This window comes from Apium graveolens, chromosome 3, assembly GCF_009905375.1.
Source record: "Apium graveolens cultivar Ventura chromosome 3, ASM990537v1, whole genome shotgun sequence".
In the NCBI taxonomy this organism is placed as follows: domain Eukaryota; kingdom Viridiplantae; phylum Streptophyta; class Magnoliopsida; order Apiales; family Apiaceae; genus Apium; species Apium graveolens.
Genome location: NC_133649.1, coordinates 71,594,275 through 71,666,363, shown reverse-complemented (window position 1 = coordinate 71,666,363; position 72,089 = coordinate 71,594,275). Strand labels below are relative to the sequence as shown.

General features: G+C 36.4%; 1 protein-coding gene across 2 annotated transcripts; it reads right to left on the bottom strand.

The window, feature by feature from the left end:
* Positions 1 to 46,976: 46,976 nt before the first annotated feature.
* Positions 46,977 to 61,336, bottom strand: LOC141712418 (phosphatidylinositol-3-phosphatase SAC1-like). Of its 2 annotated transcripts, XM_074515348.1 has the most exons (16): positions 61,102 to 61,336; positions 60,796 to 61,000; positions 60,393 to 60,558; positions 58,590 to 58,812; positions 57,632 to 57,708; positions 57,108 to 57,295; positions 56,901 to 56,998; positions 55,519 to 55,652; positions 55,303 to 55,437; positions 52,673 to 53,057; positions 52,346 to 52,467; positions 52,120 to 52,233; positions 51,583 to 51,771; positions 49,876 to 50,067; positions 48,461 to 48,572; positions 46,977 to 47,385 (listed from the first exon to the last, which is right to left on the bottom strand). In XM_074515348.1, the coding sequence occupies exons 1-16, from the start codon at positions 61,213 to 61,215 to the stop codon at positions 47,137 to 47,139; spliced, it is 2,703 nt and encodes a 900-aa protein (XP_074371449.1). In that variant the 5' UTR covers positions 61,216 to 61,336; the 3' UTR covers positions 46,977 to 47,136. The 2 variants fall into 2 exon arrangements, with proteins under 2 accessions (XP_074371449.1, XP_074371450.1); XM_074515349.1 differs by lacking the exons at positions 60,393 to 60,558; positions 60,796 to 61,000; positions 61,102 to 61,336 and adding an exon at positions 58,905 to 59,041.
* Between the last annotated feature and the right edge of the window lie 10,753 nt (positions 61,337 to 72,089).

Genomic DNA, 72,089 nt, shown 5'->3' with positions numbered 1-72,089 from the left:
TCGTTTGATTATTGTTTAACCTCAGTTATTGCTATTGTGACTTGCTGAGCTAGTTAGCTCACTCTTGCGAATCTTTTTATATATTTTACAGTTAAGAAAGATATGGATGATAGTGAAGTTCCTCAGTCCAAAGTGCGATCTAGGATTCCAGTTTGAGTTTGATCGAACTAGCAGAAGCTTCATATGGTAGTGAGATAATAAGATTGTAAGAATAATTTCATTATCGGTTGTAAGTTAAATTAGTTGGGATTTGGTACGTTGTAATAAAAGTTGAGGTTGTGGCTTGTTTTTATACTTTAACCTGTTGCGGTTCGTGGTTATGTAAAGCAGGGTCATTGCAAATAATATTTCATATACAGGTTTATATATTGTGTATGTGTTGTGGACCCCAAACTTCTGACCCGGGTTTGGAGGGCGCCACAGGTTTGATGATTAACTAAAATGTATTATCGATTGGTTGATTTGGTAGGATGATTATGCGGCTGATGATGATGAGTACGAAATAAAACTTAAGAAAGAATCTATGGTTTTCTTTTTCTTATTGGGCGTCAGTCAGAAAACTCAGAGCCGGTGATCCGTCGTCATTATACTAGTATAAGCCCAAAGCACATAAGTGTTGCAGTTGCAGCTTCAGAGATGATTTATATTTATTGTTCTATAGCCGTAACCATGTTCGTATTTCTGTCATATATAGGATTTCCCATTCTTGGAAGTTACATTATAAAGGGTATCATACTTTTCAGGCCACTATATCTTCTTCTGGTCACTAATATATCAATTATGCTTGTTCCCCTTATTCTCGATGACAACAGGCTATTAAATTCTAGTGCAAAAGCAAGTGGAGCATCTCCATTATGTGCATTTGAGTTTGGGAAAGCTCTGGAGATTGGCTTGATGCTGCAGCAGTTGATCAGCAAGGTGTAGTTTTGAATTCTCAAACAAAGACAGATGGAATCCTTGGGCTTAGTAGGGAAAAGGTTAGCTTGTCTTCGCAATTGGCTGGCCAGAAGATCATAGAGGGTCTTATGGAAATTGGATCTCCACTATTTGAAGGTCTTAATGAAGGATCTAATGTAATTGAAGTTGACAGAGAGATGGCAAAAATCCTTAAGAAGATATATGTGCATGTAGCTAATTGTGTTTAGTATCTAAAAGAACTTCGTGCTTGCTCCAGACCTAAAATACAAATATCAAATAAGAGGCTTTTGTTTGCAAAATGCAACTTTAATATTTTGCACTGCATCAAGCTCCATTAAGTTGCACTCTTATAATAAGCCACCGGTGGAGATGTTGGTGATTGATGAAGCTGCACAGCTGAAGGAATGCGAGTCCACTATCCCTTTGCAACTCAGTGGTCTGTGACATGCTGTACTTATTGGGGATGAGAAGCAACTTCCTGCAATGGTCCAAAGCAAGGTTTTAAAATAATATACTATTTTATATGTTACATTAACTATCCTTACCAAGAAATATTCTCCTTATTAATATTTGGAATTTGGCAAATTAGTCAGAAGGCTGACTTTGGACAGAGCTTGTACGAGAGGATGGTGAATGGGACACGAGAAGAACTTGCTCAAAGTCCAGTACAGGATGCATCCATCAATAAGCTTATTTCCAAAATAGCAGTTCTATGAAAATAAGATATTAGATGGCTTAAATGTCCAAGAAAAAAATTATAAAAAACATTTATTGCAAGGAAAAATGTTTGGCTCATCCTCTTTTGTAAATGTCACTTATGGGAAAGAGGAGTTTGATAACAACCACAGTCAGAGAAATATTGCAGAAGTATTTGTCATTGTTGACATAGTAGCGAGGCTAGCTGAAGGTAGTACCCAATATTTTTGTTCAAAAAGTTTAGCTAATTTTTTTTACTAATATTTTTCATTTTTGATTATTTTTTGTTGTTTTCACATTCTGGGATTGTTTTGTTTTCATCATTTCTTTGATCACCATTGCATGTTTGTAACTGTATTATTCCATCTTGTGTTTTTGCATAATTATTTCACTTGTAAATTTCTAACATTTTTTATGTCAAACTGGTCTTTTATGGTTTCAAATGTTCTTGGTTTTTCGATTCTTGGTCTTAAGATGTTCTCTTCCTGTTCAGATCAAAAAAGATCAAAAGTAAAATAAATAGAAACCGAAGAAAACATGGACACTATTATGGCAAAACTCATACGTTCTACTTCAGACCTAAATGTTCAGCAGTTTCAGTGTGCAATTGAGATCAAGGTGAGTTAAATTTGGGCAGTAACAACTGGTTTTAGCATTTAGCCTAGCCACAACTTGTTTTTTATACGAGTTTCTTCCTTTATTTGTTTCGTAACTTTTCTATTTGAGATTGTTTATCATTATTTATAAGCTTTCCTTTTGGCAGAATTTGCTAATTGAAATATTGGCTTATAGAGGATCTCCTGCTAAACAAGATATGACAGTTATCGAACTCGAGTCTAATTCATCATGCTTCTGTCATCTTTGTTATCAAAGTATATAATTTTTAAGGCACTTAATCTTATTACCAGTACTTTTGGGTTTTTCATATAAGATGTCCTTTAAACTACTTAATATCCCTCTATGTATGACCAAAATACCTCATATAGGATAACTGGATAACAGTTTTAGAAATAACCATTTGTTCTTAATTAATGTGAATTTATTTTGTTTTCTAAGGTAAAAAAGGAGAGCTTTATGTCATTTAAATGTGTGTTTCTCGTGAATCTCCTCTTTACATTTTGCGGATTATAAGTTTTTTTTGTTATTTTATGTAGGTCATTTTATTTTTTCTGCTTGGATCTTTGTTCTGCTTCTGATTGGTTGTGTTCTTGTGCAGATGAACTACTTGAACAAGCCAAGTATAAAAATCACTTATCGGGCATGATATTTCTACATCAGGAGTTAATGGGATAAAACTTACAGGTAGGCCTGATGACTTTAAAAATGAATGCATTTATGTACTTGGCCTTTCATCAGAATTCTTACTGGTAAGCGATCTTTTGCTTTTGGTAATATAGCCAATCCAAACTAGAGAATTCTGCGAGTTGTCCTATGTTATGAAGAATTCTGTTTACAGATTGCCACAATAGCCGACTTCGTATACGGTGTTTAGGCAAAATATCGTCTTCAAATTACAGGTACATTATCTTCATACATGCATTCAGAGTCTTCAGACTGTCACATTATTGAATATCTACAGGTAGAATGTTTTTTTTCAATATATCTCATAATTGTATGTTAAACCAATCTTGTCTGGAAACTCAATGTAGGATAACTATGAATTTTGATTGTTGTTTTTGTTTGACATGTGTAGTCCCTTCATTCTGCATCTTGATTATGGCGTTGGTGATGTGTGAATGACTGACACTCGTGCAGATGACTGTAGTATACTATGTAGTGATTATGCAGTACTTTGGTATTCAGTGCCTTGATTATGTAGTACTTTTGTCGTAGTTGTGATATGTATTGGTTTAGAGAAATTGATGTTGGCGTAGTTTAAATATTATGTAGTAGTATTAGTTTAGAGATCAAGGTTGTTATGGATTGTTGATGAAATTGAGTTTATATTTCAAAAAATTTAAAATTAACTGTTATATTTTCCTCTTCTAATGTAATGTAATGTTTGTTTTATATACAGTGTAGCATTATAAATTCTACTATTGCAAAATTAAAAACTTGGGGTTACAATAGATAAAAACATTGTTGAAATAGAGTATGTGGGTCCCACTTATGTAATTTTAATCAAGATATTGTATCACTTATTTTGCCTTACATTTGGGCCTTTTAGTGTTACAGTACTTTCCTATTGTAATGTTTTCTTCTCTGTTATAATAGATCAATGAAGTGTTACATTAAGGTGTCTATTGTAATGCTCGTATACGTAACGCCCCTTGGTGTTACAATAGACCTAATGTAACATTTTTTTGGGCTATTGTAACACCATTTAGGCATTACAATATCCCACTTATGGCGTAGTGGTCTGTTCAGCTTCTATCTCTTTTGTGGATGTCTAGCAGTATGTTATTCATGCAACAAAAGTTAGCATTTAGCAGTTTAGTGTTGTGTGATTAGTGTCATCACCATTACATGCTAAGGTTAAGAACGAAAAGGCTATTGAATGAAGTATTTAATGAAGTTAGAATTCCATGTTTGTGTCATATATTATTCTATTCTCTTTAATCTCTTAGTTTATGTTCTCTAGCATAATTCTCAATAGTTAATCGTAGTATAATCAAAACCCAAATTGTTATTCATCTTAGCATTGAATAATAGCCATATCATTGTTGCATAAGTGCATAAATAATAAAGTTAATCCAAACCAGTCTCCGTGGGAATGAAGTAGAAATAATTCTATATTACTTGCGATCGCGTATACTTGCGTGAATTATTAGCGCGTGATTAGCGACTAACAGCAGGTGAGCAGTCAACCATTCGAAACTTCTTCAATAAATCTTTTAAAAATTTGGTTTGGTTGATGAAGATTCCATCACTTCTTTGACTAACTTGAAGGCTAAGGAAGTAACCGAGCTCTCCCATCATGATCTTCCCATATTCACTCTGCACGAGTCTTGAAAATCTTTGACATAACTTTTCATTAGTAGAACTAAAAATGATATCATCCACATAAATTTGAACTAGGATAATATCTTCACCAAGCTTCTTGTAGGATATAGTCTTATCAATAGTTCCTCTGATAAATCCATGTTTGATCAAGAATTCTGATAGTGTGTCATACCATGCTCTAGGTGCTTGCTTTAAACCATTGAGAGCTTTCAAAAATTCATAAACAAAGTTTGGAAATTCTGGATCTTCAAAGCCAGGTAGTTGTTGCACATAGACTTTCTCTTCCATTTCACCATTGAGGAATGCACTCTTCACATCCATTTGATACACCTTAAAGTTTGAGTGTGCATAAAATGCAATAAAGATTCTTATTGCTTCAAGTCTTGCAACTAGAGCAAAAGTTTTATCATAGTCAATTCATTCTTCTTGTGGGTAGCCTTTAGCAACCAGTCTTGCTTTGTTCCCTGTCACAATTCCATTTTCATCCATCTTGTTCCTATACACCCATTTTGTTCCAATAATGCTTCTATTTTTTGGCACGGGAACCAATTCCCAAACTTTATTTCTCTCAAACTGATTTAATTCTTGCTGCATGGCAGTTATCCACTCAGGATCAAGAATGCCTCTTCAGTTTTCTTTGGCTCAATTTGAGACATAAAATATGTATGCAAACATTCATTTACAGTAGCACTTCTAGTTCTTACTCCAGCATTGGGATCACCAATTATTGCATCTCTAGTGTGACTTTTGTCCCATTTCTTGATGTGATCTTATTGACTAGAATTGTTCTCTCTATTGGCATGACTTGCAGAACCACCATCTTCTCCCCCTGAATTTGTGTCATTAAACTCCGATGAAATTCTTTTTTGATTAGAATTTTCATTTTCATGGATCACTTGCTCAGTTATTTCTTGCTCCATTCTATTTTCTGTGTTGATCTCAGCATCATCCTCAGAATCACTGTCAATATTGAGATTTTTAAACTTCAAAGTTTCAGCTTCATTTTCATCAAGGCATTCCAAGCCTGGACACTTGTCATCATCAAAAGTCACATATGTGCTCTCCATAATTTTCTTCTGTTCAAGTGTTATTATCGTGTTGAGTTATCACGTAACTGTTAATAATACTACATCTACACAAGAAATCAGAAAGAATGAAGATAAGGAAAATAAAAAGAATCAAAAGATTAGAAGAAGGCCTAAAGTCCGTCTATAGGTCACTGAAAATAGTTCATTAATATGATCATGCCTCAGTGAAGAACAAAGGTTAAATACTTTCAGGGTTTCAGAAATGTTGAAGATTCAGTATACAAGTGCTACCGGAAGATTTCAGTGTATTGGCATTGATTGAAGATAAACAGTGTTCGAAGCATAGAAATCTGAAGAATTGAATACAGGGTATAGACAAAGGTTAATGAAGATGTTGTCTAAAGTACCATAAAGGATTCTAGTGAAATTATAGTTGTTTATTGACAGTCAGTGTCTGAAGCGATAAAGTTGTTGCAAGCTTAACAATTTAATCAAGGCTATAATACGAAGACCTAAATCGAGGTTAGCCGTCTGTGAACCAGACCAGTTGCACTAGGCGTCAACAGCTCGTGAAAGAAATATGGGTATTATTTATAGAAGGATTGTTAAGTTGAGGAACGTACTTGGATTGAATATTTATCTGTTAAAGTACGAGAAGAGGTGCGCGGGGTATACAGCTAAACAACTCAGGGGACTGGAGAAGCTCAAAGTTTAATTGATAAATAAATAAATTTATTTAGTGGAATTTAATATAAGTTATTTATTAAACTTAAAATGATTTATCTTATAAACTTTATATAAGTTTGTTTTATAAATCTAAATTAGTTTATTTATATAAGTTATATTTAAGTTAATTTTATAAATAAATTTAATTACAATTTAAACTTAAAAAGAAAAGAAACAAAAAAAAGAAAAGAAAAAGAAAATAGAAAAAGGAAAAAGAAAAACAAAAGAAAAAGCAAAAAGAAAATAAAAAAAAGAAATAAAACAAAAACGTGTACATAAGGTAAGTTAATGTTTTGGTTTATAAAAGGAAAGTACTAAGTACATTTGTTGTACTAGTACTCTCCTAGGTCGCCACAGGCTCCTCTCTTGTCATCCTAATAGTCGCCACAGCCATACATAGTTGTCGCCACATGATATAATTTACTAAGGCAATTCTCTCCTCTGTTTCCTTGGAGTCGCCACAGATAAACTGATAGCTCAAATAAATCCAAGGCAATGCACTTGTGGTTGTTGTTGTCGAGCTGGTCGCCACAGAGCACTCATCAGTCCTCAGCCATAATTTATTGTACAATCAATTATTTGTGTGGTTCAATTTCAGCCACACAATTTAATTGATATAAGCCTACACAAGCAGCATATCAGTTCAGTTGTTCTGTTTATCTTCTTCTCCAACAAAAAGAGAGCTGATAAAACAAGAATCAAAGATTTATAGAGAAGCTTCGGCACCTTGAATATCCGTTTAACTTCTCATCGGAGTAACGTTATAATGCCCGATTTAATTCTTGTATATTCATAGGGGCATTATAATCATTACCCGGTAATTAAATCCTAGTACAAACAAAATCTAGATCATTATATAGGATTTGATTTGTAAATCTTTGTAGGAGCTAGGAACTTTATTGTTCTTAGATTGTAGCCGGTTAATTTATTTACCGGAGTGTAGCAACACCCCTCGAGGACTTATATACGAATATATACTTCCCCGAATATCTTGTGTTCCTTGTTTTTATCGTTCCAAACACTATTCCTCTCAAGAACACGAAATCACTAATCGAGCACTAAACCTAAATCCGCTAAAGATTTGAAAGAATTTTTAATTTAGTGATTATCGTATTCAACCCCCCCTTCTACGATAATTCGGGACCTAACACCAAGCACATAAACTCTGTAGGCAGTTCTCTCCAATGAATATCCCAGAAAAATTACTTTAAAAACCTTAAAGTCAATTTTTCCCAGATATTTAGAGTTGTCTTTTAGTATAAAGCACTTGCTTCCAAACACATGCAGGTTATTCACAGTAGGCTTTCTTTTTGATAGAATTGAGTAAGGTGATTTTCCATGATTTTTATTGATCAAATATCTGTTTTGAGTATAACATGCTGTATTCACAGGTTCTTCCCAAAAACTTGTTGGCAGATTGGTATCTTACAACATTGTTATGGCAACTTTAACCAGAGTTATGTTTTTTCTCTCAACAACACCATTTTGTTGATGTGTTCTTGTAGCTGAAAATTCTTAAACAGCGCCTTTGTCTTTGCAGAATTCACTCAATACTGCATTTTTGAAATCCGTGCCATTATCACTTCTCAATCTTTTTACACAGTTTTGCTCTTCAGCCTGCTTTTCAACTTTATTTATGTGTTTCATCCTTTGAATGCATAAAATCTATCCATGAATACCTTGAGTAGTCATCCACCATCACTAGTGCATATTTCTTTCTAGTAATAAATTAGACATTAACTGGTCCAAACAGGTCCATGTGAATAAGTTGCAATGTTGCACTTATGGAATTCATAGTTTTGCTCTTGTGACTGGACCTCTTCATTTTGTCTTTCTGACAAGCCTCACAAACTTCATTTTGAGCAATTTCCAGATTTGGCATATCTTTCACTAATTCCTTTTTCACCAAGATATTAATTGCTTTTTAATTAATGTGAGAAAGTTTCTCGTGCCATGGCTTAATTTGTTCAATAGATGCCTTGGTATAGAAGCAACAAATTCCTTTGTTTGCTGAACTTAGGTCTGTAACACACAAGCTTCCTTTTCTCACTCCTTTTCAGAGCATTTTTACCAGTCTTTTTGCTGATAATTGATTAGTCTTCTTTTTCAAAATTTTCCTTGAATCCTTTGTCAGTAAATTGGCTGACACTTAGAAGATTAACTTCAAGTCTAATAACCAGTGCTACATCTTCTATGATAATATTTCTTGAAACCAGCTTGCCATATCCCATTGTGAATCCTTTGTTGTTTTTAAAAGTCACCAATGGGCCAACCATCTCCTCAAATTGTGATAACAGAGCCTTGTCACATGTCATATGCATGGAACATCCATTTTCCATGATCCATATGGCTCTTTTCATTTTTCCTGCACACAATGAGGATTAAGTGTGTTTAGCTACCCAAGCAGTGTTGGGTGCTTTCTTCCTTTTCAAAGAAGTTGCAGAAGTAGAAGTTGATGGTTCAAAAAGAACAGTTTTTATTGATTGATTTGCAATTTCCTTTTAAGTTGTAGATCCAAGATTAACTTCTTTGAGGTCTACTATCAGTTTATGACAACTTGTCATCACTTTCGAATTTCAAGGAATCCAATCAAATTTGTCACAGAATGAATAAGGATCTTCAGCCAATGCTGCATTGTATTTGCAGACTCCCAACTTTGGCTCACTAACAGGTTTTTTAAAAAGGTGAGTTAGTTGATTTGTTGAGCCACATCTTTGACAGTGCTTTCTGGGGGCATATGCAACAAAGACATAGTTGTTGCTCAGGTTTAAACCTATTTTTCCATTCCTGTACTTTTCCTTTTTCCCGGCATTCTCAGTTTTAATCTCCTTGGTTGGTGTCTTGATAACTTGGTTGACTATTGGTTTCTTTTCAGTTTCATTTGTGGTTGTGGTTTCTGCATTTTTCTTTTCACTGTCTTTATCTGCAAGTTCTTGCTTGATGGTCAACTCAACTTTACTGAAATTAACCTCGCATGCCTTGAACAAAGGTGCATCAACTTTTCTCACCATAACTAGGACATCTTGATTTGTAATTGCTTTCCCTTTGTCACCTTCATTTTTCTTGTTATTATTAAAGGCATCATAATCCAAACCAATAGCTATATTAGCACATGGTTTGTTTTTCTCATGGTATTGTCCAACCAACTGAGATGTATTTTTAAAGGACTTCAATTTCACTTCATTTTTTTCCAATTTTTCCCTCAGCATTACTTCAATTTCACTTGCACACTTGAGCTTATTTTTCGGATATTCATTTTCTTACTTGACTATTACAAGCTCAACAAGCTGCAATTCCAATTCTTGTTTTTCAATCTCAAGCTTCTCATTATGTTAGGTCACACAAACACTGTAGAAGGGGGTTGAATACAGTATTTATCACAATCAAATCGAATTAAAGAACGCAAGTAACAGAAAACAAACTTTATTAAACTCTGTTACAATATGGAACTGTCCTCTCTCAGTGATGAACAAATATCACGAGAGCTGCTAGGGTTACAATGAATATTATTCTCGATAATGATAACACATATAGTGTAAACCCTATGTCTGTGTTTATATACTACATAGTTACAAGATAATCTCTAATTGATATGGAATATAATTCTGCTTCCTAAAATATATCAATCAGTTATCTTTTCTTCCAAGTATTCTATTCTTCATAGAATTCCTTCTTCATGCATATCTCTTCTTGCGTTTGTCTTGATCTTCTTTCCTTTCAATCAGCCGCCTTCCTCATCTGAAAGTCCCCTTAAGTCCTGATATTATCTCCTGATAAATATCTCCTGATAACTTAAGTTCTGACAACTTAAGTTCTGACTTCAGTATAAGTGTTGATTTCCAGTTAAGTACTGATCTGTCCTGTTTAAGTAAGATCTGAAAACTAAACACAAATCATATTAGACATGACATTATCAAATATATCTAACAATCTCCCCAACTTATAAATTAGCATAATATACAAGTTTAACAGATATTTGATGATGTCAAAAATATTAAGTACAAATGCATGAGAATTTGACTAGATAACTACAACTTACAGTCCTTAAAGCTTTACCATCTTTAACTTCTGATAACAACTTCAGTCTGTATACACATCAGAATTTGAGCAGTTATAGATCTTGACTTGGCTTCAATTACTGATCTCTTTGATGTCAGGAGTTGTTCTGAGATAGTTCTTTAACAAACATCTCTCAGCATATTTAAGTTCATCAATCATCCTCCTTTTAGCATTCTTCAATTCAACTGTATCTTCACCAATTTGAAAGATAGCAACCCTGAGATTATTTATTCTAGCTTTTCTTATGTCCTGATCTAGTCTGATCAAATATGCCTTGTCAGACTCAAGATTGAATTCCACAGCCTTATAACCCAGAAAGGTAGTTATAATCTTAGCAGAATTGGCTTCATCTCGACAATATCACCCTTGTGATCTCTGTACTTGGGACAGTATGTGCTGTCAGACTTTACAGAATAAAGCTTCTTCTGTCTCTGAATTTGAGACTTCAAATAATTTGCAGCACTTTCTGTTAATCTGTTCTTCACTTGAAGTAGGAATAGAACATGTTCTAGTTCCTCAAAATACTTCAGTGGTATAGCATTCTCCCTAATATGGTATACCCTTCCATCTGTCATGAAATATAACAAGATGTGTTCTTTCAAGAATGTATGGTAAACCATCTGTACAGATTCAAGTCGATTCAATCTTTCAGGAGTTGCTCCAACACCTGGTTCACTTAAGGAAGTTGGATCATTGGTTGTGTTTTGTACTCTTCTTTCATCAGCACTACCCAATCCAGATTTATCTCTTGCTTCCTTTCCTGTAACAACTCTTGCTTCAAAACCACTTATTGAAGCCTTCAAAGGTTGAGTCTATTTAGCTTTGGTGAATCCTGGTAGGAGTAACTTTGAAGGTTTAACATGAACAATGTCAGAGGTTTCCTTTTCCTTATTTTCTGATATCAAGCCAACTTGAGCTATGTCAGAGGTTGCTTGCTTCAGTGTCATATCATAACTTACTATATCTTGACTCTGAACAACTTGAGCCATGTCAGAGGTTGTTTGAGAAATCTTCTTTGAAATCAGAGTAAGATTAGCATCTTCATCAGATATTTTTTCTTCCATAGTAGGCACATAAACCTTTACAGGTTCACCAACTTTTTCTTTGCCCTTGGACCTTGGATCTATCTCCATTTGTGATTTGGCCTTAGTTGCCTCAGAATTTGTCCTTTCTTTTATCACAATGCCTTTAACTGTAGGAAGTTTCTTTTCAACAACAGAAGGTTCAGATTTGAAGTTGACTTTTTCTAACTTAAGTCTAGCTTCTTCTTCCTTTAGACTCTCAAAGTCCAATCCTGGATTTTCTTTTAGAAACAACTGTCTTGAAATTTCCTCATCAAGTTCCAGAAGTTCATCAGAACTTATCCTTTTACCAGTATAAGAACATATTCTTCTCCCAGTATCAGAACTTGTTCTTTGACTTGTAGTTCCAGCTTTACTTGATGAAAAACCTTTACCTTGACCATGACCTCCACCCATTCCAGAGTTTCCCCGGTCATCTTTTTCATCATCCTTTCCCTTCAGTGTCTTAATAGGTTTGCATTTGGACTTAATTACTTTCTCCCCCTTTTTGGCATCAGCAGGTAAAAGAAGAGAGACAAGCAATTCCACTGAGGATTGGATCTCATTGAGTTGAGATTGGTGAGAAGCTTGATTTTTCAAAATTTCATCAATCTGAGACTGTTGCTTCTCTTGGGTTTTCTCAATGTTGGCAATTCTGTCAAAGGTAGGTTGGAAAAACCTTTTCTTTTCAAGTTTCAGATTCATATCTTGCTGTATCAAGTTTTCTTAAATTCTGTTCACCTTGTCATGAGTTATTGAGTGTTGACCTTGAAGGTGCCTTGTACTCAATGCAGTAACTCTCAGTTGTGCCTTGAAATCATCATTTATCAGCATTTCATCAGCTTTTGCAAGATGCTCATCAAGAATCTTTTCAGAAGGAACAAAACTAACTGTGTTCCACTCCTTAGTCCACTCCTGTCCTCTAGGAGTTTCACTCCAAGGTACTGGTGCTTCCCCTGTAACAAACTTCTTGACTATCTCATCTTTATGAACAGTTTGTTGAGGTACATATCCTGATAAACCAGCTGCATCAGCATCTACATTTGTAGCAGCAGCTTCACCAGTAACTTCATCATTAGCAGCATCAGAACTTTTAGAATCAGCATCATCAGCATCCTCTGATAAAAGAATAGTATGAGAGGCTATGGAGGCTTCAACATCATCCTCTAAGTACTGATCTCCAACTAAGTTCTGATCAACATCCATATTCTGATGCTCAACTAAAATCCGATCTTCAGTATCTAGATGCAGAGAATGTGTTGTAGGCAATTCTGGATTAAAATCATCATCAAGAAGTGGTGTTGGTGGTGGAGTGATTTGAGTAGGAGGAGCTTCTAAATACAAAACCTGAGGCACTTCCAAGTTATGGATGTCAATTTCATCACTTGGCCCCTGGTTATCAGCATGTACTGGAGATACTGGAAGTGTGGGAATATGAGTTGTTTCTGGCTCATGAAGTGGAGAGTGATGAGTTGCATGAAGGTCTGGATCAGCACTTGGAGAATTGTTAGCTTCAACAGGGTCTTGCGAGATCAGAGATTCCTGATCCCCTTCCTTAGCTGCTGTTTCCAGTCCTTTACTAGAATCTGCAGGCCTTTTAGCTAATGTTTTAATCCTTTTAGCTTTTGAGGAGACTGTAGGAGCTGCATCATCAGAATTTAGCTTTCTAAGCCTTTTTAGGGGCCTAGAACTCCCAATTCCAGTATCCTTATGAGAAGAGACCTTCTCAGCTTCTACAACAACAGGTTCTAACACTGGAACCTATTCCTCACTATCTGACTTAACCCTCAGAACAATCCTCATTTTCTTCTATTGTGTCTGAGGTACACTCTTTGTCCTCTTAGGTTTGGAAGATGAAGGCCTCATAGGATGTGCTGATGGTGAAGGTTGAGATGTCTGTGATGGTTTGAAATATGTTCTGATGGAGGGTTGAGTAGGTTGAGGTTGAGAAGTGGTATATTCTGATGGTTGTTGTGGTGGATGGGATGTGCTGGTGGGTTGAACATCAGGATAAACAGATGTGTAGGTTTGAGGATCAGCATTTACAAGAATCTGTTTTACAGAATGAGGTATCTGTAAGGGTCTAACCACTTTCTTCTTAATGTCATCATTTAACAAATCATTAAAAGCCCTCTTTGCAAGCTTAAAGGGTGGAATTAAATCAGTGGTAGGTTGGGACTCATCAGCACAACAGAAATTTATATATAAGCTAACAGAATCTAGCAAAGTACATTACATTCCTATCTTCTGTCATCCTATCCCCTATGAAGCCTAGCACAACACTTGCAAAATCAAAGTGAGTTTGATGAATAAGAGCATACCCGATTTGCTGACTCATAATTGGAATGGCATCAAAGTTGGAGCACTTATTGGCGAATGCTTTAGTGATACAATCGAAGAAAAAGCTCCATTCCTTCCTGATATTTTCCCTTTTCAACTGTCCAAGCTTACCCAAACTCTTCTCATAGCCCAAACTGGCCATGAGCTGCTGTAGAACAGGGTCCTCCACTGTTGAAAAAGTACAGCCTTCTGGTAAGTGGAGAGCTTTACGAACTGCTCCAGGAGTAACCACATGCTCAACATCATTGACTTAAAAAACGATGCTTGGAGTACCAGTAGCACCACCATCATCAAAATACCCAGTCCGCCAGAACGTCAGAATTTGTTGGCTTGAAATAGTTTGAGGTTGGGTCAAAGCATACCCAATCTCACTATTTGCCAAGAAATCTTGCACAAAGTGCAAATCTGATGGAGCTTCAGCTTTGTTCAAGATTACAGCATAGTTGTTTGGTACAAACTTGGCTCCATCAATAACTAAATCCTTGGGTACCATGAGAAATAAGTGAGAAATAAAATTGCATGTAAGGTGTTTGATAAAATGTCTGTAAAGAAACCGTCAGAAAAAATGAGAGAGAATAAGAAAAGAGAGAGAGAGTAGAATAAAACTGAAAATAAAATATTTAAAAGTCTTTTATCTCTTTTACTTAGACACCCCACGTGACAGCAGTTAAAAAGTAGTGAAACAGACCTTTACACCTGTCAAACATGCAGCAGTTAAGGCAAAAATTAATGGGCACGGTAAATAAGCAATTATTACTTATCACATGCAGTTTTTCAAGGAGAAAAACCGTCCCACTATCCAAGTAATCCCATTAATCAAGGACGTTCTGATTTTAAATATGACTGTTTCAGATTTAACCACAAATAAGTCCAGTAAAGAATCAGGATTTAATATCAGAACTTAGACTTATATCAGAACTTAACAGTCATCAGAACATGACTCCTTAACTCAAAAAGTGAATGTTTTATTCCTGTAATTCTTCACACAGTTACTGATATGGGTTCATCAGAATTTAATCATCAGAACTTCGATCAGAACTTGTCCTCAGAATTTATGCATCTGACACTTAAACTGTTCATCTAAAATAATATTTATCACCACAGTAATTTTCATCATTCACATGGAGTGTATGTGTGTACAATAAGCTAAATATCAGATAAAGATTAAAGTCTGATTCACTTCAGTATATCTTAGAAATAAGGCATAACTAAGAACTTTGCTCAAAATCTGTCATTATTCTGAAGTCTACTATAGAATGAGTTCATGCATGAGTCCACCTCAACTGTTTTGTGCTCATTTTATGCATCTTTTGAAATTCCTTTTTACAGTGGCTTCTCAGTGTAAGTGAGTCACGACTGCTTATCAGAATTTATGCTAATATCAGAGTATTTCTCCAGTAATCATAGAGTGTGAAAAGTCACCAAGAAAATTTTATTTTGCTTTTCTGATGCATATTACTTAATACCAGCAATGCACTTGGGTCTTCCCTTCCACATTTTTACTCTAGATCTCAAAGGAGTACCTGATTTTTATTTTCTTTTCTTTTCTTTTTCTTTTGATAAGTGAGGCTTATCAGCACTTAGTACATTCACCAGATTTACTAACATCAGAACTTAACAGATAAGAAGCATTATTTAAGTGTTTGACTTAGTAATAAGATAGACAAAGTAAACTTAACTAAGCTCAATATCAGAATTTGCTTGTGTTAAAATATTTCCACATAAACAGTTACTTCAAACATGGGACCTTTAGTATATTAGAGATTACTAGGTCAACATCTAGCACAGTTATCCTCATTGGAGTGAATAGTCACAGAAACATGCATATCACTATCAGAGTTTAGAAATTCACATCAGACAACAATCAGCACTTAAGCAAATTTCATATTAAGCACAGAATACACAAAGATAGTAATATCTGTAAATACTGATCATAAAGTCTGATGTAACAGAACATAAACTAAGCAGATTTAGAGAAAGAACCTGAAACCATTCCAAGTTCATTTACCAATCTTGTAAAAGTAGCTTCACACAGTGGTTTTGTGAAGATATCTGCTAGTTGTTGATCTGTTGGAACAAAATACAATTCTACTGTACCTTCATCTACATGTTCCCTTATGAAGTGGTACTAATGCTGATGTGCTTTGTCATTGAGTGTTGAACTGGATTACCTGTCATAGCAATAGCACTTTGATTATCACAGTAAATAGGGATTTTAAAATATGTTAACCCATAATCCAATAACTGATTCTTCATCTAAAGAATCTGTGCACAACTTTTTTCTGCAGCAATGTACTCTGCTTCTGCAGTTGATGTGGAAATTGACTTTTGTTTCTTGCTAAACCAAGAAACTAATCTGCCTCCAAGAAATTGGCAGCTTCCATTTGTGCTTTTCCTGTCAATTTTGCATCCTGCAAAATCTGCATCTGAGTAACCTATTAGCTTAAAGTCTGATTCTCTAGGATACCACAATCCCAGATCAGTTGTACCCTTAAGGTATTTGAAAATTCTTTTCACAGCTGTTAAGTGAGGTTCTCTTGGATCTGCTTGAAATCTTGCACAAAGACATGTAACATACATGATATCAGGTCTACTTGCAGTAAGATAGAGTAGTGAGCCAATCATACCTCTGTAATCAGTAATATCTACTGATGTACCAGTATCTTTATCCAATTTTGTTGCAGTGGCCATGGGAGTGGATGCACTTGAGCAATCTTGCATTCCAAATTTCTTCAGCAAATTTCTGGTGTACTTGGATTGACAAATAAAAGTGCCTTCTTCATTCTGCTTGACTTGAAGGCCCAGAAAATAGATAAGTTCCCCCATCATACTCATTTGATATCTGGACTGCATCAGTTTGACAAACTTCTTGCAAAGTCTGTCATTTGTAGAACCAAAAATGATATCATCAACATATATTTGCACCAAAAGTAAGTCCTTTCCATGGTTGAGGTAGAACAGTATTTTGTCAATAGTTCCTCTATTAAATCCACTTTCCAGAAGAAACTGAGCCAAAGTCTTATACCATGCTCTTGGAGCTTGCTTAAGGCCATAAAGTGCTTTATCAAGCCTGTAGACATGATTTGGAAGTTTGGAATCTACAAAGCCTGGAGGTTGTTCAACATATACTTTCTCTTCCAATTCTCCATTGAGAAAAGCACTTTTCACATCCATTTGAAAGACTGTAAACTTTTTGTGAGCAGCATAAGCCAAAAATATCCTTATGGCTTCCAATCTAGCAACTGGTGCAAATGTTTCATCATAATCAATTCCCTCCTGTTGAGAATATCCTTTTGCAACCAACCTTGCTTTATTCCTTGTAATTATGCCATCACTATCAGTTTTGTTTCTGAACACCCACTTTGTACCAACAACAGATCTGTTCTTTGGTCTTGGCACTAGGGTCCAGACTTTATTTCTTTCAAATTCATTTAACTCTTCCTGCATTGCTTGCACCCAATCAGCATCTTGAAGAGCTTCTTCCACTTTCTTTGGTTCAGTCTGAGAAAGAAAAGAATTATAGAGATATTCATTTGATGTAGTTGTTCTAGTTCTGACACCTGCATCAGGATTTCCAATAATTAAGTCAGGTGTATGTGATTTAGTCCACTTCCTTGCAGATGGAAGATTTTCTCTAGAACTGGATGCTCCCCCATGATCCATGTTGTCTTCATCAATATTTTCTGATGCTCCCCTGAAATTATGCTCTCTGAGTTGGATCCTTCAGTATTTAAGTTTCCAGAATTATCAGAACTTGGCTCATCAGAACTTGATGAATCAGAACTTGAAGAGCCAGTTGTTGGTTCAGATGCTTCTTGAGATGTGGCTGTATCTTCAGTATGCTCCCTGCACAGGTGCATCTTCCTTTGGCGTAGTCACCACAGTTTCAATAACATCAGAGTTTAATCCATCAGAGTTTGCAGTATCAGGATTTAGACTGTCAGGATTTACAGAATCAGAATTTAAAACTTCATTTTCAAATCTCAGCTGATCATGATCATTGAAATATTCAAGTCCAGTAATATTCTTATCATCAAGAGAGACATTGATAGATTCCATGACAACCCTTGTTCTTAAATTGTAGACTCTGAAGGCTTTTGTGGAAAGTGGATATCCAACAAAAATTCCTTCATCAGCTTTTAGATCAAATTTGGATAGCTGTTCAGGATGAGTCTTAAGAACAAAACACTTGCATCCAAATACATGAAAATACTTCAGATTTGGCTTCTTTTTCTTCACCATCTCATATGGTGTCTTTCCATGCTTGTTAATGAGTGTTGTATTCTGAGTAAAACAAGCAGTCTGCACAGCTTCAGCCCAAAAATAGGTTGGTAGCTTTGCTTCATCAAGCATAGTTCATGCAGCTTCAATAAGAGTTCTATTCTTTCTTTCAACAACTCCATTTTGTTGTGGAGTTCTAGGAGCAGAAAATCCCTGCTTTATTCCATGGTCTTTGCAGAACTCTTCCATAATCAAATTCTTGAACTCAATGCCATTATCACTTCTTATGATCTTTACGGAATCTTTGACCAATTTATCCAGTTGCTTGACATGATCAATCAAAATAGATGCAGTTTCACTTTTTGTGTGCAAAAAATACACCCATGTGTATCTGGTGAACTCATCCACTATGACTATAGCATATTTCTTCTTTGCAATAGACATGACATTCACTGGACCAAATAGATCAACATGTAGTAGGTGATAAGGCTCAAGAATTGATGATTCAGTCTTGCTCTTGAATGAAGATTTTCTTTCTTTTTCCTTCTGACATGAATCACAATGGCCATCAGGAGCAAATACTGATTTTGGCAGTCCTCTCACAAGATCTTTCTTGACTAGTTCATTTATATTGTTGAAATTTAAATGAGAGAGTTTCTTGTGCCAATTCCATCTTTCTTCAATTGATGCTCTACTCAACAGACAGATTGCAGAACCATCAGTACTTGTTGAAAGCTTAGCTTCATAAATGTTACAATGCCTGTATCATTTCAGAACAACTTTGCCTGTAGATTTGCTTACAACTTCACAGTGTTCTTCAAAGAAATCCACATGATAACCTCTGTCACGGATTTGACTAACACTGAGCAGATTATCTTTAAGTCCTGAGACCAGAGCTACTTTTTTAATGATGACATTCCCAAGATTAATATTGCCATATCCCAGAGTTTTTTCCATATTTCCATCTCCATAAGAAATACCTGGTCCAGCTTTCTTCACAAAGTCTGATAGCAGGGCTTTATTTCCAGTCATATGTCCTGAGCATCCACTGTCCAGAACTATGATGTTTTTCCTGTTGCCCTGCAATCACAAAGACCACTAATGATTAGTTTTAAGGACCCAGACTTGCTTGGATCCTTTGGCCTTATTAAGTTTGTTAACATTTACAGCGGATTTAGCATCAGAGTTTATGTTAACAGTTTTCTTATCAGAATTTACAGTATCAGACTTTGCATTAGAACTTATACTAGAAGGAACAATGCTAACTTTCGTTAAAGAAGGTTTTATTTGATAATAATCATAATACAAACTATGATATTCCTTACAAGTATAAATGGAATGCCATAAATTACCACAATGAAAACAAGGATTTTGTGGCCTATATCTAACAGACTGACCCTTAACTCCTGACTTTGAAGGTAAGGAGTTTATGTTCTTATTCTTCCTGCAAAAAGAAGCCAGATGGTTAGAATTTCCACAGTAATGACATGTTTTTCTAGGAGCATTAGGAACAAGCTTATAATCATTGCTTTTATTCACACCTTCCTTTCCATTCCTATTTTTCCTAGGTGACTTTACCTTGTTTACATTCTTAACATCTTTCAGCTTGTACTTAAAGCTGCTTCTTAGTCATTAAGCCTATGTTAACTTCAGTTGGCTTTTCCTGTTTTAGTTTGTCAGAAGTTAATTCCTCTTTAACTTCTGATTTCTCAGTATCAGACTTTACAGCTACAAACTTAACAGGTTTTACCTTTGGCTTTTGTTTAACAACTACAGGCTCAATTTCTACAGTTCCTTTATCATTCTTATCATCTCCATAACCTAAGCCTTCTTTCCAGTTTCCACTACTTAACAAATTCTGAGTTGTTCTGCCAGAGTTAGTCCAAGTCCTGATAATCTCTCTTTCCTTTTCTAACTCAGTTTTTAGAGATTCATTCAGTTTAAGTACTTCATCCCTAACATAGAAAGCATCATCTTTATCTTTCTGAGTTTGATGGAACATGACTAACTCTTTATCTAAATAATCATTTCTCTTTTTATAAGCAAGATTTTCAGAAGTTAATCTTTCACATGTTAAAGTTTGATCTCTATAACTAATAAACATGGTTTTAAGATATCTTCCCAACTCATTAATATCATCAGTATGAAAGGCATAAGTAGTTTGAGGTACCTTTAACTCAGCAGCATCAGAACTGCTATCAGTATTTGCCATCAAGGCATAGTTCTCCTCACTTTCAGAATCTGAAGTGTCTGTCCAGCTTTTCTTCTTTGTGACAAGAGCCTTGCCTTTGTCACTCTTCACTTTCTTGCAATCAGGAGATATGTGGCCTTTCTCACCACAGTTATAGCATTTGACATTTGTGTAATCTCCTCTGTCAGACTTTCCTCCTTTGCCTTCAGATTTTCTGAAACTCTTCTTATCAGAACTTGCACCTTTCCTAGAAAATTTCTTTCCCTTCCTAAATTTTTTGTATGCATTCCTTGTGATTCCTTTCACCATAAGAGCACACAGCTTCATCATCTCTTCATCAGCATCCATCTCAGGCAAGCTTTCAGTTTCTGAGTCATCATCACTATCAGAACTTGATGACTCAGTATCAGACTTTGTGATGAGAGATTTTCCTTTGCCTTTCCTTGAGGTAGCTGCTTTGGGAGATTCCTCCTCAGCCTTAAGAGCAAATGTCCTTGACTTTCCTCCTTTCCTCTTGCTTCTTTGTTCCATCTCAAGTTCATGAGTCTTGAGCATCCCATAAATTTCATCAAGAGTTGTTTCTTCAAGATTATAGTTGTCTCTTATAGTTGTGGCCTTCAAATCCCAACTTTCAGGAAGAGGCAACAGGAATTTAAGATTTGAATCTTCAAGATCATATTCCTTGTCAACTAGTGACAAATCATTCAAGAGTTTGACAAATCTGTCATATAAACCAGTTAATGACTCTTCAGACTTTGAGTCAAAGTGCTCATACTCTTGAGTGAGTATAGTCTTCCTGTTCTTCTTAATTGAATCAGTTCCCTGGCATCTTGTCTCCAAGGCTTCCCATATCTCCTTTGCAGTCTTGCAGTTAATTACCCTGTTTGACATTACATTATCAATGGCACTATGCAGCAAGTGTCGTACCTTAGCATCCTTAGCAATTGAAGAGATATCTTCAGCAGTGTAATCACTCTTCTCCTTTGATACAGAATTTGCTGATTCACCTGCAACTGCAACATCAAGTTTGGTTGGCTTGTGTGGTCCTTCATTGATTCTGTCAAGATATTCTGGATCTGTAGCTTCCAGAAACATAGACATCCTCACCTTCCATATGGGATATTCAGATGGTTTCAGTATGGGAACTCTAATAGTTTCATATCGACTATGGATTTGAGTCTTTGGAGGTTCTTCAGTTTTGGTGGACTTGGTTGGAGTTTCTGCTTCAGACATGATTGTTTTTGGATCTTAAACTGTTTGTGTGTTAACAGATCTGCTTTGATACCACTTGTTAGGTCACACACACTGTAGAAGGGGGTTGAATACAGTGTTTATCACAATCAAATCGAATTAAAGAACACAAGTAACAGAAAACAAACTTTATTAAACTCTGTTACAATATGGAACTGTCCTCTCTCAGTGATGAACAAATATCACGAGAGCTGCTAGGGTTACTATGAATATTATTCTCGATAATGATAACACATATAGTGTAAACCCCATGTCTGTGTTTATATACTACACAGTTACAAGATAATCTCTAATTGATATGGAATATAATTCTGCTTTCTAAAATATATCAATCAGTTATCTTTTCTTCCAAGTATTCTATTCTTCATAGAATTCCTTCTTCATGCATATCTCTTCTTGCATTTTTCTTGATCTTCTTTTCTTTAAATCAGCCACCTTCCTTATCTGAAAGTCCCCTAAAGTCCTGATATTATCTCCTGATAAATATCTCCTGATAACTTAAGTTCTGACTTCAGTATAAGTGTTGATTTCCAGTTAAGTACTGATTTGTCCTGTTTAAGTAAGATCTGAAAATAAACACAAATCATATTAGACATGACATTATCAAATATATCTAACACATTAATCTTTGGCAGTCTACTAACTTCCTCAGTAGCTGCCACCATGCTTGTGTGGATGTGAAACATATCTATATTCATTTTTTCAACAGTATTTTTATACTGGCTTGTATTTAAATCAATGATAGTTAGAGTTGGTACCTCTGATTTTGATGAGGATGATTCTCCTTTCTCTAACGCCATGAGTGCATAATTTCCAAATTCTTCATTCTCATCATATTCATCAGTGTCATCCCAACTCTTGCCTTCAGCTATATAAGCCCTTCCTTGTTGTTTTTTCAAGAGAGCTTCATACTTTGCTTCCAACTCCAAGTAAGCTTTATCCTTCTTCACTTTCTTTGGCTTCCTACACTCAGTTGCAAAGTGGCCCAACTCATCACAGCTGTAGCACCTTATTTTTGATCTGTCAACAGATCTAGTTCTGTAGCTACCTTTGCCACCTGAGTTATACTGAGTTTTTCCTTTCCAGTTGTTGCTATTTGAGGTTTGTCCCTTACTCTTGAAATACTTTGGCTTTTTCACCCTTATATTAGAAAATTTTCTAGCAAAGTGAGCCATAGATTGATCCATCTCATCTAGCTCATCAAGAATATAATACTCATCCTCTTCTAGCTCCAATATGACATGTTTCTGAGGCTCCTTGTTCTTTTTCTCAACTGCATGAGTGACTGGAGTTTGAGCTTCTTGTTTATCTTCAAGTATTGAACTCATAGACCATCAAGGCACTAGATCCATTAACCACATGTCCTTGGTTGGCCTTTATGACTTTCTCTGCAACATCTCAAGCTCATATATTTTCAAAATCCCTTATAGAACCTCCAGTATATTCTGTTCAAGTCTCTTCCTTCTCTAATATCAGACATTTTTTGTTCAAGATAGTCAGGAAGGGTAAGCAAAAATTATAGGTTAACCTCTTCCGCCTCATAAAATTTATCATGAAGTTGCAAGTCATTAATAAATTTGCTGAATCTTTAAAAACTTCAGTAATTCCTTCTTTAGGTCTATCCATAAATCCCTCATACTGAGACACCAGTATTATCCTTTAATTTGATCTAACTTCCTCTACACCCTCACATAGAATTTCAATTTTCTCCCAGATCTGCTTGGCTATGGCACAGTTGACGATTTTGTTGTACATTACATTGTCAAGTGACTCAAACAGTATTAACTGCAAGCCACTGTCCGGTGAGATCTTTTCTGTTGTACAAGACATGCCTGTACTTTAACAAGACTAAGACAATTTGTCAACCCTAAGTAGGTTTTATTGTTATATAAATTTGCATCTTATACTTGTAACACTTAAAGTCTGTAAAAATGTAAAAGGAGCAGACTAAAGTATTTTTTTATAAACAGTGTCAAGCCTAAGAATTCTATCTGGAAGAAGATCAAGAAGATCATGCCTCAGAAGAATTATGAAGAAGCTTGGAGTTGAATAAATCTGTTTTAGGAAAAATATTCTAAGTCAAGATCTCTACAAGTCAAAGATTTAGTGTTATAGAGAAGTCATTAGAGAACTCAAAGTGACTTATCGAGAAGTCAAGAAAGGCACTAGAGAACTCACAGAGATATTGACAAGCCAAATTGAAGACATGGAGATTGGAGATATCGATAAGTCATTTCCTCACTAGAGAACTCAGCGTTATCGACAAGTCAACATTCATTAGAGAACTCTGAGTTATTGATAAGTCAAATTCCACTAGAGAACTCAGAGATATCGATAAGACAAAATTCACTAGAGAACTCTGAGTTTTCGACAAGTCAAATTTGACTAGAGAACTCTGAGTTATCGATAAGTCAATAAACCATTATAGAACTCAGAGATATCGATAATTCAAAGTGAAGATATGAAAACTAGAGATCTTTACAAGCTAAATTCTCTTATAGAGAACTCAGAGACCTCTAACAGTCAAATTTACTATGGAGCATTAGAGATCTCGATAAGTCAATATACTTATCGAGAAGTCAAATTCTCTATAGACCAAATGGAGATCTCGAAGTAAAATCTCAAAGTACATAATTGCAGATCAGTTCAATATCCAAGATCAACAATCAACAAACAATCCAAACAGCTAGATTGACAAGTCTACAAAAAGTAGCTTGAAGAATGTGTTAGATCAACGGTGAAGATTAACTGACAAAGGAAGATCAAGACGATCACAGGATGCTAAAGATATGCTAAGCCAAAAATAGAAGATATACTTTTCTATAAATGGAAATGACAAGTGACTGTTTACAAAAGCTAATAGCATGTCTTATTGTACACTGTGTAAACCAGCAGTTAACTGAATTATAAAGTTAACACTGGTCTTTTAGTCAGTTGTAACAATTTAGAAACAAAATCTTGTAACTCTCTCAAGAAGAAGCTAAGCTCTTTATCAACAAAGAGCCTAGAAATTTTGTAGCAATTCTTAATTTTAATATTAAATTAAGTGAGTTTTGAAAATTTATGTTCTTTATTTTCTGCAAGCTTAATTTCTGCATGAACACATTTTTACTACAAGATTTAATTTACTTTGTTCAATCATAAAACATATAAGAAAAGCTCAAAAATAGTAAAACACCTTCACCCCCCCCCCTGTGTGTTATTCATTTCCTAACAAGTGGTATCAGAGCAAAATCTGAAAGTAAACAGATTCAAGATCTTGGAAGAATGAATACATAGAAAATCAGTAGCATCAAAATTCCTACATTTGACAAAGCTAACTACACTCTTTGGAAAAAGAAAATGATGTTATTTATCAGGATAACCAATCCACTCTACATTCAGATCCTCAAGAATGGGCCATTCACTCCTATGGTTAGAGTTGAGGAATCTACAGATGGGGACATGGTTATCCCAGCTCATTATGCTCCAAAAGATCCTTTTAAGTATTCTGAGCCTGAAAAAGAGAAAGTTTCCATGGATAGTGGCTTGCAATTGATATTGATTGAGTCACTTGATAATGTGATGTACAACAACATTGTCAACTGTGACACTGCCAAGCAAATATGGGAAAAGATTGAGATACTCTGTGAGGGAACTGAGGAAGTTAGATCTAATCAAAGAAGGATACTGATTTCACAGTATGAGGGTTTCATGGCCAAGCCAAAGGAAAGTATAACAGATGTGTTTGAAAGGTTTAACAAGCTGATAAATGATTTACAGCTCCATGACAAATACTATAAAGCTGAAGAAGTGAACCTGAAGTTCCTGCTTACTCTCCCTGATCATTTGGAACAGAAAATCTCAGCAATCAGGGAAGGGAGAGACTTGAGTAGGATAACACTGGATGTTCTGTATGGAATTCTTAAAACATATGAACTTGAAATGATTTAGAGAAAATCATTGAGATCTAGCCAAGGACATGTTGTAGATGGCTCAAGTGCTTTAATTGTCAGTGAAAGCTAAACATCTACTGATGAGCCAAGATCTCAAACTCCAGTCGCCTCAACAAGTGAGCAAAGAACAAATGATTCACATGAACAAGTCATTCTGGAATTGGAAGAAGATGAGTTCTACACTCTTGATAAACTGGATGAACTAGATCAGTCAATGGCCTATCTGGCTAGAAAATTCTCTAACATTAGAGTAAAGAAGCCAAGATACTTCAAGGGTAAAGGACATACTTTCAACAAAGACATCAGCTAGAAAGGAAAAGGGAAGTACACTTCCGAAAGCAAAACTGGATACAAAACTGGATCTGTTAACAGATCTAAGATAAGGTGCTTCAACTGTGATGAGTTAGACCATTTTACTATAGAATGCAGGAAACCCAAGAAAGCAAAGAAGGATAAAGCTTATCTTGAACTTGAAGCAAAGTATGAAGCTCTTCTGAAGAAACAGCAAAGCAAAGCTTATATCACAGAGGGGAAAAGTTGGGATGACTCTGAAAATGATGAAGATTAAGAATTTGGAAATTATGCACACATGGCCTTGGAGCAAGGAGAATCATCCTCATCTAAATCACAGGTACCAACTCTTACCACAATTGATTTAAATGTGAGACAATATAAGGAAACTGTAGAGAAGATGAGCACATAAATATTTCACATCCACACAAGCATGGTTGCTGCTAATGAAGAAGTTAGCAGATTAAAAAAGATAAATGAGAAGCTTGAAAGTGAGAAGCAAGAAACTGAATTGTTGTTATTGAAGCTTGAAACTTTAAAACAAGAAAATGCATATCTAAAGAACAAGCTCAAGTGTGCAAGTGAAATTGAAGCGCTACTAAGGGAGAAGCTGGAAAAGAATGTAGTGAAGCTAAAATCTTTCAGAAATACATCTGAACTGGTTGGACAGTACCATGAGAAAACTAAGCCATGTACAAACATTGTTATTGGCCTTGACTATGATGTTATGAATGATAAAAAGAAGACTGTAGTTGATAAAGGGAAAGCAAAGAAAACTGAAAATGCTCCAACCTTTTTGAAAGAGGTTAATGCACCTATATTCAAAGCATGTGAAGTTAACTTCAGTGAAGAAGAATTGATTATCAAGCAAGAAATTGATGATGAGGACAAATAAAAGAAAGCTGAAGAATCAACTCAGTCTTCCAATAGGACCAATACTGAAGAGAAGCTCATGGACAAACAAAGTCCCAAGACACCTGTTAAAGAAACCAAAATTGAAGATGCAAGAAAGAAAAAGAAAAATAGAAATGGAAAAATAGGGATAAACAAAAGCAACAATTTTGCTTATGTTGCAGATGCTCCAAGAAAAAAATGTGAAAAATGTGGCTCTGTGAATCACCTAACTCACCTCTGTAAAAAGGAAGTTAGCAAGCCAACTAAAGGAGCCTGCAAATACAATGAAGCAAATGCAAGTGATCCCTACTCCTTTTGTGACAAGTTTGACTGCATTCCTTGCAACTTAAAAGTGATGAAAAATTGTCACAAACTAAGAGTAGACCTCAAAGAAACAAAAATTGGGTCTAAAACAGAAAGGAAAAATGCTCAGCAGTCAATGAACTCTATTTTATCTGAAACTACTCATTCTACTTCTGTTAAATCAGTTAACAAGAAGAAAGTACCCAACACTGCTTGGGTTGCTAAACACACTTAAAACTCATTGTGTGCAGGGCAAAGTGAAGAAAGTCATCTGGATCATAGATAGTGGATGTTCCGGGCATATGACAGGTGATAAAGCCCTGCTATCACAGTTTGAGGAGAAAGCTGGCCCCTTGGTGACCTTTGGAGACAACAGCAAAGGATTCACAATGGGATATGGCAAGATTGTTTCTGAAAATATTGTCATTGATGATGTAGCACTGGTAGCTGGACTTGAGGTGAATCTTCTAAGTGTTAGCCAATTTGCAGACGAAGGTTTTGAAGTTTTATTCAACAAAGAATGCACTTTTATCAGCAAGGAAACTGGTGAAGTTGCTCTGAAACGAGCAAGGAAATGAAGCTTGTTTGTTGCAGACTTGGACTCAAAAAATAAGGATGGCATTTGTTGCTTCTACACCAAGGCATCAGAAGAACAAAGCAAGCTTTGGCATAAAAAGTTGTTTCACTTGAATTTCAAGGCAATTAACACCTTGGTCAAAAAGAAGTTAGTAAGAGACAGGCCCAAACTAGAATTTGCTCAAGTTGAAGTTTGTGAAGCTTGTCAGAAAGGAAAAATGAAAAGATCAAGTCACAAGTCAAAAAATGTAAATTCTATAAGTGTACCATTGCAGCTCATTCACATGGACCTATTTGGGCCAGTAAATGCCTTTTCTATTTTAAGGAACAAATATGCACTTGTGATGGTGGATGATTTCTCAAGATACACTTGGGTAGAGTTCATGTACTCTAAAGATGAAACTCTACACATCATAATTGAGCATATCAAGAAGATAGAGAAATAGGCTAAAGATTACAACTGTGTAAAAAGATTGAGAAGTGATAATGGAACAGAATTCAGAAATGCTACCTTGAGTGAATTCTGCAAAAGTAAAGGCATTGTTCAAGAATTCTCAGCTGCTAGAACACCTCAACAAAATGGAGTAGTTAAAAGGAAGAACATAACATTAGTTGAAGCTGCTAGAACAATGCTACAAGATGCCAAGTTGCCAACAAGTTTCTGGGAAGAGGCTGTTAATACTGCATGTTACACTCAAAACAAATATCTCATCAACAAAGTACATGGCAAATCACCTTACTCAATCATGTCTAAAAGAAAGCCTACTGTAAAGCATCTTCATGTTTGGAAGCAAGTGTTACATTTTGAAAGACAACTCTGAATATGTGGGAAAATTTGACCCAAAAGTCTTTGAAGCGATTATTCTGGGATATTCACTGGAAAGAACAGCCTACAAAGTTTATGTGATTGATCAAAAGAAGATTATGGAAAGTAAATATGTGACTTTTGATGATGACAAGTGTCCAGGATTGGAATGCCTTGATGATAATGAAGCTGAAGCCCTAGCTTTTGAAAACCTCAACATTGATAGTGATTCTGATGGGGAAGATGAAGTTGATGCACAACAGATGATAAATAAAGAGACTACTCAACAAGAAAATCATGAAAGTGGAAGATCATCTCAAACACCTGAATTTGATAGCACAAACTCAGGGGGAGAAAGAGAAGAAGGATCTAGCAGTAATACCAACAATGAAGAAAATGATGAAGGCACAAGTCAACAAACTCATACAAGAAAGTGGGATAGAAGTCATACTAGAGAAGCAATTATTGGTGATCTTACTGCTGGTGTGAGGACTAGAAGTGAAACTGCTAATGAGTGCCTACATGCATGTTTTTTGTCTCAAGTAGAGCCTAAGAAAATTGATGAAGCTTTACTGGATCCTGATTGGATATCTGCCATGCAGGAAGAGCTGAATCAGTTTGAAAGAAACAAAGTTTGGAAATTGGTTCCTGCACCAAAGAATAGAAGCATAATTGGAACAAAATGGGTGTTTAGGAACAAGATGGATAAAAATGGTATAGTCACCAGAAACAAAGCAAGGTTGGTTGCAAAAGGCTACTCACAAGAGGAAGGAATTGATTATGATGAAACTTTTACTCCAGTTGCAAGACTTGAAGCAATAAGAATCTTTCCAGCATTTACTGCACATTCAAATTTTAAAGTGTATCAAATGGATGTCAAGAGTGCCTTCCTGAATGGTGAGCTTGAAGAAGAAGTTTATGTGCAACAGCCACCTGACTTTGAAGATCCAGAATTTCCAAATTTTGTGTACAAGTTACTCAAGGTTCCATATGGACTAAAACAGGCACCTAGAGCTTGGTATGACATATTGTCAGAATTCCTTCTGAAGCATGGTTTTACTAGAGGTACCGTAGACAAGACTCTCTTCTACAAGAAACATGGTGAAGATATGATCCTAGTTCAAATCTATGTGGATGATATTATGTTTGGTTCTACAAATGAGAATCTTTGCCAAAAATTCTCCAAGCTTATGCAAAGTGAATATGAAATGAGTATGATGGGGGAACTGAGTTAACTTCTTGGACTTCAAGTCAGTTAAAGAAGTGATGGTATCTTCATCAGCCAAACTAAGTATGTCAAGGATTTATTGAAAAAAGTTTGGTATGGTTAATTGTTCACCTGCATTTACACCTATGTCTACTACAATAAAGTTGGATGAAGATAAAAAGGGCAAAAGTGTAAATATCTCAAGCTATAGAGGGATGATTGGATCATTGCTTTATTTAACAGCAAGTAGACCAGACATCATGTTTGTAACATGTCTATGTGCAAGATTTCAAGCCAATCCAAAAGAATCACATTTGATGGCTGTAAAGAGGATTTTCATATATTTAAAGGGAACTCCAAACTTGGGATTATGGTATTCTAAGGGAACTGGTTTTGAAGCTGTTGGCTACACAGATGCAGATTTTGCTGGATGCAGGGTTGACAAGAAGAGTACTAATGGAAGCTGTCAATTTCTTGGACAAAGACTTGTATCCTGGTATAGCAAGAAATAACAATCTGTATCAACTTCTACAACTGAGGCTAAATACATAGTTGAAGGAAGTTATTGTGCTCAAGTGCTTTGGATTAGAAATCAGCTAATAGATTATGGTCTAGTGTTACACAAAATTCCTATCATGTGTGATAATACTAGTTCTATATCTATAGTGGACAATCTAGTTAATCATTCTAGAATAAAGCACATTGATGTAAGGTACCATTTTATTAGAGAACATGCTACAAATGGTACGATTGAGCTCATTTTTGTTCCAACAGAAAAACAATTAGCTGACATTTTCACTAAACCTTTGGATGAAGCAAATTTCACTAGATTTGTAGGTGAAATTGGAATGTTTAATTCTTCATCCTAAGGCAAGAACTCAGCTAATATATTGTAACAAATTAATTTCCAATTAATCAAAATTAATTTGATTTAATTGGAAATTAACTGAAATATGAACTATAAATATTTCAGAAATCTCTGCATATTTATTTTTCAAAAAAAATTCAAAATTCAACTTGGAATTTTTCAAATTCCAAGTAAACTGCTCACTGGTTAATTTACATTCTTAATATGTAAAATTAACACACGGCAGAATTACAAAAATCAAAAGTAAACAGAGAATTGAGTTCTCGATATGTCTAATTGACTTCTCGACAAGTCATTTTAGGACATCTCGAGTGAGTTCTCGACAAGTCAATTCTCTGACTTCTCGAGTGACTTCTCGATAGGGTTAAAAATGACTTATCGATAAGTCCTTGTAGAGTTCTCTAGTAGTGTTAATTCACAGATTTCTCTACAAGTACAATTTTTGACTTATCAATAACTCAGAACTGAAATAATTTAATAAATAATTATTTTGGTATAATACTTTTGAAAATTTATTCTAATTTTATTTTGAATTTATTCAAATAAAAGTTGGAACTAACTCAGTCCATTTTTGGACAAACTGGGTATTTATTTGACATCTCGTTAAGTCAACTTTTAGTTCTCTATAAGAGTAATTTAAAATGACTTCTCGATATGTATTTTAATTCTTAAAAATGATTTCTCGATAGGCAAATTTCAAACGTCTATTTTTGAGTTCTCGACAAGTCATCTGCTTTTACTATAAATACCCAGACTTCTCAATACATATACATACTTACAACTTTTGAGATCTCAGTGATCTAACTTTCAATCCAAAACCGATTTCTCTCTCATTTTTTCACTCTTTCTCACAAATCTCTTTTACCCACTAACCTTCATACTCAAATCAATGGCAGCCAACAATCTTGTACCTTTTATCCCCAAGGAAACCAACTTTCTTGCATTTCTGGATGCAAATCAAGCACCTGAAGTTTTTCAGTGCTTTGTTAAGTTTCTTTCTGAGACCTACTTTGTAGGTGCTGTAACTGCTAATCCTGTGTTGTATTTAGATGTGTTAGGTGATTTCTGGAACACATCAACAACCAGGACAGTTGTGCATGAGAATCAAGCTGCAACTATAGTGATAAACTGCACAATCAAATGACAACAAGTGGAGATTCTAGAGGATGATGTCAACAAGGCTTTGGGCATTCCTACTGACAATTTGGTGGAGGCTCCAACTCAGAATGAGATGCATGAGTTCATGGATTTCATAAATTATTCTGAGAGGATTAATCTGGCCAACATGAACAAGAAATGTCTGAGGAGGGAATTGTCATTCCTATTTGACTCTGTAATAAGGGCATTCACTTGCTGGAAGTCCGGATTTGACATTATATCCAGTGTTGTCCAGAAGATGGTCTACTCCATGGCTCACAACAAACAGATAAATGTAGGATACTACATATTGGAGGAGTTGATCACCAGGTTGACAATGTCATTGGAATCAAGAGGTAAGGAGATCTTTCTTCCTAGATTTATTATATCAGCTTTAAACTATAAAGTAAATGACATACATATGCTAGAAGGTGTAAACAGGACACTAATTGGAAATTGTAAGAAAATATCCAAAATTCTAGTTGGATCACTTCTTACTAAGAATAAGGTTCCAGTAAGTCTTAAGTTAACACCTTTCATGATTGAAAGATTTAAGACTTATCATTATTCTATGCCAGAAATGGGAAGTATTGGTAATCAATCTAGTACGACTATTATCCCTGAACCTTTGGAAGTACAAACACAGGAACACCCACAGGGATCTTCCCAAGCTGCAACCATTCTTTTAAAACCCTTAGAAGCTAGGCAACCAACCACCTCATCTTCTCAAAAGGATGAGGTGAGTAAAAAGAAGAGAAAGGGGACAACCTTGACTGTTATAACTGAGAGTGGTGAGGATATAGCTGAACAAGAGTCATCTTTGGTCAAGAGAACCAAAATGAGTAAAAAAACTGGGCTGACCACTCAATTCACCTCTGTATCCTCTCAACAGGATACAGTTGTAAAAGCACCAAATAGTGAGTCTGCATAGCCTGCACCTGAAGCAATTCAGGTATATGGTAGGAGAAACAAGGAAGACACCCACTGTAAGGATACATCATTTGAAGCTCCCTCATCCATTCAGGGGGAGCTGCCAACACTCACACTTGAACAACAAACTCTTATCTTTAAAATTTCTTCTCTTCCATCTGCACTTGAATCTAAGTCCCAAGTGCAAGAAAAATCAAGTGACTTAGCTCAAGAAGTTTTGCTCACCACCCAGACACTCCATTTAGATGGTGAGAGGCTATATGTTGGGGTAGATCTTGATGACACCATCACAAACATGAGGCATTCATCAGTTTTCACTGAAGACCCTATGAATACTTCTAATGCACTTTCATGTGCAAAATAGTCTTCACAGACTGAAAGGTTTGAGGGTAGTACTCCTGAGGGGGAGCTATCTAAATCCTCTCCAATTCAATTGGAGGTTCCTCATGTAAGGACAACTCCCCTCACAACCCTAGCAGAAATTGCTTTGGCAGTTGAAGCTAGGAGTACAATTGCCCATGATCCTTTCATAGGGGAGGCAAGCATAGCACATTCAAGTGCCAATGTGTTGCAAGACACACAAGGGTTTCAGGCTGGTGTACATGACAGTAACCCATTCAAATTGTAACACCCCATTCCCACATCGAGGAAATTTGGGAATTCTGTTCAGTTTATAATGCAAAGTATTACTACATATGCATGTGACAACCCAGGTCAAATCCCGAGCCTTTTTCAAAAACCGGGCCAAGTCCCGGTTTTGAGTCCGAAATAATTCAAAGCATACTGCCCCTAGTGCAGCCAAATTGGGTTACGACAAGCCCACCACAGGCCCCCAAAAGATCATGATTTGTTGGTGCACATAGTAGTAATACTTTTCCTTATAAACTGAACAGAAGTCCCAAATCTCCTCGATGTGGGACTGGGGTGTTACAAACTCCCCCCACTTAAACTCCTGACGTCCTCATCAGGCAAGAACAGATAGTCCATAGGTCCGGATCTTTGCCTCTCTAGCCATTGTGGGATAATACCGGCTTGCTTCGTGTCCCCGCCTCCGGATCTCTGTCCATTGCGGGATAATACCACCAACCTTCGTGTCCCCACCTCCGGTAACTTGACGAATCAAGCTTTCGAGAGTCGGCTCTGATCTAATATGTGACAACCCGGGTCAAATCCCAAGCCTTTTTCGAAAACCGGGTCAAGTCCCGGTTCCGAGTCCGAAATAATTCAAAGTATACTGTTCCGAGTGCAGCCAACTTGGGTTACGAAAATCCCACCACAGGTCCCCAAAAGATCATGATTTGTTGGTGCACATAGTAGTAATACTTTACCTTATAAACTGAATAGAAGTCCCAAATCTCCTTGATGTGGGACTGAGGTGTTACACAAATCACCTCCAATTCAATTGGAGGTTCCCACTACATGTGGAGGACAACACACTGTCAAAACCACAGAGCAATCTGTGATTCAAATTGTGACTTTAGTCACAGGTGTTTCTGAACCATCAACCTCACACCCTTCAACTTCCCAACCTCACATTCTCACCAACTGGCTGCAATAATCTGTCTCTCAACCCACATCTATAGATGATCTCTTAGTGGAGCAGATTTCTGGACTGGCAAACATCTCTCAACATCTACTCACCTCTGATATGAGCAATCAGGACTATCAAGCCATCATGCTCACCTACAATAAAGATGTGGAGAAACAGAAGGAGAAAATTGTAAATGATGAAGAACATGATGGAAATGTAGATGCATGGCTATCTCAAGACTTTGTGTTGGAGATGGATCAAGTCTTGGCCAGATTCAGGGAAGAGTATGTTACTATTCTTGGAAGCAATGCAAAGGCCTTGACTCCACAAGAAGTATATGATGCAGTCACAGAAGTGCATAAAGCTCAACTCAAGGCTTTTCACCTATTTGGTAAAGCTCTTGAAGTCAAATTGACTGGTCATGAAGACATGATCAGGAAGATGGTAAGGGAAAAGATGGATGAACTCATTCCCTCTCAAACTGAGATCAAAAATCAATTCAAACACTTTTCATACCAAATGTCCAGATATGATCTCAGTGGTGTAGATAGAAGCATGACACAACTCAAGGATTCCTTTGTTGCCTTGCACAATCAAGTTCAAAATCATATCACCAACTCTAATGACACAAGGTTGAAGTTGGATCAGATACACACTGCAAGATACGCTCCTTCTCCTTTGGTCATGGATGAGATTCAAAAATTTGTGCAAGCTACATTTGGGTTATCTACTGCTGTCTCTACATCAAGCTCCCATCAACCTGCATCTACTTCAATAAATCTACATTTTCAATCTCTACAAGGTCAAGTCACAGCATTACAAGACTCCAATTCTTCTCTCACTGCACAAGTTCAGGCCTTGACATCTCTTGTCAAGAGCCAACAAACAGATATCTGAACCCTGGTGGACTCCCATAAGCATCTTCAAATGCAAAATTCTATAGCGTTGGGAGCCATCATGGGCAAACTCAACATACCACTACCATCTCTACCTGAACAGGTAAGGCCTGAAATTCCTACTCCCCTCCTCATGCCTGTCAACAAGACTAAGGGGGAGATAGAGGCTAGATTGGCACAATCAAGGTCATCTCATCAACAAGTCCAGGGTGCTGAAAAGAAATTATCTAAAGAAGTTGATCTTGACATGGAGACACTTATTAGGGCTGCTGAAGGATCTAGTCTGAGTAGAGAGTTTGATGAACTACTCAAAGCCTTAAAAGCTTCTCTCAACAACAATCACTTCACATACAAAAAGGCCCTGGACAAGACAATTAATTTCATAAGAGTGATCATGGTCATTCTGGACAACTTTTTACAAAAGAGGGTAATGATCAATGCAAATGACTCAAGGACAGACAGATGTATGCAGGTGTCCCTCAATCACCTTGTCTCAAGGAGAGCATCTGAGTTAGATATCTTCATCAACAAAGTAAAGGTTATAACTCATGAAGATACCTTGCTATTAACTATATTGAGAGATGCTCAAGTGGCTACCTTTCCTGAAGCATATCTACAGCCAAGCAAGGGTATAGAATACATCTGTCCAAATACCAAACAATTCAAACATTTCCAAATCCCCAAACGGTGTGTCATGAGTAACAAGAAGCTTATCATGATCCTTGGAACTGGTTTAAAAACCAAGAAGAATAAGAACAATGATGATATGGAAATGATAAAGCTACTGAGGAGATATCTGGATAATGCAGAAGCCAACTTGCCCAAAACACAAATCAACAAGGATGATTTGGATGATGATGAGCAGAAGAAAGATGATCAAAATCCTTCTGGCTCAAATCCAAGTCAATCCAGTAAGCCATCTGGCAGCAAGAATGGAGAGAAGAAGAAGGAGGATGACAAGAAAGATGAAGAAAAGAAGAGAAGAAGTGAGAGGAGAGGCAAAAAGCTTCATGATGGCTCAGAACCACATCAAACCCTAAAAATCCAAACACAACTAGCTCAAACCTCAGCTCAACCTAAAACATCAACTATCTCAAACATCAAATCATCTCAAATCTCAAATCCAAAGTTTCTGTACAAACAAACAACCAATTCTTTTCTAAAAATTCCAATCACCACAAGCCAGACACATCTCAAGAAAATCACAACCCTACCCTTAACCAAGCCTTCACTCAAAGTCAATCTCAAATCTGTTGAAAGAAAACCTAAGAAAGTCAATCCTACAAAGAAAGAAGAATCACTGAAAGGGCCATCTGGAACTGTTTCAAGCAAGCAGACTTTCTACCTCTAAACTGGTGCATCTCAGATGAAGATCATTTTCAACAACTTGCTGAGGAAATAGTCAAAGTCTGGATTGTATCTCTTAGGGAAGTTAGAGTTTTATATGAAGATGGTCCCTTCACCTTTCTTGGCAGCAAATTAATGGACTCTCTTTCAACCACATAAATTAAGAGAATAATGAGCTTGGTAAAGGACAAGGATACTGCTACAAGGGCATGGAGATCAGTTCTAGCTGAATGGTTGATTAAAAGGGAAGAAACAAAGAAAAGAAAAGAGGCTGAAGCTGAAGAGAGAAGGAGGAAGTATGATGAAGAAATAGAGATGTACATAAAAAGATCTGAAGAGTTGAAAGCAAAAGGAATGAGTAGAATCTCCAAAGATGGAAAATTTCTCAACATTAAAGCTGGTCAATTTTCAAGATTCAGGATTGATTTACTGGACAAAGGTTACTCAAAAGCAGCAAGACAGGAACTCATAGAAGCTCCAAGTGGAACACCTATTATAGAATAACTTGAAATTCTTGATTACTTAAAGGACCTACAAAGAGAACAAGATGATGTAAAAAATGTCTTTACCTGACACTTGAAGCCTTTAAACTCTGTAAATTCCCTAATGTACAAACAGTTGTAATTTGATCAAGCTTTGTGTATCAATTTAATTTTTCATCTTTTTAAAACTTGGAGTTAGTCTTGTCAACAGGCATGAATTTGTGTTAAGCAATCTTCTCACAAATTGGGGGAGATTGTTGTACAAGACATGCCTATACTTTAACATGACTAAGACAATTTGTCAATCCTAAGTAAGTTGTATTGTTATCAAAAACAGTGTCTTTTTCTATAAAACAGTGTCAAGTCTAAGAATTCTATCTGGAAGAGAAGATCATGCCTCAGAAGAATTATGAAGAAGGTTGGAGTTGAATAAATCTGTTTTAGGAATAATATTCTAAGTCAAGATCTCTACAAGTCACATATTTAGTGTTATAGAGAAGTCATTCGAGAACTCAAAGTGACTTATCGAGAAGTCAAGAAAGGCACTAGGGAACTCACAGAGTTATCGACAAGCCAAATTGAAGACATGGAGATTAGAGATATCGACAAGTCATTTCCTCACTAGAGAACTTAGAGTTATCGACAAGTCAACATTCATTAGAGAACTCTGAGTTATCGATAAGTCAAATTCCACTAGAAAACTCAGAGATATCGATAAGCTAAAATTTACTAGAGAACTCTGAGTTGTCGACAAGTCAAATTTGACTAGAGAACTCTGAGTTATCGATAAGTCAATAAACCATTAGAGAACTCAGAGACATTGATAAGTCAAAGTGAAGATATGAAGACTAGAGATCTCTAAAAGCCAAATTCTCTTATATAGAACTCAGAGACCTCTAAAAGTCAAATTTACTATGGAGCATTAGAGATCTCGATAAGTCAATATACTTATCGAGAAGTCAAGTTCTCTATAGACCAAATGGAGATCTCGAGGTAAAATCTCAAAGTACAGAATTGCAGATCAGCTCAATATCCAAGATCAACAATCAACAAACAATCCAAACAGATGGATTGACAAGTCTACAAAAAGCAGCTTGAAGGATGTGCAAGATCAATGGTGAAGATTAATCGACAAAGGAAGATCAAGACGATCACGGGATGCTAACGATATGCTAAGCTAGAAATAGAAGATATACTTTTCTATATATGGAAATGACAAATGACTGTTTACAAAAGCTAATAGCATGTCTTATTGTACACTGTGTAAACCAGCAGTTAACTGAATTATAAAGTTAACACTGGTCTTTTAGTCAGTTGTAACAATTTAGAAATAAAATATTGTAACTCTCTCAAGAAGAAGCTAAGCTCTTTATCAACAAAGAGCCTAGAAATTTTGTAGCAAAACATTCTTAATTTTAATATAAAATTAAGTGAGTTTTGAAGATTTGTGTTCTTTATTTTCTGAAGCTTAATTTCTGAATGAACACATTTTTACTACAAGATTTAATTTACTTTGTTCAATCATAAAACATTCAAGAAAAACTCACAAATAGTAAAACACATTCACCCCCCCCTCTGTGTGTTATTCATTCCCTAACATTTTCCTTTTCAGGCTCTGTATATGTTGCAGGGTCTTTAGGTGCAAAATGAGCTGGGATAACCATATCTCCATAAGTAGACTCAGGAACCCTTTCCATGGGAATGAAAGGTCCATTATTGTGAATTTGAATATACATGGGGTTGGCCATTCTTATAAACAACATCATTTTATTTTTCCACAGTGTGTAGTTAGCTTCGTCAAAGACCGGTATCTTGATGTTATTTATCTTTTGAGCACACATTCTTCCAAGATCTTTATCTGTTTACTTTCATATTTTTCTATGATACCACTTGTTAAATATTGAGTGCTAAGAATATAACACGGGGGGTGAATGTGTTTCTTGAATGATTTTGTATTTTAAAACTTGTTTGGATTTTGGTGAACAAAGCAGTTAGTAGTTTGTAGAGATATTGAAGTAAGCATAAATAAGAAAAATACACAATATCAAAAACCCACTTAATTATATTAATTAAGTCTGTCTTACTATAAATTCTGTGTTCTTGTAAATTAAGAACTTAGCTTCTATCTTGAGATAATACAAGAAATTTTAGATATGTTTGTTACTTGTAAAATTAGGACATGTGCATGCTTTATAGACTAGCAGCACGTGTTTACAAAACTTGTACTAAAATGTACTAAACCAATTTCTAAATCAATCTTTTTCTATTTCCATTTCGGGCTTAGCAAACTTGTGCAGAATCTTGCAGGTCTGTGACCACCCTTTGTCCAGTTAATCTTGGCTCTTGATCTTGTATTCTTCAAGCTGTTTTGTAGACTTTTCGATTCAGTGAATGAATTGTTTGTTGACTGATAATCTTGAATCTTTAACCTGTCTGCATTCTGAATTTGAGAAGTATATTGAGATCTCCAATTTGTTCTATAGAGAAGTGACATATCGAGAAGTATAATGACTTATCGATATATCTGAGTTCTCTATATGTATACTTGACTTGTCGAGATCTCTAGATCCTTGCATGTGAAATGACTTGTCGATATGTCTGAGATCTCTACATGTAGAAATGACTTATCGATATCTCTGAGATCTCTATATACACAATTTGACTTATCGATATCTCTGATATCTCTATATGAGAAATTGACTTGTCGATATCTCCAATTATTCACATCTTTATTTGACTTGTCGATAACTCTGAGATCTCTACATGCAAAAATTACTTGTCGATATCTCCAGTTCACAACATCCTCATTTGACTTATCGATATCTCTAAGACTTCTTTATGAGTCATTTTGGACTTCTCTACAAGTTATTTGGACTTCTCGAATGACTTCTTGATATAACTTGATTCGTGACTTGTCGATATCTTGACTTAGAATATTTTTAATAGAACAGCTTTATTCAACTCCAAACTTCTACATCTTTTCTCTAAGGCATGATAATGGTTTTCCAGAGTTTATTCATTAGTTTGAATCTGTTCACATAAAAATCCCCCAGTCTAATCTTCTAACCATTTTTATAGACTTAAGAAATACAATATAAAATATAGATTTAGATTATTATACAACTTAATCTACGAATAATGTATATAAAAACTTGTAATGTATATAAAGACTTGTAGTTCAGTCTACCTGATCGGTAGGGTTGTCAATATGACTTAATCTTATTATTATACAAGCATGTCTTGCACAACAATTTAGGCCGTAAACCGTAGATTAAGTTAGGGTTTAGGCTCTAGGATTTACTCTAAATCCTAAAAGTGTATCTTTTATTTATTTATTTTTGAATATTTTTAATATCCAATGGGATCGGTGAACCCTAAAATGTTATAAATTATTGAATTATGGTACACACTTAAATTTTTAGAAATTAATTTGAAATTTAATATTTTTGAAACCTAATAAAAAGGTATGAAAATATAAAATATTAATTATAAACGAATGAAAACGAATGAAAACGATTTTTAAGTTGTGTTTTATTGTTAAAAACGTAAGATCAATTATTATTTAGGGTCTTCACTTGAAGTAATGTAATAAATTAAAGGGAAAAAAATGTTGAAAAACGTTAACTGAAATAACGTTTTTGTATATGTAGAAAAACGCAAAACCAGATTGAGTTATAAAGTAAGATTTGGAACCATATTTCTATAAAGTGACATTTTATTTATACTTCTCTAAATACTGATATTTTGAGCCTTTTTCGCACCAGTATTCTGCTCAAGAGTAAACAAGGAGTTTGCGGCACTAAAACATTTTTTGTGCTAGATATATGTATTACTTCACATCATTACCTCAAAAAAATGTAGAAAAAAAGGCTAATGAGACAAACGGCCCTTAATATCACTTTTTAAAAATATGGTCTGAATGTCATTTTATAACATTACTTCAAACTACGTTTTGCTTATAAAGGAAAACGACAGATTACGACAGACTGTAGCAAGTTTTCAACCTATTCATTTTTTGTTTAATTAATTACTTAACTTCTAGTCACGTTTTTAATCCTAAACAACACCTAATATTAAGTTTTTAACAATAAATCACAACTTAGAAATACGTTTTATTCTTTTTTAATTAATATTTTATATTTTTATCCTTTATACTAAGTTTTAAAAACATAAAAATTTTAAATTAATTTAAAATTCAAGCGTGTGCCCTAGTTCAACAATTCTTAATTTTTTAGGTTTCAATAATTCATATTGGGGTTTTAGAAGTATTAAAAACTTGAGTAAAAACACGTGAAATTTAATAATGTTAAAATTTTAGGATTTATCACTCCTATTTGGGTTTTAGAAATATTAAAATAACAATAATAATAAAAGATACATCGATTTAGGACCTAAACCCTAACTACTGCTAGGGTTAAATACCCCAAACCCTATAAACTAAATATGTTAGTCTGAAGAGCGTCAGTTTTGTCTTTTTTCTTATCATTTCATTGTTTTTCTTTCAAAGCTATGGCATCGTCTAGTAGTATCATTGATGCTATGAATAATATCACGCTGGAAGACGAGAAGGAAGATGTTTTGGCTTTTGAGATTGGAGGAACAAAAGGGAATAATCAAGGTTTTACAAACTTCGATGCTAAACTATGTGTGGTGGCTCGTTTCTTGACAGAAGGTCGAGTGGATTTTCAAGCAATACAGCAGACATTAGCGGCTTTATGGAAACCTGGGAGAGGGGTTTACATGAAGGAGTTGGATACAAACTTATATCTATTTCAGTTTTATCACGAGCTGGATGTAAAGCGTATATTGGAGGGGAGCCCGTGGTCTTTTAATAGGAGAGCATTGGTCATGGCACGTATGAAGGAAGGAGAGAACCCAGGTGATGTTAGTTTGAATACTATGGATTTATGGATCCAAATACATGATCTTAAACCAGGTTTCATGTCTGAGAATGTCATAATGGAGGTTGGAAATTTTATCGGCAAGTATGTTGAGTCATGTAAGTCAAATTTTAAGGAAGTTTGGCGTGGTTATATGCGTGTGCGTGTATCTCTTGATCTTTCAAAACCATTAAAAAGGCGAATGAAGGTGAGGAAATCAGGGGATGAATGGTTCTGGATTACGTTTAAATATGAGAATGTTCCTACATTCTGTTTTATTTGTGGCTTTCTTGGGCATTCTGATAAATTCTGTTCTCGATTATTTGATACTCCTGAGCATGAGATAGTTAAGCCCTATGGCGTATGGATGCGTGCTCCGCTCAGAAGTCAGGTTAAGCCAATAGGTGCAAAGTGGCTTCGTAGTGGCAGTGATGAAGATCCATGGAACACGGGAAAAGAAGGTGAGAGGATGAATTCAGTTTCAGAAGGCAACAATCATATCCCGAAATCTTCTCCACAAACTATGCAGGTTGATACAGCTGGGGGATTGAGTGGAAGGAAAATTCAAACTACAACAGAAGGCGTGAATTTAGGGATAGGAGGGGATAATATAACTGATCCCATAATACAAGGAAGTACATCAATAATAATTGATTCGAAAAAAAGGAGAACAGATGATGGGTTGGGCCATAATAATGGGATGGGCCGGAGCACAGAAATGAGTAAGGAGTCTGATGGAGAGGATGACATGTTTGTAGAAAATGGCCCAGTAAATGTTATCGATCCAAAAAACGTCAAAGAGGCGGGTACTCAAGGGGGTACTCGCCTAGCATTATGAGTGTTATAAGCTGGAATTGCCATGGGCTTGGGACACCATGGGCTTTTCAATTCCTTAAAGAAATAACGTCCCAAAAGAAGCCGAATTTTATTTTCTTATGTGAGATCTTGTGTAATAAAAATAGAGTGGAAATAGCAAGGAATGCGTTGAATTTTGAGGGGGCATTTACTGTCGAAACGCAGGGGCATAGTGGAGGTATTACTTTTCTGTGGAGGTATAATGACGAGGTTCGTTTGCAGACTTATAGTAAGAATCATATTGACCTGGTGGTTAAGAACAGAGGTGGTCATGAGTTCAGATTAATAGGAGTATACGGTGAGCCAGATAGGAGAAAAAGGAGGGAAACGTGGGACTTGATCCGGTCATTAGCTACTGGCAACAGTCTTCCCTGGGTTTTGATTGGGGATATGAACAATGTGCTGTCTCAAGATGATAAAAGAGGAGGAAGGCCTTATCCGCAGTGGTTAATTCAGGGCTTTAAAGAAGTGTTGGATGATTGTGGCCTTGTTGATATGAATATGAGTGGGTATCCATTTACATGGGAGAAGGGTTATGGTACGGAGAACTGGATCGAGGTCAGATTGGATCGAGCATTAGCTTCGGAGAATTTTTTCAATTTATTTAAAAATGCAAAGCTTATAAATTTGGAAACGACAACGTCTGATCATTGTCCTTTGTTGCTTGATCCCTGTGAGAATGTTGTATTGCGTTCTGTCAAACCTTTCCGCTTTGAGAATGCATGGTTGAGGGAACCGATGTGTAAACAAATTGTGGAGGAAGCTTGGCACAATGCTTCTGGTATGTCCTTTTTTGATAAGCTGTTAGTGTGTTCTCAAAAGCTGTCAATATGGGGTCAGGATATTACAGGGAGTTTTCGAAAAAGAATAAATCAAAGCAAGCATATATTGAAAACTCTTAAGGGCAGGAGAGATGCTCATTCTGTTGCATTGTGTAGAGCAGAGAAAACGAAACTTGCAGAGGTGTATGCTCAGCAGGAGGTGTTTTGGAGGCAAAGATCAAAGCAACTTTGGCTTCGCGAAGGGGATCAAAACAGCAAATTTTTCCATAAGGCCACGAAAAAAAGGAGAAGAGTTAATCATATCTCGACTTTGATAGATGCTTCAGGAGATAGAGTTGGTTGGGGTACAGGGCTAGAGGAAACTATGGTGGACTATTTCAATACCATCTTTAAGGCATCGAGTACAGAATGGAGTGAGATTTTGAGCTGTATATCGACTAAGGTTTCTCAATTTCAAAATGAGATGATGTTGGCACCAATAGAAGAAGAGGAAGTAAAGCAGGCTTTGTTTCATATGCACCCTGATAAGTCTCCTGGCCCGGACGGCATGAGTCCGGGATTTTATCAGAAATTTTGGCCCATCGTTGGTAATGATATTGTGCAAATGGTGAGGAATTTTTTTGTGGATGGTGTTCTGTCGAGCAATTTGACCAGTACAAACATTGCCTTGGTTCCGAAGAGAAATGACCCACAGACTATGGCTGATCTACGTCCGATTTCGCTCTGTAACGTGGTGTATAAGATTATTTCAAAAGTTCTGGCCAATAGAGTGAAGTCTAGTCTTGATGGGATTATATCGAATACTCAAAGTGCGTTTATCCCTGGCCGTCTAATTTCAGACAACATAATGGTGGCTCATGAGATTATGCATTTTATGAGGAGAAAGACAACTGGAAAAGAGGGGTGGATGGCTTTGAAGTTAGATATGAGTAAGGCCTATGATCGCGTGGAGTGGGATTTTTTGAGAGCTGTTTTACTGAAGTTGGGTTTTGATCAAAAGTTGGTTGGTCTCTTTATGTCATGTGTTGTTTCAGCCAACTACCAAATAGCTCATGCAGGTCGAATTTTTGGTTCTATAATCCCTCAACGGGGTATAAGGCAAGGAGACCCGTTATCTTCATATTTGTTCCTGATTTGTATTGAAGGCTTTACTGCGTTGATTCAGGATTATGAACGGAGACAATTGATCAAGGGTATAAAGGTAGCTCGTACAGCCCCTTCTATTTCTCATATGTTTTTTGCTGATGATAGTTTCATTTTTTGTAAAGCAACGAGTAGAAGTGCTGAAAATGTATTGCAAATGCTAAGGATTTTTGAAAAGGCTTCAGGTCAGCAGATCAATGTGGTTAAGTCATCTGTTTTCTTCAGTAGAAATACAAATGGAGAGGTTAAAGAGAGTCTGCTCAATCAGTTGCAATTTCAGGAAGCAGGGGAAAACAGTCTCTACTTGGGTCTTCCGAGTTTGATGCACAGAAAGAAGACAGCCATGTTTGATTTTATTAAAAATAGATTGCAAGAGAAAGTTCAAGGGTGGGATAAGACGGTGTTATCGAAAGGGGGTAAAGAAATACTTTTGAAGACAGTGGCTCAGTCTATGCCCAATTATGCTATGAGCGTCTTCCTGCTGCCAATTGAATTATGTCATGACATTGAAAGAATTATGTGTAGATTCTGGTGGAGGGCTAGTAGTAGTAGGGAGAAGTCTATACATTGGATGAGTTGGGAGAAAATGAGTAGGAAGAAGAGTATAGGAGGTCTGGGGTTTCGGTGCATACGGGATTTTAATGTCGCATTGCTGGGAAAGCAGAGTTGGAGGTTAATCAATTATCCTCAGTTGTTGGTAAGTAGAGTATATAAATCACGGTATTATCCAGATGGATCATTCTTTAGTGCTAAACCAGGTGGTAATCCTAGTTATGTGTGGCGGAGTTTGGTGGAGACCCAAGCTCTTATGAAGGAAGGTTTAGTTTGCAAAGTTGGTCGAGGAGATAGTATTCTTGTTCTGAACGATCCTTGGTTGCCAGATACGCTTAATCCGTATGTCATTTCAAGTAGTGAAGCTTTGCAGAATGCCAGAGTTTCGAATCTGATGGATTTATCTACGAACCAATGGGATCAAGACCTTATAAAAGATGTGTTTGAGGAAAGAGATGCAAATTTAATCCTGTCTATTCCAATAGGTTCTGATGAGGCTGATTCATGGTATTGGAAATTCGAAAAAATGGGGGGCTATTCAGTGAAAAGTGCTTATGGGTTTATAAGAGACAGCAAGGAGAATAGTCATATTGATGATAATTTTGGTTTCTGGAGACGATTGTGGAACTTGAAGATCCCACCGAAAATTAAGCATTTTTTGTGGAGGGCAATAGTTGGCATTTTACCTACGAAGGATAACCTGGTGCGCAAAAGAGTGGTTGTGGATGTCTGGTGCCCAGTTTGTCAAAATAATGCAGAAACGATCATGCACGTTCTGATTAGCTGTTCTTTCTCAGAGGAGTGTTGGAATTACATGGGATTTCCATCTGTCACTGGTGAGTTTCTTTCGTTTTCAAATTGGTTTAAAGAAGTGCTGCAGAAAAGAAGAAAAACTGAGATCCAGTTAATTGCATTGGTCTGCTGGATGTTATGGAAGAATCGCAATGACCTAGTGTGGAACCAGCGCGGATTGAAGGCGAGTGAAGTAGTTGAATCAGCAAAATCTGTCCTTGATCAATGGAGGAGTGTTCAAGATAAGACTTTTGACATCTATTTGGGTTACATGACTCAAGACGATGGTCATGAACACTGGAAGTTACCACAGCAGAATAGAATCAAGGTAAACACTGATGCGGCTATCTTTGAAAGCTCGACCAGTTTTAGTTATGCGTTCGTGGCTAGGGACAATGCTGGACGGTTGATCGAGGCTAGATCGAGATGTACGCAGGGTAGAGTGGCTCCAGAGTTAGCAGAGGCTATTGGTATTAGAGAAGCATTAAGCTGGATAAAGGAATCAAATCAGTCAGGTGTGGAAGTAGAGTCCGATTGTCTGCAAGTAATTCAGGCAATTAGATCTTCAGTCGCGAGTTTCTCATACTTGGGGAGAGTGGTGGAGGAATGTCGTGCTTTGTTAGCTAGTTTAAAAGCAAGTAATGTGCTTATTCGTTTTGTGAAACGTTCAGCGAATAGAGTGTCTCACTATTTGGCGAGATATAGCTGTTCTGTAGCTGACCGTATTTGGAGATTCGGAGATGTCCATTCCGAATTTCAACATGTACTTTTGAGTGATTTGAAGTATTAATAAAATCATTCTTTTCTTGGCAAAAAAAAAAAACTTTAATTATTAACTGTTTTAATATTTTAGAATTCATCAATTCTCAATTTAAGTTTTAAAAATATTAAAAAACACATCATTGTCCAGTATTTTGGGTAAAAAAGTAAATAAAAATATTAAAAAAACAAAAAAAATTGTAAAACCAAACTTCAAATTTCGTTTTTCAAGAAAACAAATTTTGAATTTGCGGTTTCACCAATTAAAAAATAAAAAAATATATATATAACAAGATTCGAAGTCATTGTGTTTAGCCCATTAAACCAAGTTTGAAGCTCCGTTATGATTTATTCAACTTAACGAGAAAAAATTAACTCATGTTGAGTTTTACTTTTATAAAAAAAATAATGCAAACGGGAGGCGATTTCACGTTTTGAGGTTAAAATGAAAACTTTACCCAATTCTCTGTTTTGGAAGAAATTTGGGGACAATTTTTCGGAAAATGATATTGAGAGTCATTATTGCCCATACAGTAACATTTGGGGCCAACACAAAAAATGTACTTCTATCCGCTGCTATCCTTTGTAGTTTAGTTTGATTTGATAATTTGTAGGTCACATCAAAAAAGATGTACTTTGGTCATTCACCAAGTACACATAATACAGAGATACCAATATTCACAAAGGCTCCCCCTCCCTACTAGTTGCCTAAACCTGATAGCAGAAGAAAATGATCCTCAAACCCTAGGAATCGTGTCCTCTCCAATAAGCCATCTTGTCAACTGGCATGCGTCCCCGTACGAATCCTTGCATGACCCGGGGATAATTCCAAGGTCAGCACCAATTTTTTTGTACCCCTCAAGAGCTTCTTCCATTTCTTTTTCGACAGTTTTATCGTGCAAACCGTCATATGTGCCGGATTTAAGATAATCAGCATAGAGTTTCTCTTTCTCAGGATCATTCTGGAATGGTTCCATTGCAGGACCCTGCTTATTGAGACGCTTCGGTTAGATGAACTTGAAAAGACGTATTACTAAAGAGCAAATGTCCAGTATGATTTAGATAGAAGAACAGATTGTTTTATCAATTGCACAAAAAATATATATAGTGAGTCGTGACAACACTATAAGACTTTGATAAACCAAGTCATCCATAACTAGTTATCTCATTATGGCTACATACGCTATTAGTTCAAGCATGCTGGTTTGGACCAGAGGTATAGCAGATTATTGCAGATATGCAAGACAAGGTATTAATTTTTCAGGATCAATATTCCATTTCAATTTGTTTAAAATTGCTTAGGGTAATTACAAAACACTCAAACAAAGATGGGCATCTGAAAATGAATTTCACATTTTTTTCTCCTAGACAATCAAATATAGGCAATGAAGGGGCATACCCTATAATGAGACACTGGAGCTAGCACACCAAATACCAAAACACTTGTTTGCAGTTTGACATTCAACAATAATAACTACATTTAATTTAGAAGAAAAACACTTGTTTGCAGTTTCATAAGGTAAGAAAAAAAATCAAATAAAACGTAAATACCACTAGGCCATCTCCAACCAAATCTTCATCTTCAAATATTCACCATTTTTACTTCATATTACTATTCTCTCTCCAACCACTACTCTTAACATCTCTTCAAACATAATATAATAAAGGGCACACGTACAATGATACAAGAGTCGTATATAGTAAAGGACACATACAGATGAAATACGTAATATATATATATATATATATATATATATAAATGGAACATCTGTCATCGCTATATTTGTTACTTCATATGAATAGTATAACTCTATATTTGAAGATGAAGATGAAGTTACTTTCAAATATGAAGATGAAGTTGCCGCCTGTTGGAGATGTTTTCATGAGATTTTGACTTCAAATTTGAAAAAAGTGGTACTTTTAAAGTGACCATTGGAGATGCTCAACAAGCTTTATTATAGAGTTCTACATCCTTCGAGTTATTTCAATAGGATTGTGCATTCGGCACACCGTGTAAAAATAATTTTATAGTGGGAACTCAAGGAGACACTCTCATATTACCTGGCAAAGTTCAGCATAATGCTTGTAAATCTCACTGTTTTCATCTTGATCACCAAGTAATGTACCACCATACCAGCCGTTACCTTCATCCACTGAAGTCATAGAAATATATCTGCAGAAGGAAAAGTCTCAGCATAAGAAAGAGTTATCTGTAACATCATGTTTTTACAAATGTCTTGGTGCACTCGGAAACAATCTTGATAGAGCAGAATGTTTTTTTTCTTGATTGTCATAATACAAGAAGCCAATGACAACATTGAAAAGGTAAAATCTGTACGTCTAGGTTTTTATAATTCCGAGAACCTAATCTGTAAGCTCCCTATATCACAAACCATATGAACACTTTTGACCTTTACATGACAAAAAACAATTTGTAACATTTTTAGTTTTAAGTTGTCAAACAAAATTGATAAACGAGAATAAATGCAGAACATTATAACCAGACTGTGAAAGTCTTTGAAATATTTTTCCATATGAAAAAACATTCGGTGAATGTTGAATACATTTCTTTAATACTTAAGACGGCATTACAACTTTACAACTTTGTTAGTACAGCATATGAAATGGAATTGGATCCCCCTTAACATATTTTTCATCTTCGTTCTATTAAAGATACAAAGAAAACTGTCCAAAAACTGTAAACCATGGTTCAGTGATCGAAAGTTTAAATGTGTCCATCCGTTGCATCTACATAACTTTTCATACCATTCTTTTGAGTATACAGTTAAATATATATTGAGTGAATCCATTAGAAAGAGTGAAGCTACTCCTCAAAATTTTTAACTTAACCCCGCGAAAAATCCAATTTTATCAAAAATAAAGTTTATAAAATAAGATAGTTCAATACAAAATAATAATTAACAAAGTTTTTGGAAACTATATGTAATACCATCTTCTGAATAAGGTTCTTAAGTAGCTTTAAGATGAAGGTATTTGGCATTGGGATGTGTTTTGCAGTTTTTACATCATGCTGTTTCCAATGATTTCTCATCCTGCAGTTTTTACATCCTATATTTAAAAAGCACTTATTCCTAACCCAGTGCATAGGTACATATATATATACTTTATAGATAAGAAAACAATTATCAGATTATATGAATAAAATTCAAAATATGCACATACAAAAAGGGCCTACAAATCGCAAGAAGAGGAGATAGTATAACACATAAAAAGGCACCTTGACTAGGCCACTCAAGTGCCTACTAAATTCAACACAGAAATAACTCCAAGAGTATAAGGTCCACAAAGAAATAAAGATCTATCTCTGAGCAAAGCAACAAGACAATAAAAACTAGAGCACTACATTTTTGAGTTTCATTTTTCCGTTCATCTTCCCGGCATCACTATCAAGGCAAGGGATGGGAGAAAATATGTCTGAATTGACGGATACAGATATAGTCACTTTACAAACTTACCTTTGGAATACATCTTCTTCATTACTGTTGCCAATATAAGAAAGCCAATCCATGTCAAATAAGTGCTCGACTCTGTTATCATTCTGAGACCCCACGTTGGCACAAGCATCCGAAGCCACTTTGTGTGCTGAGCTCCTCTCCTCTAACTTTCTCTGACCAAAAAGCCAATTTGGGGTTTTAAGCTGAATTTCTCTGCAAGATACGGGGGAGAGATTTAATTCAGTAAAAAAACATGCTCCACAAACCAATGCACCTGCAAGAATCCATTTATCAAACGCAAGCAGTCATAAAGGAAAAAATATCTAAAATGTTCATGATGAACAGGCTGATATAATATCTTTAATTGGCATCTGAAGAAAATTTATTAACAGATCAACTCAGCAGTAACATTTTACACTGAGTTAGTTGGACGAACCGGAAAGTAATCACCTAACATTTATAACATGGATGAAAATAACAAAAGATAAACGGGCTTGTAGAAAATAATATATACTACTTCATGCAAGACATCACTCAGAATAATTTTCAAAAGTACTACAATTAGTACTCTTACAATTAACTTAAATGTGTTGTAACTTGGAAAAGTACTACAATATACAGATCATTGTTCGATTTTCCAAACTCTTCCACAAAAATCATTTTAAGCAATGTAGTTGGTTCTTTAACACAAGTCATATACTTGATGAATAAAATTTTCAAAATTTACAAATGTACCAAGGCATAACCAAGGCAAGTTCAGAAAATCTAAACCACATAGCTTACTAACTGAAGAATTGACTAGCATTGATACTAAATCATTCACTCATAAAGGGTAACTTGGAGGAATTTTCTGCATGTAAAGAATGAGATGATGATTAAAAAAGAGTACATCAGAAGCAAAATACAAGGGAAAACATTCAAATGCAAAGAGTAGAAGAAGAATGGAATACTCATCCATGGTCCATCCATACCCCGCTCTCCACTTGACACTTATCAATATATACTTGACACTTATCAATAATATTTATTGCATCTGAGATCAAGAAAGGGTGTTTGATTTAATAAGAAATGATGGTATCAGAGCTCGGTTTAGGGAGGGGACTCGGGTTTGTATTTCCTACCGCCATCTGTTTAATATAACCATTTATTTGTCTATACCCATCCATGATCCATCCATACCCCGCTCTCCACTTGACACTTATCAATATATACTCATCCATGATCCATCCATACCCCGCTCTCCACTTGACACTTATCAATATATACTTGACACTTATCAATAATATTTATTGCATCTGAGATCAAGAAAGGGTGTTTGATTTAATAAGAAATGATGGTATCAGAGCTCGGTTTAGGGAGGGGACTCGGGTTTGTATTTCCTACCGCCATCTGTTTAATATAACCATTTATTTGTCTATTTCATTCCGTCTGTTGTATGTTCAATCGTACGATTGAGAGGGAGTGTTAAATTATATTCTCCCCTTAAGGTGTTGGATGAGTTGGTTACTTGACATTGTTAAATAATATATGAGCCGTCTAAGGAAACTAATTAAAGAACAAAAGACAACTAACATCAGCATCAAGTGCTGCCTCAACCATACACAACAAAGATTGACAGTAAAACTAATATTAAGTTTATCCATACACGTATGGCCAATAATTAATGTAAAGCATTGGATTTAAAAAAAATATATATTAGATAACAAACAAGAGAAAGAGGAGAATTACGCTGCATCGGGTGCCATTCCACAACCTCCGGTTCTTTGAGTTGGTTCTGTCCAAAGCCTTACATTCTTTATTGAACTGCATGTTTGTTGTAACAATTTGTCGAATGATGTTAACTTTATCCGAGAAAAATCCTCTTTCCAAGCAGGAACAGGGGAAAGTGGAGAAATAGGCTTAGCATCTGAAAGAGGCCTGAAATCAAAGTTAAGGTAAAAGGTAAAAATCAATGAGATTGTTATCAAGTTTATAACTCCAAATGTGAGTCACCGCGTAATCAGATACGTAAGCAATTTGTATAATATTACTATATGTATTTACAATGTTAAAGCTACAAATACAAAACCTTATATTAGAGCAATTCCATCTGATATTTGCATTTAACAGTGAACTAAGAAGCGCACAATGTTTCCCAGAGCTATAGTACCAAATAATTTCCTATTGATCTAAAAGGCCACCAATTCAATCGCAAGTCGCAACTCTCTGATCAAGATATTGAAGGTAAAGACAAATTCAAGAACTAAAACAACTACTACTGTTTACCTCTTCTCTGGAATGATATCCTCCTCTCCAATCCCAGACACATGTAGGTAGTAATCACAATCAAGCTCCCAAAGAGCAGGTTTACCTTCTTGTGGTTGAAAATAGCCCAAAAATCTAAAACACAACCAATAAACCATACTAAAAAATTCATTCATTTTAAGACATGAATGCGGCTGATAAAGAGAATAAGTGAAGTTGTTAGAGGATGTAAGAAGTGGATGTTTACAAATTTATAGCATCTTGTTTTTCGCCATCAGTATAAGCATTGCTGTAATAACGTTTGATAGACTTTAAAAATTCCCTTGACTGTGTCGTTGCTTTCCACTTTCCCTGTCTCTCGGTAAACACCTGTAAAGCATAGTGTAATCAACAAGATAATTACCAAGGTAATTATAAAGAATAATCTCTTTATTATTTACAAGAAAAAAGGACCTTTTGCACAATTTAAATAATTGTGTTTAATAAGATACTAGTATTTAAGACATACAAAATTTAAGTTATTAATTCAAGTAGAATTGAAATAAATGTTCAAAAATATTTCTTTGGAACATACCGTATTGTGAGCTGCCGACCCACCATATTGGTGTGCTAGAGCATCCCCCATGCTCTGGTACATATCCATCAAAGCTGCAGCAATGCTACTATCAGCGTCCACTCTAGGTTCATCCGTCAAACCCATTGCTTGGAGCTGCCGGCCTAAAGCTGCTAGACCATAAGCATATTGGGCAACATTTGTACGATCCAAGCAATCGATACAATTAGTGCGCAGAACTCCACTCTGAAACCTTGGTGCTGCATTACTATGGTTAAAATTTGCAGGTCCTTGAAGTCCAACAGACTCTCCGTCTTGTGCTAAGGCTAAATTTAAAGTAATAATATTACTACCACTTCTCGCAAGATCACCAGAATTAGCTCGTAGATCTCTAAGAGAGGCATCCCTGCAATATAAAAATGATCGCAATAAGCTGACAACAGATGCTAATGTATGCCACTATTTGATACATGACAGTTTAAAGTGTCTAGTCTTGGTATCTAGTAGAAATAGTTTCGGTCAGGTGCATATGCATGTCTCCCCAAGTAATATTCTTGAATTCCCATTAAGCACTGGCACTACACTTTCTGCTTAAAAGACGGGGGAATGTAAGACTAATGTGGTTAACCTCTGACATTCTTCCAAAATATGTTTAAAGCACTTAAATTCCATCAGTGCTCCTATCTTACTTATTCGATATTATAGAAAACTGCTCGTGAAGGAGATATAACTGCTCTCGTTACAAGGTTCTCATGACCTTGTAATCTTAAATTACACACCATATAGCTTCAGCCTCATTTCTATAGCTTCCGACTATACTTACACACCATAGTGCTCCTATTCCTATCTCACTTGTGAAGTTCTCTTACATGATGTGGAAAATATTATAACTAAAGAAGCATCCCTGTCAAAGAGCCTGAGTTTGTTCAGGTATGGAACAACTCTGTCCACAACACTCCCCAATGTTTAAAGGCATAACATTCTCTACTACCAGAAAAATCCCATGTAATGACTACAGCACAAACAGCCCAGTTCCAGTCAGCACACCTCTTTACATATCCAAATTGCTGTATGAAACTGAGTAAAATCTATGAACAATCTAAAACAGAATGCCCCTACAGACCCAATATTCCAAGTTAACAAAGCCAAAATAGAATTTACTAGCAGGTTAATTTTTCTGCTAATGGCACACCAATTGACTGCCACAAAAAAATAATCATTCAAAGTTTTGTATCAAATTTCAAACTCTAACCCACCTCTATTCACTAGTTCGTCTCATCAACTCTTAGAGCAAGTCCAATGCTAAAGTTAAAATGACTATAGCTATTACTATAATTTGAGACCAAAAAGCATTTTGTGCTAAAATAGGACTTCAACTCCAATGCTAGTTCTATTTTACAACCAAATATTTCCAAACTTAGTGAAGTTTTGTCTCTCTCTCTCTCCTAAATTTCATTTAAAGCAAACCAACATACATTTTATTTATAGTTAGTTAATGATGTGGCAAGGATAGCTATAGCTATCTTTAGTCCTAAATATAGGACCAACTATTGATTTATGCATTTATAAGAACAAGTATAGCTATGCATTGTAGTAAATTTTTATTATTTTGGTCCTATTTTATAGCTATAAGACCAACTATAACTATGCATTGGAGTTGCTCTTACATCACCAAAACTTATCTACCAAAGAGCATCTCCATTTCTATGAGTCTCAATTCCCTGCTTAGCATAGTTTTGTAGTCCAACATGACAATTTAGACCAACTTATACCTTGACTTATTCCTGGGTTTTACACAGAGGATCTGAAATATCCAGTTATATCTGTGGTAGACCAACAATCTAACATGCTTCTGTTGTATCTCTAAATCATGCTTAGCATAGTCTTGTAGTTCAATACAACCATTTAACACCAACTAAAGTCATGATGTACTACTGAGTTTTGCACAGAAAACGTGAAATACATTGTTACATGTGTAGTCGAAAGATGCTCCTGATTACCTTTGGCCTTTGCATAATTTGATTCAATTATAGATAATGAAAAAGTCAAGCATGAGAAATAAAGCTGAACTTTAGTTGCTGCAGACAGCAAAAAAAACAAAAAAGGAGGATGAAAGTATATTTATAGGAGTCCTTTATTTTCGTGACTTGTGAGGGTCTGCAAAAGGAAACAAAGAAAGCTAACTAGTCTTTGCTGCCGGAGGAAGTATAATAGTACAGCAGTAGTATTATTTGATCTTTAGGTTAACTAAAAGTTAGACCAAACACTGGGAGAAAGACAATTAATACCCTAGGCGCTAGCAGGTACTAATTTCTATGTTACTGGGCCTTGGATGGAAGTGTCCAACATAGATATTTGTCTAAGTGTCAGACTTGGCAGCATTTTGTAGATTTTGCATGTTTTTGGCCTTGAGTGTAGGGTGTCCATACCCATGTCCAAGTTTCAGAGAAACATGAAATAACTCATTAGTATGGAAGTTAGCCAACTCCTCGTTTACACATTTGCCATTAACCTAGTTCATTTCAAATCCTAAAATCCAAACACTTGCACAAAAGGTAACTCCCGCATGCTTTAATTTAAGTATTTCATGATACCTATCTGCATATAAAGAGCTAAATAAGCTCAGTGATCAATTAGTAAAAGTGTAATACCTTGAAGTACAGGTACGACTGATCTGGATGGCTTTTCTTTTAACAACTGAAGGTTTTCCACTGTAGTAGAATCCAGTCAGGTCAAGTGCTTCACTTGCCACACCACCTAATACTGCCAAGACATTGGCAGACTTGCTAGAAATTGGAAGATAAAGATAGTGGTCAGTGCAAATGAAAAGAAGCTTTTACTGCATTATACACAACCATGGGTAATACCTCTTTGCAAACTTGTGAAAGTCCCAATGGATAAACTTCAGCTGATTTTCTTCTGGGAGTATCTGGTTTAGATATCCAACTGCATTTGCAAACTCACGCCTCAATATCATTTCTCGGGGTCTTTTTTCGACAGTCTACAATATAACTATATAACATCAGTAATGGAACTGGCCAATGAAAAAAACAATTATAGAGCATGAAAGTTACAACTCAAGTACATTGGATTTGGAGTTTTGGAATAAACACATTTGAACTAGTCCCAAAACCTCATAAAGATTTCAAAACAAACACATTATTGAATCCAGAATTATAGTTTTATAGAAAGTTGTTCACTTGTCTACATTTAATGAATGTACCTAGAAAACAAATTGTTGGTATTTGGAGACCAAACTGAATCATCTAATAAGTAATACCAGGACCTATATAACTTTCCATATATGTTATGTACCGAAAATTGATTTGGTTTGCACAGCTATTTGTAACTAGAGCCATAACGGGGAGCATGGAATTAAGAAATTACTTGTTAATAATTAATAATGTGTGTTTAAATATAATAAATTAGTCTTGACCTATAGCTACTTTAGTATATTATGAATAGTGGTTTCGTCTATTTAATAACGAAATGCAAAACTATTAGTAGTAGGTAACACATAAAATTAGCTTCCTTTCTAGGATTGTACTTGTTCACCAAGTTTTTAAGATCTCTATTTAAATATGGTAATCTACATTAATTTCGGAATTTTCAGAATTAAATTATATAAATTGATGAGTAATTAAGAATAAATCTGCGAACTAATTTAGGTCGTTGCCATTGACAATACTGTGGAGACAGGTCATTGTCCCTTGTCCTACATAAGGTCACAAGCATGATACAGAGGAATAAATTGCAAAGACACACAATAAGTGAGTCTCCAATTCTTTCAGTTGACAAATGAAATCAATTCAGCAATCACTAGCGGTTCACGACTTTCCCTCCAGTCTTCAAGATGACTATATAAAGCAGGAGGAGAAAAATATCCACAGACCATGATTTACTAAAACAAAGTAGACAATCCTATAAAAGAATTACAGAGTTGAATTTAAAAGGATTCTAGGTATGAACTTATGGGATGTTACTAGACTTTTAATTAATTGAATAGCACGAGAAGTTATTAATGGCCATAAATGGTGTGACTTAAAATTAACCAGCTATAATGTGCCAAACGATAAACAGCTAACTTAAAGAAATTATGAGCTTGCAGATGAAAAAATTCTTAAAAGACATGATTCTCAATAAAGAACATACAAATCATAAGTGAACATGCAACACTTGTGATAATGATACTTAATAGAATGTTTACATTGAGCATGACAACTTTTAAAGATTGAATACTATAACAAACCTTAATAAGATTCAGGACTATTATTGGGTTTCCATATCGCTCTTCCATGTCCTGGAAATGCAACTTTGTTGACTCATACGTGGGGTCATACCTTTGTACTGAGGTTGGAAAAAACACGCATGTCAAAATTTTACTCAAGAGGATAAGCAAAATTTCAAGCAATGCTAATCATGTAAAGTATAGTCTGAAAATAAAAAAGTTTCTTACAAATGATGTCAGGTTTAGGACTAAATCTTGAAGCCTCTTGCGACCAAAATAGGGGAATTGAACCCCTCATCTGTACAACAGAACTCATTCTTCCTTTGCATGAACCGACTTCTTCATCAATGATAATTTGTTCTGTTTCAACATCATTCGCAACCCTCCCCCTATCGTTTACTCCTCTTTTCAAAAAACTGCATCCACCAAAGAGAATATAGCAGCAAACTATTAACAAGTTATAACACCACAATAATTCTAAAGTTACAAGACAGGGTATATTTCTAAACATATAGTTACTTTGTAAGAGCTAGTTCTTATACTTGGAAGGTACAAGTCAACGATATGAAGTGCAGATTTCCTTCATATCTCTTGATTACAAGCAATAAGCTACACTAACATATTGGTCAAACGACCACCAGGTTGTGTGCCAGGAACTCTACCCAAACATTAGCAAGGACTAGACTTACAAACTGGAATCAGAATTCAAGTTTCTACACCTAAAAGTAAAAACACTTGGTAGTAGAGCATACCGTGTCCCTGCAAAATGCCGAGAGCGCCTTGAAACAAGTGTAACACTAAAGTCTCTCCCAAATACTGACAGCCTCGTCTGCATTTATGATAAAGCAAAGTATCAATTAAAGTCTGCTCCGCATCCTGGACTACTTCACATTTCCGCAAATATAAATGGAAAAAATATCATAATTTGATGCATATGATCAGCTGATAACAGTTTGGCAGTTCACTGGTAAAATGCTCCCAGTGGTTCAGGAAAACAACATGTATTTTTTTAGTGTGTTAGAGAGCATCTATGTTGCTCAAAAATGGTATGGAGTATTGAGCACAACATGGATTTAGGGTAAGAATCTATATTCTAAAATTAGGTGACACGAACTCGGTTCTTATAATGGATACTGGTACAGGACCATGTGCTAAAATATTATAAACAAGTATAGTGGATAAGATGTTGTAGCAAGTAAGCGAGATTTTGTAAAGGGTTTCACAAAATACAGTTGGTTTTTCACATAAATCTATACGATAGGATATACATATATAGTCCACCTCCTTAAAAAAAATTAGAGTCCTCAACCCTACCCTACACCGGCACATGTTTATTGGCTCATCCTGCTACAAGTAAACGGACACTTTTCAATGAACATGTGATGGCTCATCCTGCCTATCACATCATTGTGTTGATTGGCTTGACAATTTGTATAGTATATGGTGTCTTGATATAGTAACATCATATAAAGACAATACACCCTTTTCCGTCCATTTGAGACGTCTTGGTCTGTTCTGGTACGTTGGTCAAGAAAAACTAGTGTCAAAAACAGAAAACATTTGTTTCAGTAAGGAATACTGAATGGTTTCCAAAAATTTAAGATTAATTATCTAGTTCCAATGGGTAATGCATAACAAATAGCTAAAAAGATAGATAGTAATATATGAAGAAAGTGATAAACCAAGGACAAGCACTGAAATTTGAAATACCTGCTTAAAGTTCCCATGGACCAACGCAATTGTCCAGATTGTGTTATTGCATCTTGATCTAATTGCTTCAGATAGAAAGGCATTCCACACAAATATATTCTCATATGGCATCTTGTCATCTGATATTGACATCACATTCTTCTGCAAACTTTGCATAATTGGGTATGTGTAACTATAGAAGAAATCTTTAGTCAAGTCGACACTGGATAGAAGCTTCTTGTACCTGCAGAGATACAATTAGGATGAGCAAGAGAGCCAAAATTATAGTCAAAATTACCATGAATCAGAAGGTTTAAGGGGAAGTTATAATACTACCAAATATGTGTGTGTGAGTGAAGAGGGGGATCCATCAGTAGGACAAGAACATAATCACAAACCCAACAAAGTTGGTCCACAAATAAGCATTTAGCGTGAGACTGACTATGACGAAACGTGAAAATGGTGAAGGGCTAAACTGTGGAAACAGCTTTAAACTGCAGAATCAGTTTTAAACATTATTTTCAGCATTATATATTTACCACGGTAGCTATCAATTTCATTTAACAGTGATATCAACTTTATAGGTATGTCATGAACCAAGTAGTGGTCCTTTTAAAATTAGAATTATGCTAAAGGTTATGTACTGATTGGCTACAAATCAATTAATAATAGTGGACCCCCTGCATTCACATTAGTTCCACCAACAACATCATCCCAAATTGTCAAGTCAGCAATGACACGTCATTTGGGACCAAATTTTGGTACCCAATTTGGTACCTCTAGCACTAATCTTAAAATTAAATTTTTTCCTCTATCAATATTTTTTGAATATATTTACAAAATCTATTCAAAGTACACGAATCCTTCGGAAATTCATTAATTCTTTCTTAATTTGTCTACATTTATATTTCATATCTTAATTAAGACTGCAATTTTAAACTCCCTCTGTCCATACTATGCCACAACAATTGTAAATACGAACTAAATTTCCCTTTTACTACTAGTAAGGGCTGCTACAACCTTTTCAGCTTCCACACAACACACACACAAATATTATATATGTAATGTGTTATGTGTTACATAATTCACTAACCATTGAAATTCCGAAATTTCTCCTCAAATTAACAGTTTTTGACCACCATAAGGTAAAGTATTTATTATTCATGTTTATTTTGATCATTTATAAAGAATAGTAATTTGTTTTTATATTAAAAATTATTGGGTAAATTGTTCTATTAATGATGTGTGACCAATTCTAGTGAAGTGCACTGAGAAATGAAAGTTTTATATGAATTAAATTTCAGACAGATGATTGTGATACGGGCATCACATCTGTCTGTGTAACTGCTGGCCTTTAGCTAACTTCCATAGGGAAGTTGGACTCAGGAGCCGATGCATGACTACAAATAAAGTGTTGAGTGCACCAATTACAACTACGTGGAGATAGTCCATTTTCCTCATAAGCAATTAACAATCAGGATAAAGCATCATGCACTAGATTCCTTTACTGAGTAATCCTTTACAACATTGACTCGGAAAGCTAATTGCCATGCACATGATGGTGGAAGTTGGCATGTAATATTGTGAGCCATTTTCCATTTTTAAAAATCTTGTCCATCGTTGTCATTGAAAAAAGAATGTATATTTGCATCGCTAAGCAAAATTCCCTCTATATCTTTCCCAATATTTTATCAACCCTAATTATATAACAATCCTACATCAATTAGTTGTGACTTGTGAGTTATGACAAATGACAATAATCTTAAAAAGGCATGGACAAGTCAAACACAAATTATCCATAAAATAGCTCGAATTAATAATTACCTCAACTCAGTTTTCGAATGAGCAACTTCAGTTTGAACTGAAACATGGGGGATAGTAATGATTTGGCTTTCTTCTATACCATATACTTCATGACCGCATATGCATCCGATCTGCCGACGCTTAGTTACCAATATAAGATAATATGATTCTAAGAATTTAATACAACCTACACAAAAAAAAGTACTTGTTAAAAACTTATTTCTTATACACATTTCGAGAACCTTAAACAAGTTTGCGTCAAAAAGAATCTGTACATAAATTTAACCTAGCATTTAAGAGGCCTACAATTTTAAAACAATTAAACTCTATACATAAAGTGTCCGTACAGCAAGAACAAGCTTAAAATAAGAACTACAAAGTCGTAATTAGTGTAATTAAAACTCGTGATCACGAGGCACATTACCGGCAATGCCATAAGCCTTAGCAACAAGACTTAATCCACCAGTTGCGCGATTTCCCTCACCAATCCGTTGTAACAAACTCTTAACCTCCTGAGCCGCATAAACCACGGGATCTTCACTTATATTCAATTCCGACGTTTCCATTCGATCAATTTTTAGTACTCGGAAGAATTGCTTATTACGATCACTCCCAATCAAATAGAATCTCTACACAATTTAAACATAAACATATAATTAAGCTAAATAAAAACATCCGCAAATGAGGTAATTGAAATCAAACGAAAGATATATAAAGAAATGTTACTTACAGCTCGAGTTTCGTAGAGTTTGAATTTCTGGAGAGAATAGGAGTCAGGATGGAATTCGAGATCGTTAGCGGGGAGATTCGGCGGTTTCGAATTGGGATTCACAGGCTTCGCCATTGCAATTTCTAGGTTTCTGTTAATTTTCCGGTGTGACGGAAAAAATGGTGCGGTAGTGATGTGTTTCGCCGGAACTGTAATCTTATGTCTATTTACTATTTCCTTGTCTCTCTGTTTTTTGGGTAATTTGGGAAAATAATTTAGGTTATTTTACATAACATTTTTTCACTTAAATTTGGTTTTAATGAGTAATAAATAATTATTATTTATTTAATACATAGGAATATATGTGTCATTTAAATATGAATAAATAAATTTTCTTAAAAGTTATAATATATTTGTTTTTCAAGGCATGTTATATTTGTTCATAAGTTATTATATTTTTTCGTAGGATCGAAATAATAAATGAAATTTAATTGTTAAAATTTTGTAAATTTGAAGTTGTAAAACCAAACAATTATATATGTATAAATCAACCCAAACAATTATATATGCATAAATATATTAGCTTTTGTTGTTTAAATTTATAATCATGCGAAGTTTTGTAAAATTCAAGTTAGTTGAAGAAAAAGTGTTGAACAACAGAGTACTATTAAAAATCGTATAATTATAAATCTAATTAGTTGTTTATTTGTACGACATTAATTATTTTATGTAGATGATCGATTTTTTATCGTGATTGCTCTCATATGTCTTTATTGAGATTGTTAATTAATATTCATAAAATATTCATTTCAACTATTAATATTCATTTATTATTATATAATTAATAAAAATTAACTCATATAACCTTTTTTACCTTTATTAAAGCATAATTAACATGCAACTCATTATTATTCATTTCATCATAAAAATATACATACTTTATAAACAATTTTTTGAACGTAAAGTAGGAAATTTCATTCATTTACTGACTTTAACCTCATACACCACTAGAGTTGATTAGGAACATCACTGTTATTAGACGGATATGAATATGATGCCCTAAAAAATACATGAGCTACCATATAAGTAGACCGACTAATAAAATATAAATTAACTTGAAAACTTAAGAGCCTACAACACTCCTCGACTACCTTTTCAATGGTGAATTTGTCGTAACATAACTTTGAACATTATAAACAAAAAATTACTTTAAATAATTTAGATTTTAAGACTTACATAAAGATTCATATAATATTTATATTATCTTATCAATGACCGACTAATATCTATTTATTTTTGCATATAATACTTTAAGAATTATTATATTTTTATGATACAAATAAATTCAAATTTATATAAAAAATAACAAATTAAGGACTATTGTTGGGTTAAATCTCAAAGTACTCATCGAATAGCACATATAAACAAAACTACTTTAATTATCGGCATCTCATTTGCACCCCTCTTGTTGACGGAGGAATCTGGTAACAACAAAGATTGAGGTTTCTCGCCGGAACTAAGATCTGTGACGGTGGTTCTCTGCCGGAAAATCAAGCGGTGTGTGATAGTTTGTGGTTATTTTAGGCTGAGATTGATCAGAGTAAGTGGTGGCTCTATTATCAGCTCTCAACTTCTTACCCTCTCAATGTGCCTACGTACCCTTTATATAGGGATCAAGCCTGACGTAGTTCTCGTAGAACAAGAAATCTAATGGGCTTAGACTTCTTATTCCTAGGTCCAGTAGAAGCCCATCCAAAGTCCGTCTTCCGCTAGCTTTAGGAATGTCCAACTATGAGGCCCAACCGCGAAGACCCAAGGCTCATCCGTAATCGCAGGACTTCACGGATAGTGCATCTCCCTGCGCAAGGATAACACTCCGCTACAGCTATTTCCCTTGATGTACGGACGCAGGTATAGCCACGGTTCACCCCAAATGCCAGACGCGTCCCTGTCCCCCGAATGAGGATAACCCACCAGATAGCAGGACAGGTGATCCCAAGCTCTTGGGTGCAAAGTGCAGGATGACTCCAAAGTTCTCCAATGAGGACACCCGTTGAATGAAAGAACAGAGTTCCCAAAGCACACACCAAAGTTAACCCCACATCCCCAACGAGGACGCCCGTTGAATACAGGAGGAGGCCTTCAATCATCAGGCATACCCCTGAAGGCCTTCAAGCTTTTCACGGGCATCCCCCTCCTTGACCGTCTCAATGAGGGAATTCTTCAAAGAGTACCTGCAACAAATACATTAGTAAAAATAACCTCCATTGCTCCTTTTCATACAAGCTTTTCCCTGAAGTCACCATTGAGAGCACATAGACCAATCACAGGATGCGTCCCAACCCATTGGACGCGTCCTCACCTTCATAAATCCAACCCTGTCTCTTCATCAACCGTTCCTTACAGCATGCCAAAGCTACAAGACGCGTCATATTGGAGAAAAGTGCGTCCTCCAACTTCCATTTCCACAAGATCACATTCACCAGGTAATTTTCCCAATTTTGACGCGTCTACCATAAGTGGGCGCGTCCATATCCAAGCTTCGCTATCACCAGACCATAAAGCATCAAATCAAATATAGGCGCGTCCTATGTGCCAGGACGCGTCCTATCCTTCCACAACGCAGTACCGGGTTTGACCGTATGTAATCCGTATTTGACCCGAATTAACTAAATGCCAAATTTCGGGTATAACAACTACCCCCCAAATTCCATTTGCAGTTGAAAACAAAATTGGAATTTTTATCCTAAAATCCAAACAATAAAATTTGGTTCACAGGACGCGTCAAATGCACAGGATGCGCCTTGCCTTCACTATGTTCTTGCAGCAGACAGCTGTCCTCCACGTCAACTATACCTTTCCCTATAAATACCCAGAGAGGGAACCGTCATTTTCATCTTTCTCCTTCTCAGAAAATCACCATCACCGTCGCCTCTAAACTTCGAGCTCAAAACCCCGACGATTCAGCCGGCCACTTCCTGATTTCTTTAGTTCAATCCAACCGCCAACTCACAAGGTACGCAGATCTTCTTTTACTTCCTTATTTGATTGAGTAAATCGATTCTAATGAGCAAAAAAATGTTCACATACCTCATGCTTCTATGAACTGCTCTTAGTTTTTCTTGTATGTATATGTGTATATATCTGTAATTAAGTCATATTTTGCTCTTTTGATTCCAGAATTACATGTTTCTAGGTTCGTAGAAAAACTTCCCCCAAATCGATTATAATCGATTGAAATTCCACTACATTGCAACCATGTTAGACGCGTCTTCCCGTTAGGGCGCGCCCTGTATCTCCTTATTCAAGACATGTTTAAGTTGTCCCAAACAAAGGTAATATAGGGCCAAAAGTTTATTAGGACGCGTCACCATAACACGTTCTCTGCAGTAGATCACTAGGACGTGTCTTCGAATATCTCTAGCAGCTTCCTTCATTATTAATCATTTATTTTCCTTTTCTCCCCCCTCTGTCTTTTTTTTTGGACGCGTCCTCAAGTGTTTATTCCTTCTTTTGCAGCTGAAGGACGCGTCATCTTCATCACCTTTCCATCCATTCAAAGTTCTCAATAAACGCCTTGGGATCTACTCCCCACACTTAATCTCTTTCAAACCCGATTTCCCTGAAATTCACAAGACCAGTCCCTTTCTTGAAGCAGAAAGACGCGTCTTCAACTCCATCAAATCAAAGAACTCTATAATGTCTGATTCCAGTTCTGATTCCATGGATCATGCCCCCATAAGCTCAAGAATGAAAAAGAGGGGACTAAAAGGCAAAGAACCCCAATTCTCCATGCTAGAGCCGCCATCGAAGATTGGACGGATGACGAGATCATACCCACCACAAGCCAATAGCCCCAACGAATAGCTGTTTCAGACGAGGATGCGTCCCCTTCTCAGGACGCGTCAACTTCCCAAGGCACGACTCCTTCTCAGGACGCGTCCCCTCTCAGTGTAAGCGAATTTGAAAGGAGGCTTCCCGACCCCGAGACATATCCTGTGTCCCCCCAGAAATCTGATTCCCCCCCTGGAACATTGGGAACCTTCAGACGTTGAAATGGATTGTAACTGGGCCAATCTTGGTGCTCTAACTGAAGCAGAGAAAAATGCCAGAAGAAAAAAAGAAAGTAAGCTAGCCTGTGTAGCTCTTGACTTGACTGCAACTGACTGGGAAATCCAATGGCACATGAAATACTACGACATGGAGGGCATTTGGGCGCGCCCTCTTCGGACCATGAGGCCGCACAACTTCAACATTGGGAACCAAAGGATCCCAAGAATGGTGCTTACACCAAAGTTAATTTCCTTGGGTGTGGGCGCGCCTTTGCATCCATACATTAAGAAAATTTTGATATGGTACAACGTGGCTCCAGTCCAACTATCACCAAATTCATACAAGCTAGCCTGGGCTCTGTACATTATGTACCATAACCTGAGATTGGGCGCCCCCTCGATGAAAGAATTTAGCTTCTTCTACAGCATCAGGAAATCAATTCCCGGGTACCACTTCCTCGTTGTCAATAAATGGTTGAACAACAAAGGATTTAATGAGGGTAAAATCAGCCATGAACGAGACTGGAAAGAGCCATTTTTCTACATTTATGATGTCAAAAGGACACGCGTTTGCTTCAACTTGGAACCAAGTAAGTTCAATATTTTGGACGCGTCCTCTTTATCAGGGCGCGTCTTACCTTTTATTACCATCTTTCTTTTCTTTTTGTAACCTATTCTCCCTTCTCTTAGACAAAAGGACTCAGAAAGAGCTAACAGGAAGGAAGAAGAAGAGAGCAGTGAAGGTATTACAGTATGCTGAGAAACATTTCAATCTCAAGGACATGATTACTGAATAGAATTTGAAGAAAATATGAGCTTTGTCCCCATGAGTGGGTTCTCTCTGCAAATTTCGAGATTTCCATAATGGGAAACCCATTATCACCGCTTCCGAAAAATCCAAAGGGCTCCAAGCCACAGAAATTATTCAACCAGACATTAACAAAAAGGTGGACTTAGAGCAAGGTAAGGAATTCTTATACGTAAGACGCGTCATGGCTCTAGGACGCGTCACTTTACGCTCACCTTTTTCCCTTAATTCTAGCCTGACTTATTAACGCTACTTTACATCTGCGCTGTGACCTTGGGCGCGCCCTACCCCCCGGACGCGTCCTTTTGTAAAATTCTGTGGCTGCTATTAATGTTACTTATGTCTTTCCATATATATATATCTATTCATCTTTGCATTTGTCTTTATCTTCCATGCATATAGAATTCTATACCATAAAATGGGCGCGTCTTGTACCCAAGACGCGTCTTCTTGTACTTGACTAATATCTTTTCATGTTTATATCACAGATATGGCCTATCTTCCCAAAGGATTCGTAATTGGGGCCTCCAAAAAGCTAAGGGCCAGGAAACAGGCCCCTACAAAGGTTGATCCGAAGGCAAAAACCCCAACTTTTATTGCAACTCCTTCTCCTCCACCAAAGATAATTGACACTACTGTGTTAGACATCCCCGAGAAGGTGGAGGACGCGCCCTCCAAACGTCAAAAAGTAGTGCTAGACGATCAATCCTTCGTGCTCCGATACCTGGGCGCGTCCTCAGCTGAAGATTTTACCGAGGATGAAGTCAGAGGCTGGACCTTCAGGACAGAGCAGCAAACAGAAGAGGCTATGGTTAGGACTGCAGCTGAGCTTCACTTGCATGCCAGGCGGATTGCTAATATGTCTGCAAGGCTCAGGGCGCGTCTTGCTGCCACTGATATTGCTAAAAGCCAAGCCGAAGACAAGGTAAAATCTTTGGAAAAATATATCAACTTGCTTGCTCAAGAAAAAGATGCTGAGATCAAACGCCTGGAGGGGGAGAGGGCACGTCTTGAGGCAAAAAAGGCTATGTTGGAAGGCAATGTCTCCTCTTTGGAGAAAACGATGGACAGTGTTATCATGTTGAATTCTACCATGCAGCTGGAACTTGACACTCTGAATGATGATAAGCTGCATGGATGGACAAAGGAGAAAAAGCTAGTTTACCAGCATGGCTTCCAGGCTGGGTTTGAAGAGTGGTGTTATGGGTTTATTGCAAATGACCCAGAGTATACCTTTTCAAAGTTTGATGCAGACACCCAGAAATGGGTCAAAGATTTCAGGGTCAGGGCCGCAGATTCTATCAAAAGTAAGAGAATTTTTCTGGGCTTAGAGGAAGAGGACGCGTCCCCTACTCTTACTCCACTTCAGACTCAACCTCCCCCTGCGGATGACCAAGACAAGCCTCAGGACGCGCCTCCTGCCTAGGGCACGTCCTATGTTTTTTATGTACTTTTCCTGAACTGTTTTTAAGGGTGCGGGCCCCTTGAAGCCTTGCAAGTTGTAATGATTATTTCTGAACTTCATTCGCTTATACTTTTATGAAGTTTCTCTGCCTTAATCATGCAGTTTCTTACTTAAGTATTCTATTCTGTCATTTATATGGGCGCGCCTTGTGTTTAGGACGCGTTACATTTGACATATTGTTATTTCTTCTACTAACACAGGTCAAGCAAATGTCCATAGTGGGCGCGTCTTGTCTACTTGAATGCGTCTTTATGAGCATGCCACTACACTGTACTTGTGTATTTAGCCAAGGAATAAAGCACAATGGGGCGCGTCCTAATAATTTGACGCGCCTAACTTTTTTCTTCAGCAAGTACTTCGTTCCTCAGGCAGGACGCGTCCTTTGTAAGGACTTGTTTTGTTTTGTCGAAATTAAGGAAACATTCTACTGAAAGAGCATCAACCAATATAACTTGGGCGCGTCCTTGGAAATAGTATACCTCTTAGTTCCATTTTACTTGAGTTTGGTTATTCCTTTTGACAGCCACTACTTTAGTTAACACCTGTGTAGAACTATCACTTAGGGCGCGCCCTATGTCTAGGACGCGTCATGCAACCAAGCAAGCCAAGCAAATAACTTTATGGAAAATTTCAAAATTTTATTTATAATGCGCTCTGATGTCCAAAGTGCACCAGTCCCACGGCTACTATGCTTTGTGGGGAAATTATTTCGAAAAAATGACCCTTCAACTAGTTCTAAGGTAAGTAGTACATGAACTACCCCCTAGGCTAGGAGGAATTTATTTAATTCTAGCCTATAATCCGGGCATAGCCCCTAAATATATAATAAAAGAGGTATATAAGGGGCCAAAGCCGCACCTTACTGGTAATACTTTCGGAGATGTTCCGCGTTCCAAGCTCGCGGAACCAGCTTCCCTTCCATATCCTCAAGGTGATAAGTCCCCTTCCACAGGATGGACTTTATTCTGTACGGTCCTTCCCAATTAGCTCCAAACACTCCATGTTGGGGGTTCTTCATGTTGGGCATCACTTTCCTAAGTACCAAATCTCCCACCTTCAGCAATTGTCCCTTTACCTTCCTATTATAATACCTTGCGGCGCGTTGCTGATACGCTGCGAGCCGTAGCTGAGAATTTTCCCTCGTCTCCTCTAAGAGATCCAAATGAAGCCTTTGATTAACCTCGGCATCTTCCTTTCTGTAACAATCTCTGCGAAGCGATCCCGATCCAACTTCCACGGGGACCATAGCTTCATAGTCGTAAGTTAGCATGAACGGAGTTTCTCCCGTAGTAGATCGTGGTGTAGTTTTGTATGACCACATCACCTTCGGGAGTTCTTCAGGCCAATTTCCTTTGCGTTCCTCCAGTTTGGTTTTGAGGGTATGCTTTATTATTTTGTTAACAGCTTCTGTCTGTCCATTGCTTTGAGGATGATAGACCGTGGCAAACTCCTTCTTGATTTTTAACTCCTCACATAGTTGTCGCAACTCCTTGCTATCAAAATACTTTCCATTGTCGGAGACAAGCTTGTAAGGGATTCCAAACTTGCACACGATGGAGTTGAAAACAAAATCTCTGATTTTCTTTGCGGTGATAGTGGCCAGTGGCATAGCTTCCGCCCATTTAGTAAAGTAATCAACCACAACCACTGCATACTTGACATCCCCTTTAGCTTTAGGTAATTCTCCGATAAGATCAATTCCCCATATAGCGAACGGCCATGGGCTTGCCATAGGCGTCAAGAGCGTCGCCGTCATAGATGAGTAGTTTGCAAAGCACTGGCAGTGATCGCATGCCTTGACAAAATTTGTAGCATCCTCTTTCATTGTGGGCCAATAATATCCTTGGCGCAAAACTTTCATTGCCAACGAACTACCCCCCGAGTGATTGCCACAGATTCCCTCATGTACTTCCCTTAAGATGTAATTTCCTTCTTCTTCGTCAACACATCTAAGCAGAGGTTGATTGAACCCTCTCTTGTACAGGACTTCGTCATATATCACATACCTTGCAGCCTGATAACGAAGTCGGTGAGCCTTAAACTTATCCTCGGGGAGCGTTCCCTTGCGAATGTAGGCCAGAATGGGCGTCATCCATGTTTCCTTGGGAGCCTCATCCACCTACATAACTTCTATCTCTGGAATACTAGGAATCTGCTGAATTTCAAGAGGGATGGACCCTAATAACACAGCCTCTTGTTGCGACCCCATTTTTTCTAGAGCATCCACGTTACTGTTCTTCTCCCGCGGAACACATTCCAACCTAACTTCTTTGAACATTCCAATCAGGCGCTGTGTACATCTCAAGTATAATTCTGTTCGCGAGCCTCGCGCTTGAAATCCCCCGTTCACCTGATTCACCACCAGCTCTGAGTCACTTCTTGTAATTAGGTTTCGCACCCCCATTTCCAAAGCAACCTTCAGGCCATTAATCAACGCTTCATACTCCAATCATTATTCATTGCATAAAACTTGAAATGAATTACGCTTATCAGATGATGACCTTCGGGAGACACAAGTACTATACCCGCGCCTGCTCCTCCATTGTTAACTGCCCCATCCACATGCAAGATCCACTGTTAGTCCCTTAACAATATAGCAAGAATTACAGAAGGGGGGTTGAATGGAATTCTTGAACCTTTTTCTCGAAATAAAAATGTTCAACTCGAATATAGATATGATATTTTGATTAGCACAATGCGGAATAGAAACTTAATTGAATCAAAACATAAGTAATTAAAAACAAGAGTCTTTAAAAACTTTCTGGTGGATTTAAACAATTCCACCAGAGATATATATAATATATCGAGAGGACTCTGTGTGCAGGAATGCTCATAGCTACTTACAAAATGGAACTACTGAGAATACAGGAAATGCTAATGATTTTACTTACAAAGATTTCTCTGTTTTTGTGTTTCTCAGCTATCTCAGTTATTTTTCTATTTGCTACACTCTTGGTTTATATAATACCAAGATTACAAAGTCAAAAAGACTGAACAAATATAAAAACTATCAGTCTTAAGCTTTGCTGCTTTTTGTCCTCTATTACCCAGTTAATGGGCTTCCACAGTGTGTTTGTATACATCTCGACGGCTGTGTGTCAGCTTTCACTATTCAACTGCTGTTTGAATTCTTCATATGATCATCCGTCGACTTTCAGAACATCCGTTGATGGTTTAATTGATCATTCGTCGACTGCTATATTAAACATCCATTGATAGTCATTTGATCATCCGTCGATGGCTTTGTAATCATCCGTCGGTAGCTATTTTGGCACTTGACTCTATTTCACTTATGCAGAATTACAAGACATCATTTATGTACAATTAATCAACCTATTCTGCATATCTAGTTAAAGTCAACATGACTTATATGCTATTACAGATTCTATACAAAGGTGCATACATAACTGTGCTACAGACTTATTATTACATAAGCTACTCACTCGATGGATAATAAGTTAATCATCCGTCGGGACTATAATGAGTTATCCGTCGGGACTGTAATTCTTATCCGTCGAGTGCTACATAATTTCACTAAGTAAAATCTACGTAGATGTTTTGTTTATGTAATCATCAAGTACACAACATATGCACAACAATCTCCCCCAATTTATGTCTACTGAAATTGTAGCCATAAATTAAGAGATACTTGATGATAACAAAACATCCTGAACATACATCTTTAAAGATAAGTAGATAAACTGAAAATGCTTCAATTAAACAAAATGTACAAGGTTTGGCTCACAGTCAATTCAAGATGCTCCTCTAGCCTGAGCAGATTTTTCTAGTTCCTTGAAGGTCTGGATCTTCTTCCAAGCTTTCTGTTATTTTCCTCAATTTGATTCTGGAGCTGCCTGTGGAATTCCAGTTCATCAGATTCTGAAAGATCTAGCTTTTCTTGCATTTCCAAGAGAGTCTCATTGCTAGAGATACTCAGCTGGTCTTCTAATCTGAAGAATCTTCTCACACCCTTGTCATCCATGAACTCCATCAGCCAGTAGGGCCTTAGATGCACTCTTCTCCCTGTGTATGCGATGATTAGAGTCTTAGGGAGTGCATCTTTAGCTCTAACACTCCTCAGCTCTTCAATCTTCTTCAATACTAGTCTTCTTGCAGTTACATTGAACCCAAAGTTTTTCTTGAAGGATGAATAGACTTTAATCAGCACAGCTTGGCTTTCTTGAAGAATCCTGTGAAGTGGCCACTAAATCTCCCTTCCTCCTTTGTACTTGAACACCAACCTCTCAGGTAGGTTTTTGTATGCATCAATTGCCCTTACTTCATCCAGTTCATCCAGATAAAAATTTAGATCTGAAAATTCTTTGATATCACACAAGTACAAGTAGTCTCCCCTGTTGACCTTGGGTTGAGCTTTAACTACTGACTTGGATTTGAGAGGTGACAGCTTCACTTTCTTGACTGCCCTTGACTTTGTCCTTTTTGGCTTGCTAAGGATTGGTAAGCTAAAGTCAGGAATTGGTATGTTATCCCACTCTATTGGCTCATCCTTTGGCACAATAGGTTCACCATGTATGTTCCTGTAGGGATCCACCACCCTTATGTCTTCAAATACCACAGAGGGCTTTGATGCTTGAGTTGTAGCTGGTGTGGATTCCTTAGGAAATTGATCTCCCAATTCCTTGTCAACAACATCCAGTTTCCTTTTTGTTCTTCTAGCCAATTC

Bases quoted from the DNA above. Each gene is read 5' to 3' on its own strand.
- LOC141712418 (XM_074515348.1), bottom strand. From the start codon at position 61,215: ATGGCGAAGCCTGTGAATCCCAATTCGAAACCGCCGAATCTCCCCGCT. The intron at 51,772-52,119 runs GTAAACAGTAGT...CTTTGATTTCAG, and splicing joins GATATCATTCCAGAGAAGAG to GCCTCTTTCAGATGCTAAGC. The intron at 50,068-51,582 runs GTAATTCTCCTC...CGTATCTTGCAG, and splicing joins GGAATGGCACCCGATGCAGC to AGAAATTCAGCTTAAAACCC.